Below are 72089 nucleotides of genomic sequence, written 5' to 3'. Positions count from 1 at the left end.
GTGAAAGCCCAGATGAGCTGGGACCAGACAAACCAGATTTAGATTGAGTCATCCAAGTGTAGGAGGTAGAGAAGTTGAAAGCCCAGGGCTTGGAACTTGAATGTCCTAGATACCCACCCAAAATATCACTTGCTTCCCCTTAGAGCAAGAGTTTGGGGGTTAGTCAATGCCTCTCTTAATCATTTTCATATTCCATGGATGGAGTAAAAAGAACACGTTTCTTCCTTTCTTCTCTGAAATTACTGCTTGAGCATTTGGGCCTCCAGATTTTCATTCGGTGATTTCATTGCATGTTCTGAATGTTTTTAGGCATCTAGAGATACTTGGGAATGCATAACAAAAGGTATGGACCACATAACACCATAAGGGGTTCATAAAACACCGATGTAAGTATAGTTTCAAATGGGCCGGTATAGCTTTTTATCAAGAGATGAGTCTGTAAAGAAAAAGCCAATTGCTGAGATTTATTTTTCCTGGCAAAAACGTGTTTACTCAACACACTACTAACAGAGTCAGAAAAGAATATGTTAAGAGTATATTTAAATTATTTAAATCTTAAGAGTATGTTTGTGGTAGCAGAGGTGGCTACTTCCCACATAGAGGTGCCTCTCTCCCGCATAGGAGGTTCTCGGTTAGGGTCTTGGTGCCTCCTAAAGAGCAGACACAAAGAGTGCACAGTGAATGGACACAGAGAGCAGACAGTGAGTGCAAACAACAAGGAGGGAGGGGAGAGATAAAAAAAAAACTTTAAAAAAATTTATTAATTTCTAGTTTATAAAAAAGTATATGTTTGAATCTCCATACTCCCTACCTGTTTGAATATACTCTTCATTTTAATCAGATAATCATTTGCTAACAATTGTGTGCTGATGTTGTTACCAACTTAATTAATGAGATGGAATGCTTGGAACACTGACCCATTTATCCTTCTGAAAAACAAACCATTTATCTTTGTTTCTGAAAATTTCCCCATACTTCCACTACCTTGGAAATTATCACAGTCTTCCCAAATGCATCTTTTTCCTTCACAAAATGGCCCTTATAGTGGGTGATTATTGCATTGTCATTTGGCTTATTTAATTTACTTTAAGGTCATATAAAAACTACATTATCCCAACTATAAATAAATTCCTGAAATTGAGGTCAGAGGTAGCCCAAGGAAGTGACCTTCTTCATTGAGCCACCTGAGCCCACTCCTAGAATACATTGACCACATACCCAACACATGTTCGCAATCGATTCAAAGTGCCCTTCAGTAAATCAGCCTCCTGCTTCTTTCTTTGTAACCTCATCATTCAGAGAGCTTGGGAGTCATCAGGCCTGTCCATATTGATAAATGGCAGCAAGGTTTACACTGGTGCTGGAAGCTACGAAATGGGCCCGAAGATTTTCTTATGGAAAACATGAGATGAAGGAAGTATTCCTCTTCATTTTGCCATAAGGTGAGGTGGAAGTAACTTCTTGTCAGGAAAAATTGCCACTGAGGCCTTTAAATAAACTTTTCTCCTTTCATTCCATACCAGAATCATCTGTTTATCATCTGAGATTTTTTATAAGCCCTTACTAAAGTAAACTGGCTTCTTCAGGCCAAAACTTATAAAGAGATGGAATTTTTAATAATTGGGGGGGAGTTTTTCAAGTCTGGTGGTCATAGTCCAATATGAAGAGTTTATAACAGATTTCCCAAAATTAATTTACATTGGCTATTATGAAAATTATTCATATTTTGCTTTTATACAAGGTGCTAGGGGAAAATGCTGAGACTTTTTAAAGTGATCTTGTCCCTATTGATGGGAAACTAAAGGCAATTGAATTTGTTTATAAATGAATGAAAGTTAAAAGGCAAACTCCTCAAAGTTAATTATGTATTTTCTAAATTTTTTGTTATCCATTTGGAGGAAAAAAATACACACACACACTCATTGATAATGAATGTATCAACTGCCCCTGATCCTGATCCTGAAAAATGGACAATGTTTTTCTGTCTTTGGCATAGGTTGTAAATTCCAGGATGAGAGGATTTTGGGCTTGTAAGTTTTTATACAGCCTAAAACACTAAATATCATATAGATGGTTTAAATAGATTAATTTTTGTTGAAATAATAATAGCTGAAAGGATATAACACCCTAAGACAAATGGATTTATCATTACTAAAGACTGTGTTTGGATTTATTATTTTGCCCTGGATATTAAAGACTTGTTTTTGTACTATACCAGGTATATGTCGTCTATGTGTATGTTAGACCTGAACTAGTACTTGGTTTACTCTTTGAGGGGAGTTCCTTCCCCACTTGAGGTATTTCCTTCCTTCCCTTAGGGAAGTGTACGTTTGTTCATGTTATTTGATAGAGTAGATGATGATCTACTGCATTTGAAAGTTTTAATACCAAGTTAATATAATCTGAAATGAAACATTGCTTAAAACAATGACTTTGTGGGAAGCAGATGTGGCTCAACTGATAGAGCATCTGCCTACCATCTAGGAGGTCCAGGGTTCAAACCCAGGGTCTCCTGGTCCATGTGGTGAGCTGGCCCATGTGCAGTGCTGTTGCACACAAGGAGCGCTGTGCTATGCAGGGGTGTTCCCTGTGTAGGGGAGCCCCACACGCGAGGATTGCACCCCACAAAGAGAGCCACCCCATGCGAAAAAAGTGCAGCCTGCCCAAGAGTGGCACCACACACACACAGAGCTGATGCAGCAAGATGACACAACAGAAAGAGACACAGATTCCTGATGCCTCTGAGAATGCAAGCAGACAAAGAAGAACACACAGCAAATGGACATAAGAGAGCAGACAATGGGGGGTGGTGGAATAAATAAAATAAATCTTTAAAAAAAATGACTTTGCTTTCTGTGGTATGTGTTGTTTTCCAAAGATATCTCTAATCCCACTTCTTTATCACAATGTGACCTTGACACTCTCCCATGAAAAGATGGAGTTTATTTCTTCAAGATGTTAAATTTGGATAATCTTCATGACTGCTTTGATCAATAGAATACAGTGGAAATGATGTTATCCTAGTTCAAGGGATAGATTTAAACTACATTAATTATCTTCCCTACATATTAAAGACCTGTTACTGTACTATGTTCACTCATTATATGCTCCATAAGGTGCCATGCTATAGTCAAAGGCAAAGTCACATGGAAAAGCCATGAGTAAGTAGTCTAGTTCACAGCTCCAGACAACATGGTGGACAGCCAGCCATATGGACTGCCAATCATTTGAGTGAACTCTCTTGGATATCCAGTTCAACTGAGACTTCAGATCATTTCAGCCCCATGTGACCTCTAATCACACTGCATGAGTGATTCCAAAGAAGAACCATCTAGCCAAGCCACAGAATGGTGAAAATAATAAATTGCTTTAAGTCACTAAATTTTGGGGTAAATTTTTATACAGCAAAAGATAACTGGAATACTATCCATTCTTACTCTGTTCATTTATTACCCAGGATAAAACTATGAAATCTTTAATTTATTGAAATTGTGGGTAAATATTATAGAAATGGATTATACATGATAAATGAAAGCCATATTAGCTCATTTTAAAACATGCCATTTCAATGTTGAGGGTTTAACATATTCCTTTGATAGAATATAAGCTCGTCTAAGAAGGAAATAGAACTTATTCAACTTTGAATCTCCAGTATTTAATTAGTGTTTTGCACTTAGTAGGCACTCAATAAACATTTGTTAAATAAATAACTCTTTCCTGTCATACTACACTAAGTCCAATTCTCCTATTCATTGAAATTTATCTTCATATACAGTGAGATACTTTGTAAATTGCATTCATAATCCTGTCCTATGATTGCCAAATAATGTGGTTCTGATGAGTAGACATGTTTTGAAAAATATTTATGAAACGATGATGAATGCTGAAAATTATATAAGGCTTTATTTACATTACACATATATGTATGTGTTTATATGTATGTGTATGTGTTACACGTTTAGGTGTGAACATCCTTTAATTTTTTCTTCTTTAAGTTTAAAAAATTTTTTCTTTCCTTTATTTTTTTACTCCACTGATCCAAACAGGTACAATAAAGTTTATTTGTATAAAAACTAAATTGAGTGTTCGATAAGTGACATTCTAGGACAAGGACTTCCAGTTGACCAAGATGGTGGCACAAGATGCCTCTATCAAATCTTTGAACAACTAGCAAGAACTGTCAAAGCCATCTTCCTCAGAACTCTGGAAAACAGTTAAAAGAATGCAGTAACTGGGTGAATGCTGAATAAAGCTATACAAAATTAGGAGAAGCTTGTGGAGCCTTTGCTGGCCCCTCTCCTACCCTTTCCCCAGCATGCTGTGGAGCCAGCCTGTGCTTTCATTGTGAATCTCTGGCCCTGTTCTAGAGGGAGTTGAGTAAACCCTATACCAGGGGTTCTTAACCTTTTTTGTTCTGCAGATCCCTTTGCCAGTTGGGTGAAAACCATGGACCCCTTTCTCAGAATGTAGCAGCAGATAGTTTTATGACACTCCACTAGTGTCAGGTCTAACAACTACCACAATTTTGAAGTATGGATGAGGGTAAGTGATTTTTTTGAGATATGCAACAACTTTAATGTGATATGAAATGAGTACTACCATTTATTGCATACATCTGTGAAGGAAATGCTAGATTTCAGTTAGAGGTCAGAGAAAATAAGGATAATAAGTTTATTTTTTTCAATTCAAGCTCATGGACCCCTGAAATGTTTCCACAGATAGACCTCATACTAGGGTGTCTGTATGTTGATGCCAGTCTATTGGGTGGCAGCCTAAGGGCTAATGCAGGAAACTCATCTCTGTCTCACTCTCCCAGAACTTGTGCTGCAGGCAGAAGGCACTTGGGGACAGTTCAAACTGTTCTAAAACCAAGTAAGTCAAAGCAGCCTGGGGCAAAGGATTACCTGCTTAAATCATACACTAGAGCACACAGGAAAGGAAGGCAGAGTCTATTTTATAGGCTGCAGAGGGGATATTTGAATTCCTTTAAATGAGAGAATTCCCATGGCCATGAGCAAGCATAAACACAAAAAAGACAAAGGCTCAGAAAGGACAGAGAAGAACCTGCACTTTGTGTTCACCTTGGGCCGATCTTGATAGGAGAGCTAAACTCTAAAGGACAGCACCAGCCAATGCAGAGTGAATTGGCAAAGACTGTGAAAGGTGTATTTTGGATTGGTTTGTTTCTTCTTGTTAGCTCATCACATTAAAGGAAATCTTTCACATATAACTAGCTAGACACAAACTTAGGGGACAGTCATCCCCATGACTAAATCCCACAGTTAATACTTTAAAAAATTAAAATGTTCAGTGTGCAACAAAAGATTAAAGACAAACAAGGAAACAAGAAATCATGGCCCATTCAAAGGAACAGTGTAAAAATCCAGAACCCATCAATGAAGAAGACCAAACGTTGGACAAAGTAGACAAAAACTTTAAAGAACTGATCCTCAGTATGCTCAAGGAGATAAAGGAAATACAGAGAAAGAGCTAAAGGATATCAGGAAAACAATGAATGAACAATATGTGAGTCTCAGTAAAGAGAAATTTTAAAAAGGAAGCAATTAGAACTATGGAGATTGAAGACTACAATAACTGAAATGAAAAAGTCCCTAGAGGATTTCAACAGCAGATTGGAGCTGGCAGAAGAAAGAATCAGTGAACTTGAAGACAAGACAACTGAAATGATTCAGGCTGAGGAGCAGAAAGAAAAAAGATTGGAAAAAAGTGAATAGAATCTAAGAGTCCTGTGGGACACCATCAAGTGTACCAATATACATAAAATAGGAGTCCCAGAAGGGAAAGAAAGACAGAAAGTGGCAGAAGAAATATTCAAAGACATAATGTCAGAAAATTCCCCAAATTTAATAAAAGACATGAATATGCACATTCAAGAAGTCAAATTTACCCCAGACAAAATAAACTCAAAGAGAACCAAGCCCAGGCATATAGCAGTCAAACTGTCAAATATCAAGGATGAAGAGATATTGCTAAAAGCTGCAAGAAAAAAACATGTTACGCTCAATGGAGTCCCAACAAGATCAAATGCTAAATTCTCAGCAGAAATCATATATACAATGAGAGTTTACAATCCATATTATATGAAGAAATCCCATAACTCAATAACAAAAAGAGAACCTAATTTAAAAATGGACCCAGGACTTGAATAGGCATTTCTCCAAAGAAGAGATACAATTGACTAATAAGCACATGAAATGATGCTCAGCATCATTAGCCATTAGAGAAATACAAACCAAAACTACAATGAGACACTTTCTCATACCCGATAGAATGACTACTATTAAACAAACAACCAAACAAAAAATTGTTGGAGAGAGTGTGGAGAAATAGGAACAATCATTCATAGTTGGCAGGAATGCAAAATGGTACAGTCATTGCGGAAAACAGTTTGGCAGTTCCTCAGGAAGTTAAGTAAAGAATTAACCCGTGGCTCAGCTATTCCACTTCTTAGTATATAACCAAAATTATTGAATGCAGGGTCTTGAGCTGATATTTGCACACCAGTGTTTATAGCAATATTATTCACAATTGCCAAAAGATGGAAGCAAACCGAATGACTGTCAACAATTGACTAGATAAACAAAATGTGGTATACATATACAATGGAATATTATCCAGCCTTAAAAAGGAATGAAGTTCTGATACATGCAAAAACATGGATGAACTTTCAAGACATCATGTTGTGTGAAATGAACCAGACACAAAAGGACAAATATTGTATGATATCACTGATATGAAATCATTAGAATAAGCAAATTCCTAGAGTCAGAGCTAGAATACAGATTACCAGGTACAGGGGTGGGTTTAGGAATGGGGTCCTAATGCTTAATTGGTAACGAGCTTTTGTTTGTGGTGATGGAAAGGTTTTGGCCCCCCATGGCTTGTGGTGATGGTAGGACATTGTTAATGTAATTAACACCACTGAACTATGTATTTGAATGTGGTTAAAAGGGGAAATTTTGGTTTGTCTAACTGTTCTAGAATAAAAATTTTAAAAGAACACAGGACTATACAACACAGTGCACCCTAATGCAAACTATGTAGTATTCTACTTAATAGTAAGAATATAATATTGTTTTATCAATTTTAAGAACAGTACCACACTACTGCAAAGTGTTAATAATAGGGAAAACTGTGTGTATGAGGGGAGGTATATGGGGACTCCGTTTTCTGCATAATTTTTTTGTAAACCCACAACTTCTCTAATGATAATTGCAAAAAGAATATAGGAGGAATATTTACCTTCTATTGATACTACTCTCTAATATTTTTGACACCCTGTTAACAAATAATTAAAATAGTAATTTGTAATATTTGCCTATTCATACAAGAAGGTCTGTTTAATAAGCTTATATATCCAGATTTTGTTAGCATTTTCTTTCCTGTGGGTACTATAATTCAGTGTAAACCATTCAGCGAGAGTAAAACATTATTGGACAGGAGTATGGTTTCACATGGGGAACCTGGGCTTTAGTGTCCCAAGCCCCACCCCTAATATAGGCCCCACCTCTCCATGATTGGTGATCACCATCTAATTACTCAACCTGTCCGTTCCATTTCCTCAAATCTCATAGAATTTGCAAGATGCCTGCATTGGATCTGGGATATGGTTCATGTTCAGCAAATATTAGATCCCTTCCTTCCCCTGTTTGATGCAGGGATAGTCCAGGTCTACACTCAACTCCTTCCCTTTCCCACAGCCTCCATCTTGATAAGCCTCATTATCGAGTGTTAGAAAATGTGGTTATCCGTAGGCTTGAAGACTTCCTGCTTATAATAACCGCATCTGTCAGTTTATTCTTGATTCCTCCATTCTTTGTTTCTTCTACTTTAAGTCCTAGTTCTTCTCTTGAGGTGTCACCAAACAGTTAAATTCCAGTTTTTTCTCCTTCCTCCTTCCCTCTCCCTTCCAGCCTTCCTTCCCACCATGAATATCTATCTTTACACAGCAAGCACCATTGTCCTCTCTGGGAACAAAGTGGCAAATCGGAAAGAGTCTCTGCCCTTATGGAGTTGACATCCCCTGAGGGAGACAGACAATAAGCAAGGACTATTGTAAGACAGTGAGGAGAAAAATAAAGCAGTGTTTGGGGGTAGAAAGTGAGAAAGGGGGCATAATTTTAGGTTGGGTCGTTAAGGTGGGACTCTCAGAGCCTGAGTAAAATGAAACACTTAATGCCTGCAAATGTCTGAGGGAGAGGAGTACGGGAGAAGGAATGCAAAGTCCTGAAAAGAATGCAGTTCAGAGGCAGGTGTGGTTGGAGTGGGGTGAAGAAGAGGCCCAGTGGGAGGAGGGAAGTCAGAAAGACTGCCAGGTCTAGACCTTGCCAGTCATCATAGGGCTATGGATTATTCTTAAGTTTACCTTTAACCTTTATTTTTGAAAAAAAAAAAGCTAACTTACAGAAAACTTGCAAAAATAGTACAGTGAACTTTAATATACCCTTCACCTAGATTAAATGGCTAAATTTCTGCCATATTTGTGCTGCTTATATTTCTAGTTATATACACATGTGAACACATATATATTACTATTACTTCTACAGAACTATTTGGGAATAATGTGCAGAAATCATGACCTTTATCCCAAAATATTTTAGCACATACCTCTTAATAATAAAGATAGCTTTTATAACTCATATAAAAAATTTAACATTATACTATTACCTAATATAGAATCCAGATTCAAAGTTCACCGATTTTCTAATTATGCCTTTTGACGTCCCCCCTTTTTTTCCTCACCAGGATCCAACCCAAGAGCAAACATATTTAACTGTCAAGTCCCTTTAGTCTCCTTCAGTCTGGAACAGATCCCCAGTTTTTCTTTACATTTCATGACAATATTTTTGAAGAGTACAGGTTACTACTCCCCGACCTCCCGCCCCTTGCAGCTTTTTGCCTGCTGTCTGCTCTCTGTGTCCATTTGCTGTGCAATCTTCTGTGTTTTTCTTGTCTCACTTTTGGTTGTATCACCTTGCCCAGTCGGCTCTCCATGGTGCTTGCGGGCCAGGCGGCTCTCCGCGGCGCTTGTGGCCGAGCCTGCCTTCACAAGGAGGCCCTGGGATGCGAACCCAGGTCCTCCCATATGGTAGACGGGAGCCCAACCGACTGAGCCACAGCTGCTTCCCCCCAGGTTAGTACTCTTAATATTCCTCAATTTGAGTTTGTCTGAGGGCTTTGACAATGTGATGAAAAGTAGTAGACAGTTTTAAGCAGGAGAGTAATGTGATGTTGCTTATGTTTTATAGGATCCATCTAGCTTCAGAGTAGATCATAAAGGAGCAAGAGTAGAAGTAGGAAGGCTGGTTAAGAGTCTCTTACTGTAAAAGCCAGTGGAGGCTTGGGCAGAAGAAAGCATTAGCCTTGAGATGCTAACAAGTGGTCAGATTCAGAACATATTTAACAGTATTTTCTAATAAATTCAAGGTATGGTGGGATATGAAAAAAAAAGGAGAGAAAAGGCTGATTCTCCAAGGCAATCAATCCTTTGGGCCTGATCCCTGAATGAACCCCGGGTGAGTGGGGATGCCAAATACTGAGATGGGAGAAGACTGGGAAGAGCAAGACAGCATGTGGTCGATTGGGAAGAAGCAAAAGTTTGGTTTTAGATTGTTAAGTCTATTAGATATAAATGTGGAGGTGATAGATAGGCAGTTGGAAATAAGAATCTAGAGTTCAGGTGAGAGACTGGTGCAGGGAAATCAAAATAGCTAAATCTTACTACTGGTACAAGAAGTGTCTATTTTTAAATACTTAGATGTCCTAAGAATTTTAGCAAGTACTTTATCCCCAAACCTCAACAAATACTATCATATTAATAGTATTAGCACAATATTCAAAGACTCTTACTGTATCTGCTCATCTCAGCCTTCCACAGATTCTGCTTAGGTACCTGAGCATCCTAAGGGAATGTCTTATGTTGACTTGTAAAATAAAGTTTTCTTACCTGGATGTGCATTCTGCCCTGCAAAACTTCTGCTCAAATGGGCCAGGACTGCTGCTTTCCCTAGGGATCTTAGGTTCTACTCATCCCTGACACTGTTACCAAGCACTCCTGGGTGCCACTGCTCTGCCTTCTCCTGCTGGGCCACACCACCCATGCACTAGAGCCCAAAGTGTCAAAAGTCACTGACGCCTCGGTTAAGTAGGGGAGATGCCCACTCTCCCCAGTTGTGTTATGCTTTCTGATCTGACCTAAGTTGGACCAAAGAGATTCTCCCCGGGAATGCAAAATCTCTGTAGGTGAATGGAACAACTCTGTGAACTGACCATGCTCTACCAAGAGTCCTAGCAAAGTAGAGAAATTAGCCAGCAAAGTGAGAGGGAAGAAAGTACTTGTCTAGGCAGAGGCAGCAATGGGACCCTAATATCTTTCCAGGCTTGTTTCCAGTCTTGTGGGATCTGGTTCCATCTCTGCCCTTGGGTTCCATGAGATACCTCTGTACCCTTACAATAAGTCGCTTCTTTCTCCTGTGTGCTTGAAATAATTCGGAATGGTTTTGTTGATGAAACCAGAGTGTTGGCCAATTTTCACTTCCTCCAGTGCCTGAGGAAGGTATGACAAATTTTATAAGTCAATAAATACAAGGAGGATATCTGATTTCATCCCTGTCACTGCTTTCCTCCAGAACTACCTGAAGCACTGCCTGAATTTTTTTCTCTCTATTCAACAATCTTTTTATTAATAGTATATAGCTTCTCAATCGTCTCTTTCCCCTACTTCTGTCACTTTTTTTCCATTTTAATTTCTCTTTCCTGTTTCTATTATTTTTCTAGTCTTTTGACATCTTTTCATTAAGAAGATGAGTGTCATCTCCCCCTGCTCTGGGTATAAGAGGGGTGACTGTAAAAAAGGGTGTTCTCCCCTTGATGGACAGGGAGGGGACACAGCAAGTCCACCCTAACTTGGTGGTACAGGGCATATACCACTGGTTCTGGAATTCTCATTGAATATCTATAATTTTAAACTGACTTGTATATTAAGGAAAAAAAAGATCCTAAGTAGGGTGTTTTGTACTATTGCCTGACCCTCCTTCCGTGATGGATATTGTATTTGATTGTTAGGGATTTTCTGTTTTTAAAAATGTAACACTTGACTTGTTTGCCAAGGGGAAAAAATAAACATTCCAGTGCAAAGTGAAAAAAAGAAAATGAGCTTCTGTGTGCAATTTCTTACAAGTCTTCTCCAAGGTAATTATTGCCACTTCTTATATTTGATCAGAGAAGGTAAGGACAAATTGGGTGAATATAATCTGTCAGCCTTAATCGCAGGTGGCTGCTCCTCAGGAAACTGAAGTCGAGACAACTTGGCATGTCTACAGCTGTACAACTAGTGAAGTGGGTAGATTTGAACTCAAAATTGTGTGATTCCACAATTTATCATCTTGATCACTATGCTATGCTGCTTCCCCTAAGGTACATGTAAATATCTACACAAAAGTGAAACCCTGCTAATGGCCCTGTGGTACAAAAATTTGCATCAAAATGTAATCAGAATGTCATGCTGGGTCATGAGCTCTCCCTGTCTGCTGCCACCCTTCCTCTGAGCACCCCAGATAATCTTTCACTTCTTTGCCCATCTTTGAATGTCACCCCAATTTCAAATTTAACAAGATGCTGAGAAACTTATTTTTTGTGCTGATCCAAGTTATTTCACTACTTTTTCCTTTCTCTTCCCAAGAAGGAAAATGAACATTCATGAGGTAACTCAGGCCCAGAAATCCTTCCCTGGCCCTTAGAGTGAGGCCATCAATAGCTCTACACACTGTCCTCCCTGAGTGGATGACCCACAATGCATTCACGGCATTTCTATTTAGTAGCTCAAATGTAGGTCTCACTAGAAAATAAATTTGTCTCATTCTCCTTCAATGAGTCCTCTTTTACTGCTTCCTGCTGGAAAGCTTTGGAAGCCCTTTCAGTTGTCAAATAGCATTTCTCTTGGCAGTGTTATATTATTGATTGAGATAATCCCTTAAAAAAAAAAGATGTCATTTATGACAGCTGCAATTCCTACTTGGCTAATTCGCATGTGGTTTGGTCTTGCATATTCAATCTGGTAGCAGAACCCTTTTTTTTTCTCCCGGAGGTGGAATTCTCATTATTGAGATAAAAAGTGGATCATAGAAATGTCACCCAGGAACAACTCTCAATTAGAAAACACTGCCCTGTTGCTTTCTTCCTGCTGGAGTTTGATGGACTGACTTTAATATATTTCAGCTGATGGCACTGATTTGTTCAATTGGTTTGGACATCATTCTAATGAGATCAAGGGCATACATTCCATCTCTGTGGAACGAGTTAGTATATTCTCGAGGGCCCTGGAGGCCTCGATATCCTTGTAATCAGCATGCTGCTCACCAGGCAGCAAGACACAAAGACATTACCACTGCTCCAAGCACACACTTCACTGGCAAAAGCCGTGACATCACATTTGGGTACAAAGGACAAATATCTTGCTTACTACAAGTACTTGGGGAAAAAGAGCAGTGAATCCAAAGGGAAAATACCATTGAAATAAAAATGCTTTGAGTATGACTTGTTTGGAAGACATTCAAAGGAGGGTTGGAAGCAGAAACAATATGTGAGCTGGGAAGTGAAATGATAAGAAATTGCTGATTGCTCCTTTAAAATGAAATTCTCTGCAGGGAAGGGAGGTGTTCCTTGGTTCAAATACATATAGACATGTTTGTGGAACATGAGGAAAAATTGTAGTAAAGTACCTCTGCTCAGAAAGGACAGCAGTGAGCCAAGACTGGTGTTATCCTGGCTGATTCCAACCTAAGAGAATACTGACAATGCACAGCTGACAACAGAAAATCAGGTAACTGACAGAATTCTCATTCAAGTCACTAGTTTAAGAAAATAAATGGCCTCCCCTTTTCAGCATTGACTTCAAAGTGATATAGATTAAATTTTGTTTCTTCAGTAAAGACATGTGCACTAGGTACTTAAAACAATGACCATATCATAGTCCCCTTATTTTGTGTGCTTTAGCTGACATTTTATTTGTTCTGAGCAGCTAAACTTCAACACTAAGTGTAATGGTTCAGCTTTCTATTTAAGTCAGCTTTCTATTTAAGAAATGATTATCTTTTTACTGACAATATGATAGCCAGGCCCTGAGCCTCAACAGACTCCAGCTCCTACAATCTGAATTATTGGACTCACCTCACTCAGCTAAGATGGAGTTGAAGAAGGATAACCACCACACCATGGAGCCTAGAGTGCCTACAACTGAAAGCAGGAATGCATCCAGTAACCATGTGGAATCTGAGCCTCCTCTTGACATAGAGGTACAACGGACACAACCAATCCAAGGACCTCAGAGAAAAGGTGGCAATGGAGTGGGAAAAGTGGACATGGTGGCTGATGGGTATGGGGAATGGCAGGAAGAGATGAGATGTGGAGGCGCCTTTGGGACTTGGAGTTGCCCTGGATGGTGCTTCAGGGGCAATCACCGGACATTGTAAATCCTCCCAGGGCCCACTGGATGGAATGGGGGAGAGTGTGGGCCATGATGTGGACCAATGACCATGAGGTGCAGAGATACCCAGAGATGTACTTACCAAATGCAATGGATGTGTCATGATGATGGGAGTGAGTGTTGCTGGGGGGGGGGGGGGAGGGGTGCGGTGGGGGTGGTGGGGTCGAATGGGACCTCATATTTTTTTAATGTAATATTTTTACAAAATTAAAAAAAAAAAAAAGAAATGATTATGTGCAGGCTTTCCCTCAAACAGAATTTAGTGTTCCATCTAGTAACAATTACTGTGCTTTCCTGGGCCTTCGGTTTGGGTTTGCTTCTTTTCCAAGCTTTTCTACTCTTGGGGTGTTTGTTGAACAAAGACCAACTTGTGACTTCAGGACATCTCATTTTAGAACACCTGTCAAGTGGGGATTTACGAAAATTTTCACAGCCAGACGATCCTCTCCCCAAAGTCCCACCCACCAGGAGTGATTTGCTGCAATCCATGCTGCCTTAAAAGAACCAAAGTGCAGGCTGCTTGTGTGTGAGGGACCAAAGCCAACACTAATATGGGGCGTTTGCCCTAATACCAGAGGACCAGTCTCACCGATCCTGGTTTGCAACTGCTTCACATTTAAAGAGGTATAACTACAGTAGTGACATAGTTTAGAAAATAAGTGAGTTTGTGGGCAGGTGGTTCAATTTATTGTCAGCATGCTAGGGAGTTTGCACACACATACACTCCACTTCTCTCTTCTGCACCTGCTTATCTCTTCCAGCAGGTGTCACTATAATCACAGAACAAACATTCCACAGCATGGTATGTAACTTTATTTTTCTAGAATAATTTAAAGTATTTACACACTGCACACCCACTGTTTTACACAGATACTTATTCATATACCTATGAACCACATCTAAAGGTTTCTTTGCAAAGACTTGACATACTGTGGGAGCTTCCAATCGAAACAGAGAAGAAAAAGGGGAAAAATGCTTTGAGTCTTTTAAAGACAGACAAGTGGCGCTGGAGCATCTATAAAAACCAGTGTTCTTCCCCAAGTTTGAAGCTCCCCCAGGAGACTTTTGAACAGCTACAGCCTATCCATGTGTGTATGACCCATAACTCTTCTGGTTAAAAAGGATTTCAAGAACAAACATGTGCAAGTAGCATTTTCTCTAAAAATTCTAGAAAAGGAACAGGAGAAAATTAACCTAAGGAAATACTTCTTTTTCTGAAAGTTATCTGTGGAGACTGTGAATGTTGTTCAGAGACACTGATTATGATGGGAAAATAACTAAACACCCCAGACCTAATACCAGTGATTCAGGATGTTTTTAGACTTCCAAGTAAAAGATAAATGGAAAAAAAAAATCCAATTTTCCCAGCTGTTAGCAAAGGTGGTTCGTTTTTGCTGAAAAGGACAAACATTAATTATATGCACTCTAAACCAATACTGTAGAAATTTCTACTATTGTTTTTATTTTGTATTTATACTACTTGCACAAAAATAGTGTGAGAAGTATCCTTCTAGGTATTTTTCCTCCATCATTCTACTAAATTACAAAACAACTACTAGCTAAGTACAGCTTCTGAACCTGGCACATGACTCAGAGATGAGCAAAAAGAGCCACAGTTCAGGTCGAGGGCAGGAAGGCCCAACCCCACCTTCTATAAAAGGAAGACAAGTTTAGGTTCCAGCTCTAGGGAGTAAAATCTCTATTCAGAGGAAAATGTGAGTTATTTTCCAGATTGGCCAAGATTATTCTCTCACACCAGAAACTAAAAGGTTTGTTACCTCTAGACTAATACCCAACTTCATCCTGTGACTGGGTAACACATCAATTCAGAAAGACAGACTTTCACAGAATGACATCCTCTTTTCCTGCAGGCTGGGGTCTCTGGCAGTGTCACTCATGGATAGGTCAGGGCAAGGATATGGCCAACTAAAAACTAAGTATCATCTTGGCCTAAATTATTAAGGTATTTAAAGTTAACATCTTTTGCTTGCTCTTAGGTAAACCCGAACTATTGAAGTACAAATTGTACTTCTTCCAGGAACCAACATTTACATTTTACATAGAACAATCGAAACTACCTACCCTGGAGTTAACTTTCTCAATTACTGTTCCTGTCTCTTTTTTTGTTATTTTCCATTTGCAGGGAGGGGTGACTACAATGGCATGGAAGAGGCAAGGAGAGAGAAATCATGTTCCTTTGTAGGGATTTCACCAAGTTCCATGGGCAACTGCTCAGTAACATTCACCTACAGGTGTTAAGGGGGACAGTGTCTGATTGAGAGAGAGAGAACACCTGGGAAGCCGCAGCGCTTCGCCAGTGAGAATGTCTGGATGAACCAGCACCCACCTAGAGTTAGCCCCAAACGGAGGCAGGCCAAGGAAGCTTTCCTGTCATTAGTGCTCTAGTCCATTCCATTATGCACAAAGACACATCAAAGAAGGCGATGACGACTGGGATGTGGCGGGAAAGGAGGAATGGAAAACTCTGGGATGGGATCTGGGATCCTACATTAGAGAAAGGCTCTAAGAAACCTGTCCTTGGATTCCTCAAGTGAGGCCCAGTAAGGGAGGGGTGGGCGCAGTGTGTGTTTCTGGAGCCAAATAGCCACAGAGGAGAAGGTTAAGAACACGGGCTTGCACGAATTTTAATGAGAAAATAAAAGAGCAAGGCATGAGCACCGCTAAATTTACCTTTTCCTGTTTTGTCTGATGCAGGATAGAGTTGAAAAATGGAAAAACTACAATTTAAACAAGGGGCATGGGATGAAAAAGGGCCTGACAGCTACCGAGGTCTCACACAGTGCTTGGCCTTTGTATATGAAATTACCATCACTCAACCATTTTGACGTACAAAAATGGCTCAAACAATACCCTGCAGGTGTTCAAAATGTAACCACCCTGGTTAATGAAAATAGTAATACTCCCCCATCTTCTAAAAACATGACAGCTGTTAAGCAGGGAGAGTGAAACCGTTCCAAAGATCACTGTTTAACAGAGTCAAAAGCACCTGTGAGGGGGGACTTATGATCTCTCCTTCCAAACTGAGTGAGGGCAGAAGGCGGCACAAGGACACGGTTCACGGAAGGAGGCAGCTTCACGAGGCGGCAGCAGGCGGAACCTGCAGGCTGTGGCTTATCAGTAGCAATGGAAAAGGGCAGGAGGGAACAGCTAAGAATAGCAACAAACATCACTGGTCATCATCAAAAGAAACGCCGGGTATGGGGTCTGTGCATATGTACTATACATACTAACCAGGTACATACATAAATATTTAATATATAAAAAATAAAGTGCTTTCTAACAGGTCCCCAAGCAGGGACGTTATAAAACATTTCACAAAATTGCAAAACAAAATCAACACAATCAAAGAACACAACATCCAACAAACGTGAAAACAGCCAAACACAGTATGTACAGTCTGGTGGGTATCCCAGGACAAACATCCTGTCATATACATGGTATATACATATATACTCTTACCTTTTACTCAATATATTATGACAATATATATTTTAAAATTTTGTTATAGACAAAAAATAAAAACAAAAGACAGCCCCTACAAAAACACAATAAAGATCAAGCACACGAGTCCTAGACTAACAGACATGCCGCTGCCTCCAGGGGGAGTCCCATTGCCACTGCTGGGGAAAATGTGCCAGCGTTCTTTCCTTGGGTGCAGTGCCTCCACGTCCTCCAAGGCACTGTGGGCTGCAGCGGTAAAGTTGGCATCACCAGTCGTGAGCAGGTCAAAGACACAGGACTGGAAATAGATGTCCTTCACTGGCATCTTCTCATGGCATTGGGTGTTGGCAGTCTCCAGTGTGTAGCCAGGCCAGGCCTGTGTCAAGGAAAGGCGAGGCAACGTGTGCCCCAGGATGGCAGACACCTGGCCCTGCCCGTCATCAATGCGTTCACTCACAGGGCAGCCGTTCACACACAGCTGCAGGTCCTGGCTTTCCTCGTAGGACATGGCCAGGTCTTCGGGCATACGGATGGCGAGGGTCAGGTAGCGGCCCAGCTGCCGCACGAACACCGTGGTCCCTATGTAGCGGGCGTGCATCTCCACGTAGCGGCCACTCTCCCTCTCCACGATGCGGAGGCTCTTGGTATCACCATCCCCACCGCTGGTGGTGCCATCCACAAACGCAGCTGGCAGGTCATCAGTCACAGCTTGGTATACTTTCTGGTCTGTGCACTCAGGGTGGGCCTTGAAGATGATAGTGATCTGTGGGAAGGGACATGTACGAAAGTTCAGCGTGATGGGAAGAAAACAGAATAGTGTATCACTCTGTAGCAAGTGTTCCCCTCAATTTTGGAGATGGATGGCTTGAGACAGACTCTCAATAGACTCAACATGTTTGCTCCTGCCTCACAAATGAACAGTGTCACTTTTAGGGAAAATAAAAAGTATTTGGAATTAAAATTTAACACAAATACAGGGATGTGCATTTAAATTATTTTGTTCTTTCATTTTCTTATGACAGAGACAGTATTGTTGTACGGAAGACAGTTTTTACAGATGATTTATAGTTAGTCTCCTAAAAATGGATGAGGGCCCTGAGCCTCAGCGGAGTTGCAGCACCTACTCTCCCCTACTCTCCAGTTCATTGGACTCACCCAGGACAACTAACAAGGAGGTGAGGATGGTCAACCACCACACCAAGGAACTGAGAGAGTCTAAAACTGCAAGCAGGAGAGTCCCATCCATCAGCCATGTGGGATCGAAGCCACCTCTCAGTAAGAGGTGGAGTGGGCATCACCATCCCAGAATCCTCAGGACTGGAGAATATAACAGGGACTACAGGGAACTTATTGATATTCTACTACAGACTAACAATGGAAGAAATTATATCACTGATGTGGAGACAGTGGCCGCTGGAGGTGCTGAAGGCAGAGAGAAGGAAAAGGAAGTGTAACATGGGGGCATTTTTGGGACTTGTAACTGTCCCGAATGATATTGCAAAGACAGATATGGGACATTATATACCCTGCCATAACCTAAAGAATGGAGCAGGAAAGAGTGTAAACTACAATATAGACCATAATCCATGCTGTGTGGAAATGCTCCAAAATGTATTTATCAATTGCAATGAATGTACCACACTAATGAGAGAAGTTGTTAATGTGGGAAAAGTGGGAGGTGTGGGAAGTGGTGCATATGGGAATCCCCTGTATTTTTAATGTAACAGTTTATGCAAACTTGTATCTTTTAAAAATAAATTAAAAATATATTCTAAAAAAATGGGTGAGGAGAGCGGATGTAAATGTAACTCAGTGGGAGTGTCTGTTTCCCATATACAAGGTCCTGGGTTCAAACCCCAGTACCTCCTAAAACACAAAACAAAACAAAAATGGATGAGCTGTGGTACAGCTTCTGAGATAAAAAGATTCCTTTCTAAGTTATACAGAAACTTTAAGGGGCTTAGTTAACAATGAACCTACCAAAACTTTGATTTCTTTAGATTCTTCATTGGGCTATAAAACCTCTATCCATGACTATCACTACAAACCTAAGATAAATACTCAGAGCAGAAGCGAAGGCTGACGAGAAGGCATCTCAGCAACAGCTACCAATCAAATGACTCAGGAAAGAGTTCTCTAAGTCTCTTAATCGAATGTTTCACAAACTGGCTAATCCCTGTGATAGGGAAATCACTCGGCAAATTTAGCTTCCAAGCACTGGCAGAGAATAAATACCCTAAACCTACTTACAGCAAATGTGTTCCCTCTAAGGCACCAGGGCCTTTTAACTCCTCAGAAATGTTTTCCCATCCAACTCTCAATTCTTCACATTAATAAGGAGATACTTCATGAGGAAAAAAACAATTAGCTAATACAAAAGCTTCCCTTTAGTGAACGCATTTTCCTTCCTACAGAATCCTTTAATTAGAAGAATAATTAGAAAAACTGAACCTTCACATGTCTTCACCTTCAACATGGCCAATACTTCTCTGATACAGGTGGCAGAAGGAAGGTAAACACAAAGACAGAGGCTTCTGTGTGACCCTGGATGGGAAAATCGTCTCAAAGGAAAAATGGCAATATTTTGAGATTTGTGTTATTTTGAGTAACTGAAGTAAGTTTATTTCTTTCTTCCCTCTTAAAGAAAGAAAAGGATAAGGTGACTTCAGTCAAGGAGGAAGGTAGACATGCCAAACACTCCATGAATTACTCTGGATGAAGGAAACCTTCTACCTCCTGCAAGGGAACTAATCAAAAACAATAGACCCTTGTTAAAAGGCCAGAAAACGAGCCCCTCCACCCCCACCCCCACACTCTCTCTCTCTGATTCCTCAACACCACCCTCCAGTTTATGTCTGAAGTTTTTTTTCTCAACTCGGCCAGCATTTGCTCACACTATTTAATTCCACATGTTCCCACTGGTGTTACTTGACTGGAATTTTCCAGCCATTTCATTTTATTTCAGCCAGTTATAAAGCCAGGTCTGGACCAGCTGCACTGTAGCAACTGGGTAAATTCATATCCGTTGTTTGCAGCTGCAACCAAAAGCCAGACAATGTACTATAAAAATGCTGGGGTTTCTCCCTCCCTAATTACCTTGAGCTACAATTTAATTTCACTACCAGCCTTCTCACATTTCAACACCTTCTTAATAACCCAAAGGAGGTATACCAGAGATGATTTCAGGAAATTTGTTGTGCATCCAACCATAGGACCTTCCAGAATTGAATGGGGTTTTGAGTTAGATATCTAATGGGACTATAAAATAGATTTATTTGGTGGCTCTAAAGTATTTCTGACAAGTTTTTTTAAAGTCCAGTTGAAATCCCTTGGAGATGAAAAAATTAATTCCAGTAAATTCTGCACCTGAAAAATGGAAGTTAACGATAAAGAGAGCTAAAATAAGAATTGGTAATAGACTTTTCATATCACTATCTTCATTCTCAGCTATTAACATTCACCTTTAAAGATTAAAACAAACCCTTCTAATTTCTTTCTAGTCTAACATACCTCAAATTTAAATAAACTTGGCATTATATGCAAAAGGTAAGTACTTTTTTGTTCACCTTATGAAATACAAAGAATTAGTTTGGTTGGGACAACAAAGCAGAGATATCCAATTCCAAATAAGTTTCCAAAAAAGCAAGCAAGAGTCAATAGTAAGATGAGTGGAATAGTTCCACTTGTCTTACCAAGTCTCTGTTTTTTTCATTAAGAACACAAATTCCAGGAAATCAGGCGTTCATTTCAAACACCTCACACATTACTGTTCCATGCTGTGCCTGTGACACTTAACAGTAAACTCCCACACATCTAGAAGATGAGGGAAAACTTAACAGTTTGATGTCTGCTCTAGTATCTACATCAGCAAAATATTCCAATTTACCTAACAGGTTTTTGTCTGTTTTTCGAATTTCCTAAGGGTAGATTTCCCTGAGACGCTGAAGCCAGTATTCCTCTTGTTTCCCTATGAGACAAGATGCTCTCACAAGACTGACTACTCCCTGAATCAAAATGCTCAGGATCATGAACCCATCCCAATGCGTGAGCTGGGGTTTCCTGAGTGGTGCTCTGTAGTTTTAACTATACACGGACTAGACAACCAGAAATACAACCAATGTAAATGCAAAAATCACAGCGTAACCGTGTCATCATGACTCAAGTTTTGCAATGCAGTTTCATTCCTTGTAACAATCACACTACCAGTGCTTAAAAGGCAAGCACTCAAGACCATGGAGGGCCAGAAATTCATTTTCAGATTCTGTCTCCCTCCTTAGACAAACAAAATTTATTCATTCCTAAAAATTCTTACCTTTAAGACATTTGAAATTTATTTTTGGAAATTCCAAACTTTCAATATTTCCAAATGGCAGCTATCACAACATAGGAATAGAATATTCAAAATTGTATTCAAGAGCTCTCCGAACAGATCATTTTAAAACACCAGCTATTAAAGCTTGCTCCCCATCCCCAATGAACTGATCCGTATGCTGTAATAACTCAATTTGGCACATTTGTTCTATGCCACACCATTTATTATTGATGGATGGCATTTCTGTGCATTTAAAACATCGATGCCTTTTGTTAAACCTCCCCCACCCAGTCCCTCTCAACCTCCACCTTAGACAAACTACTCCACTTCTCCTCATTCATTTTTAATGCTTCACTCTCTGTGATCTTTACCTCCCACAAGGTCTATTAGGAAGAGAAAGACAGCAGCTACAAATCAACCTTTCCACACCTGAAAGGCAACAAGGGCTTAAGGTTTGCTAGGAAATATCAAATAGAAGAGGAAATCTGCCTCTTCTTTACATCCGGGGAAAAAAGAAAGAAAATATATTAAATGCAAACAAGGAAGCCAACAAAGAGGAAAACCCCCTACACTGCCTTGCCAGGAGATGAGAGATCTTCCTGAGGCATCACAGTCTTGCAAAGTGCTGAGCCTAGGTTTTAAAACAGCATAATTCCCCAAAGGCTATGCACTTAACTATTTGTGCTTATTATGTTTTGGAGGAAACATCTATCGTGTTTAAATCAGGCCATTTGGCACTGCCAGCCACAGGACCTTACTGGAATTCTTCAATACCAGCACTGGATTTTTAGATCAAGGAACTCAACATCTCTTGGCCTAAGATGGCCTAGCAAACTAAACTGAAATAGCCACAGAAATTAGTAAGGAACATAATTTGTACACATAGTTGGTTAAAATTCTGCCCGTGACAAGGAAATGAAAATAAATTTTATTTCATACAATTAGCTGATTTGTCTACATCATATCCTCTGGGTGCAATTATAAGGTTTAAAAAAAAAAAAGGACTCTGAGAGAGAAAAAGAGAACATTGTGCTCATGGGGTCCCTTTTACTCTTACACATGTAAGCGGCATACAGCCTTCTGCAATCGGTCCTCTGCAGTGAACAAAAAAGGAACCATTGCAACAACAGTACACGATTCTCCAGCTCTCCTCTACCCCCAATATTTAACTTCTGAGAGTCATTTTTTCCAACTGTTAAGAAGAGCCTTAGGAAATTGAAGCAAGAAAAGCAGCAGAGGTCTCTGAAGGCACCTTCCTGCACTGTCTTCCCTGATCTCAACACCCTTCTCCCCCCACCTTCTGGGGTAACCCAGAAGAGTAGTTCTTGGCTGAAGCAGAGCAACTGTCCTTTGGTTACATGGCTCTGGGGGAGAATTCTGTGTCCCTTCCTTTTGCGGGGAAGATAAAGAGGCACCTAGAATACCTTTCTGTCTGAACCATTTCACGCAAACTCAGAAGGGTGTTTATATGAAATATATTTAAGAAAGATATTGAGTTTGCAAAAACCTGATGTCATTGGCAATTTTCTTGAAAAATTAGGGAAGAACCTGCTAGGAAGCTGTGAACTCAATAAACTGGAATGTGATTTTGCAGTCCCTTTTCAGCCCATATATTAATATCTAGCTATAGAAAGGCTGAGCTCAAAGACCCACAAAAGTTATTTGTTAAAAAATTTTATTGGGCTCGAAGAGGGTACTAGGAGTAAGACAATGCATGTGTTTAAGAGGCAGAGAGCAGATTAAAAAACTTTAGACTCCTTTCAGAGTCAGAATGAGACTTCAGAATGTACTTCCTTCAAAAGAGAGATCAAAATAGATTCTCTGCTCGAGTCTCCACAGAGCTCTGTACGAGGAGCACTTACAGGATCCCACAGAGAAGGAAGGGATCATTTTTCTTCTTCAAAGCTGCCCTAGGTGATACATGCAGGAACAGGGGCTGCCCTGGCTGCTGGAGGGGTGATTGGCAGCGGTTGGAAAAAGAAACCAAACCAGGAGGAGGAGGATACCCACAGTTGAATGCTGCTAGGGTGGTCCAGGGAAGAAGCATTAAGCTCAGTGGCTGGAAAAAGCATGTGCGAGTGGAAGGGCAGCAGGCCCAGGGCCGACACATAAAAGCAAAAGGCACAAAATACAGAATTCCAACGAGGAATTTCTGTACACTTAAAATAAGGAAGGCAAGAAGCATAAACAGGCTCAGAAACAGAGAAATTGGCCGGCATCCTTTGGAGAGCAGAGCAGCTCTAGGCTGGCGTGGGCAGGAAGGGCCCTAGGGCCTCAGCGCTGCAGCCACTGGGCACTCTCCACGGGAGCTTCTCCCTCAGCATGTTAGTTTGCTGGTTTGGACTCTGCATCATGAGGAGGCCAGAGGCTGCAGGCACTCACTGTGATTCTAGCTGTGCAGGCATGTGTGGACGGTATTGCAGGCCTGGGCTGCCACTGAGCTTCAAACCAGAGGCTAAAACTATTTTGAAAGGCGAGAGCCAGGCGGAGAGGCAGTAACTCTAAGGGCAGGAATCTGCCCCAGCAGGTCTAGCCTTCAGGCATCTCCCTGCTAGAGGGGATGGGGGTGGCAGATCAGAGGTCTAGGGGGCACAGGTGCTGGGGCCTATGCTCCGCACAGCTGTTTTCCCAAAACTGACAGGGATTAGGAACTCAGTCTCTCTGATTGTTTTTCAGCTTTGGGAGGTGAGCAAAAAAAGGCAAAAAGGCCTGAATGTCTTTACAATATGCTCACACTCTGCCACCTCTAGATTTAGTTTCAAGTCCCTGGGCCTGAAAAAAAAATTAAAAATTAAAAAAAAAAAATCCCTTGAGACTCAGGAAGGAGGCAGTCAGAAGCAGTGACCATATATTCCAAGAAGCCAGTTAATTGGAACGCAACAAAACAACATCCTTCTGTTCTTAGGGGACAGTATCCATATCATACAACCGCATGATATGCACATGTGTACATACATGTACACACACCTTTAAGTGAAAGATTAAACCCTGACCCCATTTCAGGAGCACATGCAGAGCAGATGAGAAGTTGGTGTTTAAATGCTGTCATATCAATTCTACCCACAGTATACATAATATGTTCCAACATGAAAGAATCCCAAGAGAATTAGCCAAATGTTCTTTTGGCTCCAAGTCTTAAAATAACCAGCTAACTGGAGCATAAAGAACTTCTCTCTTCACAGAACCAGTTTCACCTCAAGTTCTTTCTTGACCCAACAGCACTGTGTTTTCAGTGCAAGGCTATCCAGTTAAATTCCGTATCTCAGATGTGTGTTAACTACTCATTAGTTATCGCTTACTGAGAAGCTGACTGTTTAAAAGTCCTTAAGTAACCCCACCCAAAAGAACACAAAATTCAAAACAGTGGAAGAGCAAGTTCTACTGCAGTCAAAACAAATAAAGACAAAGTGGGTATGGAAGCATTTTTCATTGTTCAACACTGTAGGTGACTCTTACATGCCACATTCCGTACAGGCAGAAACTGTTTGGTTAGCATTAATTGAAGCCAACAAAAAAAGTACCGACCATCCAATGTTTCCTTCTCAAACCCCCCTTTCCCTTAAAATGTTGACTGAAAGAGGATTTAACCGGGGAGGGGGAGGTGTGAGGAGGAGGAAGGAGAGGGGGAGAGACATCTGGAAATGTGACAGAAAAACAAGTTCTAACTCTCAGCTGTGTCTCAGACTTGGCCTCTTGCCTCTGGTTTAAACTGAGGAGTGTGGATTTGTTTTAAAGCAGCAGGGGCCCACTGTATTCTCATGGAATCCTGCCTGGCTCAGGCAGGTGTTGGGTTAATTCACTTACAAATGGGGAATCTGGAAGGCTCCTACCCCTTCCAAACCACTTTAGGGATGGAGTGTGTGACAGAGTCAGGAAGAAGTAAAATGGGAGGACTACGAAGATACTCAGATACAAGCTATGTATAATTTTTTGTTTACTTCCACTAGCATCTTCTATGCCTCTTTATTGCAGAGAATGGGAAAATTTGGTAAAAAAGACTCATTACCCAGCATATTTTAAAGAAAAAGGCAGACATTTTAAAGAATGATCTTTCACACTAACAGTTATATCACACAGCTAATCATTTACCCTTCTTTTTCTGTTTTCTTTTCCCACATACACTTGGAGGAAAGCCTTTACCCCCAGGTGATGTGAAGCAAATCTGAAGAGTTCTTGGACCTAAGGCCTTATAAGCCAGTACAAACAAGAGCCAAGCAGGGAAAAGGAAAGGACAAATAAAAACACTACTACCTGGAATTATAACCAATTTCTCTTCTTCTAGGATCTATTCTTTAATAGTTTCAACAATAAATAAAACTCAGGGTAGGTAAGAATATCTAATAAATGCTTTTAAAAATTCTAGAAATATTATTCATATTAAATATTACTCATATTAAAGGACAGCAAAAGTCAGAGCAGAATTTTAGACCCTGTTTTAACTAAAACCTGGAAATGAATGATTTTATACATAAACCTCACACTGTTGTGAATTTTAGTCATGTGCTTAGAGGCAGAGATTACATTCACCTCTCTATCTCCCATATACAGCAAGCACTATCTTGCTTATTGGTTCAAATGCAACACCAAAGTAATCATATGTTTTATCAGAGAAATGACTGCAATAAGCAGGAAACTACAACTGCAAACTTCGTTCCCATCTGTTTCCCAATATGTTGCAAACTGTCATATGACTTTTGGCACCTTTGTAAAGCCAGGTGAACCATGGTAAGGAGTGAATTCCAAACGATGGCAAGAATTACCATATAACATAAGAGTTATAATCATAGAACACATTAAGGGCTATCTCAGATTTTAAGGATCAGTTACAAAGTATCTGCAAGAGTTTGCATTCTCTGGAAGGAAAAGCCTCAGTCATTGCTGGGAAGGGTGCAACATATCCAAAGAAAATACACTGGTATTTTCTTTTTCTTTTTTTTAAAGATTTATTTTTCATTTATTTCTCTCCCCCTCTCCCTGGTTGTCTGTTCTCTGTCTCCATTCGCTGTATTTTCTCTGTAACAATACTGCATGCAAGAGCAGTGTGCAAATACTCCAAATACAATCTGCCTTCCTTGGTCCATAAAAATAAGAATCACTACTGTGCGGTTTAAATCTTTACAATATCTGTAAAGATACTAAAAACATCATACACTGTGAAAACTTGTCTATAAAAAAAGGTCTGGGGTCAAGAGAGGACATTTCAAATCTTGATAGAGAGTTACGCTTAAAATGGGTTGAGAAGCCTTTGCAATACAACCACACCTAATCCTGATTTTGTAACCAATAGAGAATCATCCAGAACCCTAGTTTCACACGCCTATGTGCTGCTTTACAACAGTAACTACACGTTAAAGGACATCAGAAAGGAGAAATGGCCCTGACTTATCCTCTAGTATGAGCCTACAAGGAAATGGTGTTTAATCACATGAGAAAACCTTGGGTCATATATTCTGAAGATATGCAAAACCAAACCAAATCAACTAACACTTTTTGCATCTTTAATATCATCAACCAGTAGAAAATTTCAGTAGTTTCCGAGAAAGTAACTTGTACAGCAGGTAAAGCCATAGGCACTGGACAGGTGCTGAGCACAACTGCTCATGGGATTGCAGGCAGGTGCAGCTCGTGGCTAGGAAAGTGGCAGCAGCAAGAACAAGGCATTGAGATAGCCACTCACTTTGTCAACAATCATCTGGATTGGCCAAGTTCAAAGAACATACTGCCAGTTCCAAGCCTGGCCCTCTCACCTCACTTTCCCCCTGCCTGCAGCAGCCTCACGGCCAGGGGTAGGGAAGATGGCCCAGAGCTGTGGTGGATCTCGCGGAGGTGTGTGGGTGGGCCAGAATGCCCTGCAGCCCCTTGGGTGGAGATATGAAAAACCAGCCCTGGCACCCATTTAGCAACATGCCAGTCAGTGAGGTGGCCAAATGACACAGACTCCCCTGAAAAGCTGGAGCCTGACAGACTGGAGGAGGGCATGAAAAAAAAACCACAAAGGGCCCTAAGCAAGCATACCTTCAGACACCATGGCTAACTGGAAAACAAGCACTATGCTTCCCAGGGGTAGGGAAGAAGGGAGTGGTAGGGAGAGAAAAAGCAGACAGGGAAGATGAGGCAATAGCACCCAGCACTGCAGGGCCAGTCCAAAACTCACTGCTTGCCACTCATTGCTTGCCATGTGGGAAAAGAAGAGGCTTAGCTACTAAATGGCCCCATTTCCTGACTTGATTTTCTTTCATTCTGTTGTTTCATTTTCCTCCCTGCTTAGTCCTTTTGTCATGAGTAAATACATGGTACTTAGGGACACGTAGAGCTCAGAGAGATGGGCTTAAAGATGACTTTCTCAAGCACCCAATAGAGGCCAGGTTTCTTGGACTGAGCAGTTGTCTTAGGAGTACCACTGAGTAAAGTACCCCCGGTCCAGTGCTTCAGTTCAGTGCTGAAGGCTGTGGAATCAATGCACATTTAAGTAGGACCATTTCAGTATCACAGGCTCTATCACATTATGGGTCAGGCTTTAAATCTAGAGACACTGAGCACATGGGTCATTAAAAATGCTTGACAAGAGAGATGATACAGTATCTATAATATACAGTGCTGGGTAATTAAATACCTGGACATCAGGTAAAGCTAGGACTGACATACAATCTTATTTTTTCCCCCAAAGTTTTATAGTAGTCATCAAGGGGGAAAAAAAAACAGATCTGATTTTTTCCTATTATTATTTGCCTAATATTATTCTTATTTTTAATTTTACTCTCATTTTTGTTCTTGCATAGGGTTGTTAAAGGTTTTATTTTGGTGCTGGGTAGGTAAAAGGAAACTGCCTTGCAAGATTTTAGGCCTTCGTTTGGTTTTACGAACACAGGTCATACCAACATTGAGATGGACCATCAGGAGTAACCTTCCAGGAGCTTTTGGGGGCTCTGGAAAAAGTTACAAAACGGTGGAGGGAAGGAACAACTGGAGTTCATAAAGCGAGAGAGTAACTTGTTGCCTAACAGCATGGTCACCAGATGTGGAGAAATACTTTCCAATAGTGCAGTTAAAGACGAAGCATTTTCATTGTCCAACTGAATTTATGTCAGAGGACAACTTCCTCTTCTCCTTTTTGTTAGGGGTAAAACCTTAGGTCCTTACCAGACCGAGGGAGAAAACGCAGTTGTATTCTTTATTTATATTTGCTACAAATTATGATAGCTTCACCAAAACTGAACTGAAAAATTAAATTCTTCAGTTTAACTTTACATAGTATTGATACTTGTAAGGTAATTAGTTGTCCTCCCAATATTTTTTTACTGTCAACAGTAAAAAGTATAGAATTTTGAAAGGATGAATAACAAACAGAAGTGACATGACTGGATGGAAGACATGGAAAATAAAACTTTAGGCCTATGAAAAGAATCAATACTTTCCTATGCACACAATACTTATCAGTCTCAATAGTTTTGTTTGAAGGTTACCCCTTTAAGTCCTCAAGTATTTGTACAATCAAGCGATGACTTTCTCCATTCCCATTCCCAATGGACTGTCTTCTTGAATTTGCAGTGTTATGTTTTCTCAAAGACTATTCCTATGTTTTATGTGCCCTATTACTCCCTGTATATTTGGCAGTGTTTAGTTTTATACATTTATAATTATATAACTTGATAATATACCCTATAGCAAATACATACCCTGATAAACACATAGCAAAAATGATTTGCATACATATAAAAACCAAAGAGAAAAAAGTTTATTTTGAAATAGAGGATTTAGTAAGGCAAAAGGAAAGCTTGGGCTTTTACTAGGAGTTGAAGTGTAAGCATTTTGGTGCTCCCCTAAGATGTCTGGACCAGCATAATATTCAGCTTTGTTCAGAGCAATGACTTAGTTAATTTTAGTTTGTGACACTCCCAGGTGTCTCCAAATATTGCTCAAGGTATAAAATTCCTTCCACAAAATACTAAGTAAAATCATTTAAATTTACTTTAAAAAAATATGCCACACATATTTGTAGGCAAAGGAGGATGTCAGAATGAAAAGTCATAATATTTCAAAAAGCTTGATTTTTATCAATAATATTTTAGTCTAAACCAGCTTATGGCTCGATATAAAAAATAAAGGAACTCAAGCAAGATGAAATGGTCTCTGTGTGTGATTTTGTGGTTGGACAAGACAGGGAAGGAGTCGGTTACTTGAGACATTATTTTTGTGGCAAACTTTTTTTGACTTCTTTATTTGCTAATGACTGAATAAGAACTGACTGGCAATTGGGAACCCAGTTCTTGGCTTCCAGAAGATCTCTGCACAGCTTCTTAAAACAAACAAAATACCACAAAAAAACCCACCATGGACCACAGACACTGATAGGATAGGCAGGGTAAGTTTAACTTAATTTTGTCAATTTTGCCTCTGAGGTTCTACAATGATCCTGGGGTGATACATCATTGCTCTGCAATTTAACTTCCTTGGTCACATTAGTAAGTAAAACATCGTTGTGGATTTGCCATTGGGAAGCTGACTTATGGCCATTACATTTGTCTATGCCTTCTAAATTAAAAAAATATATATATGGGTTGTCGCCTTGGGCTTCACGGCTTTTATTCAGAGCACCCACTTCAATCAATCTGATAAATACGAACGTGGATTTCTTCAAGAGACACATACACATGAACCCAAAAAGGACATCACTGATAAAAGTACACATTTTTTCATTAAACAGCTCTGCTTTCTCCCTAGAGAACTCAATTTCACTGTTTACTTTTTATTCTTCCTATCATTGCCTATTTAAATTTAGACCAACATTTTATAATAAGCCCTAGAATGTTGGTGAAAAATTCTTTACTAAATAATTTTTCCTTAATCCTTCACTGACCCTGTTAATTGCTTTCCAAGAGGACCAAAAACAAGAAAGAGGTTCCTTTTAAACTAGGTCTTCTGCAATATGCTTCAACAATGTCTCAAGAATCAGATACCTGGAAGCTGTAGGTGAGAAGAGGAAAAGGGAAAAGACTTTATCTTGCCTTATTTGTAGCAGTAGCACTGGATCCAGGGACCACGGGCACATTCGTCACTTGAACTGAAAGATAATTATTATCTATGAGTGGCCAGGCCCCTTCCACTTTGCACGTTTGAAAGTGATCCTTGAATGTTCTAAGGTGAGGATCTCCAAACAAGCCACAAAAAAGGTAACTGGGAGGGTTTGGGTCCCCTCCCCTGTATTCTCTGGCTCCTGCGTGGCTGTGATAATTACAAGGGTCATGGGTCACTTCGGGGTTGGTAGAGGATGTGGGTCCATCCTTGGAACAGTTCCTCTGGCTCATGAGGTCACTGATACCCAACACAGCAGAATGGTACACCAGGTTGCCTCGACAGGCTTTGGAAGTTCGCTGGGTGCAGCCAGCATAAGCGCGCAGGGCCTTGCAAAACTCAGAGTCAAAGCCGTCAATGGCAGAGTTCAGGTGTGAAGTCAGGGACACAAAGTCCGTGGTGCATTTCTGGATTCGACATTGGGCTGGCTGTTGGCAGTCACCTATGGAAAAGAAGATAAGACCAAACATTTTTAAATGCTTCGTAACTTCCTGAGCTATAGAAGAAAATGGCATTCTCTGCTGGGAACTGTTTGTTCTATTTCATAAACTCCTATCTTAAGAAGGCCTTCACAAATAGGACTGCATTGTGCTCCTACATGTCTCTCAAGTGACTGGGGGGGGAAAAAACAACTGCAGCAGTTAGTTTACTTAAAACTTTAAAGTGTGGGCCACTGTGCGTGAATGAGTTTAATCCAGGTTAAAATAAGAGAAAGGTAAATGAAATATTTTATCAACTTTGCTATTTGTTCATAGAGTTTGATAAAGATCGTTCTTCTGTAAGGCCAAACCGAATACATAAAATTTGTTGATTTTGAAAACTGCAGAGGCAAAGTAATTGATCCAGAAAGCACTACACGCAAACCAAGAGGAAAGCCTCTACACTGGGGAAGGGGTAAAATCTTAAATTACAGCATGGTTAGTAAAAATATTTTTACCCCAATTCAAGCCTGACTACAAGGTGAGGGGCATGTTTATCTGCAAAGAGTAAACATTCTAATTTTAAAAAAGCACGTGATCCATTTGACATAACTACGCTGAATTCTCCCTTAAGATCCTTCCCCAAAACCCTAGGATCTCTGCTCCCAAATATATGGCAAATAAAACGTATGCACAGAACAGCAAAATTATACAGCAAAAATAGGTGATCTCAAATACCTATTTACTTTTTTCAGAAACAGAAACAGGAAACTCTAAGACACTCAAATTCTTTGAGTAAATAAAAACCTTACTTTCCTCCTCAAACCAACAAGTCATATAAATTTAATGATTTAAAAACAAAACTAAAGTGAAGTAATGTAAAAACCAAGTATTGTTGTCCTATTTTGAAAAATCAATTTCCAAACGATGCTTTGCCACGAGATTTATAAAAACTTCAAGTACAAAATACACAAGAATTGCTAATACTCTGGTGGATTTAATATTCTCTTCCATTAAGTGGGAACCACAGACTTCTCATAAGAAAAACAATTTTATCATCAACCTTAAATTTTATAGAAAAGCACATTTGTATTACTTAAAAATTAACAAGTCTTCAAAAGCTAGGAGGAAGTCTCTTATAATCTCTTCAAGCCTTAGAGTCCTCACATGAGAATTGAGGAGGCTGTTCTAAGATGAACTCTGTGATTGTTTCCAGCACAAAATATCATATAATTCATATTCTGGATGGGAGAAAAAAACACAACAGCGTAAGCAGAGTTTTAGTAAACACCTAATTATTTCAAGATGTGGGTTCAGCAAACTTGAGATAACATCAAGATTCAGGACTTCATCTGATAAAGATTTAACACTGACCCTCATGTTGCCTTAGAAAGATATTTTAATCCTTCATTGGTAACTGCTTTTAAATGTGAATTAAATAGCCTGTAATCCCGGTTTCTGGTTTCAGTTGGAAGAAAGGGGTATGGGTAACCTCTGAAGACACCTCCCCCGCCATTTTTAAACTAAAGAGGGAAAATACTGTAGTTTAGATTTGGTTTTCACTTTAACCTGAGTAAAAGAGAAAATGAAAATATTTTGATATTTTAAAGCTACGGATTTACAGCAATCACTAAACCACACTTAAAAAAAAAAAAAAAAAAAAATCACAAAAATGTCTTCACGTGCTTGGCCTATTTTTTTGTTTGCTCATTCCAAAGTCGACAAAAAGCAGCTTCAAGATTTCTAGAGCGCCTCTCTCCAAAGAAAATCAAGTAATTTTCGGCTATTTTTATTCAAAATAAAATAACCAAGAGGAGTGAAAGCCATTTCACAGGTGGAAAAACCAAGGCAAAGGGATATTAAAGGGTTGTACGCAGTATCAAGCCCAGACAGGAGTTCCTTTCCTCTAATCCCATCTTCCTTCTCGACAGGGTCCTGTTTACCTTAAATTCCTTATCTGGGCAACAGTATTTGATAGCTGAAGAAAAAAACTTAACTACTGTATTTATATTTTTCTTTTTAAGTCAGATTCACAATAAGCAGAAAGCAAGGAAGTACAAACAGGGGGCCAAGATCACTCAGTAACAAACAGCTCAGACTTCACATAAATGACAGCACAAGAACTTTCCGCTAAACTTGCAGTGCCCATTTGTTCTTTTTATGGTCTATAAAATCTATCCAAGCATACATTTACTTATAATTATTTCAAATAGTCATAAAATATCAAAAGTAAGAAGAGCATGGAAATGCAGATGCAACTATTTAGAAAGGAAGGGAAGCAGAATTCAGATTCCTAACTCCCTGTTTGTTTCCCTGCCTGCCCCCTTCCCTTTTTCATAGCAGGCAGGTACTGATTACTTAAAAGAAATCTCACATAACACAGAACTCCTCCAATTCTTTTGTTTTGGATATGATTTCTAACAGCCTTTTGGTAGAGAGCTGATGGAAGGGAGGCAGACATACTGGAGAGAGAATGCTGTTTGGGTCAGCAGTTTCAGCCCTTAGGCAGGCTCCTGTATAATGACTAATTTGCAGCATATACCCAGAAATATCCAGGCTTCATGAATTTATAATGACAATGCACACTTTGCCTGTTAGAGGCGGTAAAGTAAACCTCCTGTCAAAATGCCAAAGAAATGCAAAGCAAAAACAATCTCAAGGATGTAGCCAAGATAGCCATGAAGTGTATGAGTAAGCAATAACTCCATATTGTATCTCCTTGCAGAATTGCAGAGGTTTGCTTTAAAAAAAAAAGTAAATAAAGGCATTCTTTTTATTTCCCAAGGACACATTTCAAAATTTGCAGTTACAGACTTTTCTATTTTGCAGGTCAGATCATCTATGATTGGTGGGGATATTTTCATTCCAGTTATCAAAGTGCTAAAGGATTTGTGAGCTCTTGCTGAAGATTCGGATGTAAAGCCTCACCGATAAAGGCAGTGGTCCTGGATGCCAGAGCTGCACATGTGAGTTTGCAGCACAATCACCAGCTTATAGTAAAAGAAAGGAGATATGCTAAAGCTGAATTAAGCAAAATGTAGAATCATGTGTGCTGAGGCAAATGACATGGACCCAGGCATAAAACATGTGGCAGTTCATCTGCAAAGAGCACTGCGTTAGGCTCCCAGCTCTGAGGAGAAACCACCTCTGCATTTCAATAGCAGGCTCTTCAAAGCAATCGTTGTAAAAGAGCCCTCTTTTACAGATTAACTGTTCTCCTCCAACAGGTTGTCCACAGAAATCAGTCACCAAAGTAACTGGTTAGGGCACCTTAAGATACTGACAGGAGTTTCAAATTCCAATTTCCTGAACTAAGGCACTTCAATTTTCTAAATCTTCAAACCAACTCCTTATGACTTTCAGGGGCCACCAAAGAAATCTTCAAGGACCACAATCATTCTAATCCTGTCATAGGATTCTATGGCAACTATGGGACACAATATCCAAGCAGCCAAAAGGGATACAGTCTGCTTCACATTTCAACTTGCATTTCATGAAACCTACACTTTGACATTACGGACACACATTTTTCACTCCTGATACTGATATACCTTTAGACATATCAAGAAAAAATTTCCATATAACTGTAAACAGATTGACATTATTTTCCAGGATTCTAAAAATCACTGATTTAAAACTTCAATCATTCTAAAATTTGCTACTACACTTTTTATTAAGACTTCAGTCTATATTTTCCCAAAGTGACAGTGTTTAAAATGCAGCTGAATACATCACAATATAAATTAAAATCAAAGCAAATTAATTTTCCTCAAATGCCATACTTTCCCCTCATTACTTATAAAAGACCACCCTGATTTTTAGCACGGTTCATATGACTTGGTAAATAAAAATTACTTCGCACATTTGGGTGGCGAAGGTCAGAACGTTGTGACCGCTGTTATAAATACAGGACAAAAAGACCCGAAAGGAAAGAAATTTACCTAATGCTCTGATTGTTCTAAGACTAAGAGATATTTCTCCTTTTATTTCAGCATTAAATTTTTTCTGTCTATGCAAATGCCTTTTTCAAAAATGAAGTATTTTTTGTTAAGAGCATCCTAGGTCTTAAAGGAACGATTTTAGAAAATTAGGGGGTCCCGCAAGCTAGAAGGGTCCTTTGCAGGCTTACTTTGCTGAGAACAAAGTTCACGCTGCTGCTTCCACAGGGAAAGCGCCGGCCTCCAGAAAAGCAGCATGCTGTCAACCTCTCCCACACCCCTCACAGAACCCCCAAACACGCGGCTAGCCACAAAGCGCGAGTTTTGCCAGGGAAGATGTAAGCAGAACTAAAAGCAGCTTTTGCAGATACGAAGCAAATCCCTACTCGAAAGTTTCAGTTACTTCGAGATAACCCGCAGGTTTTCAAACTCTGATTAAAATCCTTCCATCTGGTTCGATTCCTCCGCCGCGCGGCTACCCTCCCAGCTCCCTCCCCCAACTCCTGGGAAGCAGCACAAAGCTCCCGGTCTCCACTCGGAGGCAGCAGCGGCGGAAACCTGATCTGAGCCTGACTTTCAGTAAACACCAGTGCAGAGAGCAATAAGGCATCCGGAACAGTTGTCTCGGGCGCGCCGCCCCGCCGCCCCCGCTCCCTAAATCTTTGATAAGCGGCTGGTGGAAGGGGGATTTATCAACGGTCGGTGCGGAGCGGAAGGAGGGCGGGAGGGAAGGGCCTGGCCCGCGCGCCCGGTGGGTGTGCGCCGGCCGCGGCGCCCCGAGCTCCGGGAAGGTGCGTGTCGGGCGCTCGCGAGGCCTCCCTCGTCGCGCCACCGCCGCCCTTCCGCCCCGGCGAGCGCCTTTGGGGCCGGGGATGCTGGGAACAAAGCCCTCGCGCCGGGGGCTGGCCCCTCTCCCGCGCGCCTCGTACCTGCGTGGAGCAGCCCGAGGCTGAGCAGCAGCAGCAGGAGCAGCGCCAGGGGCGGCGGGCAGAGCCGGGGGCGGCGGCGCTGCTCAGCCCCGGCGGCGGAGGCGGCGGCGGCGGCGCAGGAAGGTGCTGCTCTCAAGCCCATGCCCGTCCATGCAGGTCTCGTGGGCTCCGGCGAGGGCGGCGGCACGGGCGCCGTGGCGGGTCCGGAGCCGCTGCAGCATGAGCCGGAGGGCGCGCCTCGCTTCCTCTTCTTCCTCCTTCAGGCCCGCGTCGGAGACGGGCCGCAGCCACCACCGCAGCGAGCAGCGCGCCGCGGGCGGAGCAAGTCAGCGGCGGCGGCAACCGGGCGCAGCAGCATCGCGGCGGCGGCGGGCGGGGGGAAAGGGGCGGGAGAGAAGACACAAAGACCGTGAGCGAGTGCCGAGCCCAGCCGCGAGCGCGCGGACGCCCCGGCCCCGGCCCCGGCCCCGGCCCCGGCCCGCGTGGGCTCGCCGGGCGTGGAGGGAAGCGCGCTCCGTCCCAGCAAGCAGCCGCCGGCGGCCTGGGGTCTCTGCTCCGCGTCCCCCGCGGTCAATCAATCTCGGCCCCGCACTGCCGCCCCGCCCCGCGCCGCGCCAGCCAATCCACACCGTCCCCGCCCCCGCCCCGCCCCTCCCTCCCGCCCCATTGGGTGCGAGCGCGAGTCCGCCGGGCGCGGCAGCCACTCGCAGGCCCCCAGCGCCCGCCCCGCGCCTCCTCCGCCGGCTCACGGTAATTCGGGTGCTGTGGCCTCCGACTGCGGATCGCGGCCGCAGCGCCCGGCCCAGCCTCGCTCCCTCCAGCTCCCTCCTCCTCCCTCTCCCCTCCACCCTCTTCCGCGATTTACTGTTTCTTCGCACCCAATAGAAACAGACCAGGGCAAATCACCCTCGCCGGCGTTACAAAGGAATCAGCCTTTGACCTCCCCCTTGAATTGCCCCGATCAGGTTCAACTTCCCTCCAAGTTTTTTTTTTTAATTATTATTACCGCCTTCCTCCACCACACCCTTCCCGTTCTAGCTCCTGCACCTTGCCGCAGGTCCCTTCAAGGCCAATCACATCTGCGGAACCGCGTTGCGGACGTTTTGTAAAACCAGGGCAGAGCCGTGGTGGAAATCCGAATGTGACCCACTGTCCGGGACAGATGGGCCGGGCTGGAAACGCACCCGCAAGTCCCGGCTCTGAAGTTTTATTTTTTGACATTTGCCTTCCTGAAAACAGGCGGGAGAGATCTGAGACTGGGCGAACTTCAACGTGTCAGGTTACGTGTAATTAGATTAACCAGGGTGGTGAGTTTTTATGCAGAATAGAGAAATTTTGCCATGATTTGTTGCTACTCAGTGCCTTTTCCACAAATTCTACATTTCTATTAGCGGATTCATTCAAGGGAAGGTCAATCGCAAATAGAATTTGCGAATGAATGGGTCCAAAACTAGGAAAAAGGCAATTGCCTGCTAGGGGAGAGGCTGCCAAGTGGAGAAAGAGGAAAGCAGTTAAGCGATTGATGATAGGGTCCAATTTGGTTATCAGTAGGTGTGAAGTGATACCTAATCTCAAGAATGGCCTCCAGGCTGGGAGCCGGGGTCAGCGCCCCTGCCTCCCCTCCCCCCGCCTTTGCCATTCCCCTAATGGCTCAGGTCTGCCATTTTAAATCCACTTTCTTCCTAATCGCAGTTTGCGGCTACATCCCTCAAAATCTCTAATGATGAGTTTCTTATCAACCACGGATGCCTTACTATTCCATATTTTACAATGTGTTAATCAATGTACCAGGAAAATGGGAGGGCAAACCTTCCATGACCACAGTTTATTCATTTAGAGTCTAAATGTATCTAAATTTTAGATATATTGTGAATTGCTCAAAACTAGGCCCCAATAAAGGATACCGATTTTTACCGTAACTTTTCATTGCTTACTTATTACATATCATGACTACTCAAGTAGTAAATATTCTTTTATTACCCAAGATATAATCCAAGCCTTGTTTATATTCATAATATGCTTAATAATAGCTTCAGAGTTGCCTAGAGCAACGACTTTTTTTCCGGAGGTATCAGATATGGTTTTTAGATACTACCAAGGACTATATACTAGTAGAGCAAAGGTTTACTCTCTTGCAACTACTGCATATAATCAATGAAATAAAGTTAATGAAATATAAGTAAATGTCTTCTTAAAGTAATCAAGACATGAAGTGTTTTTCAAAATATTTTGCTAACAAAGACTAATTTAGTAAACTTTGTCCTTAAGTTTTAATTCAACTCCCATGAAAGAAGCATCCCAACTTATTGATGATACTTCAAAACATATAACCAAGAGTTAAGGATAAATAAATTCAGTTTGGTTTGGATCTTTTCTCTCCCTATCCCTTAGCGCCTCCATTCCCACCTCAATATCCTGTTCCTTAATTACCCGGGTGCTCTAGATTTTCCTATCGATAGAGGGCGCCCTCGAGTCACTACAAATCTTGGTGTCACGAAACGGAACTGTTTTTAAGAGGAAAAACTTCATCTCTTTTAAGGTGCTTTATTGCTCCTCCGTTGTAAAATTTGACAAGCCCAAGATTTATAAGCCTAACAAGTCACTTTTTATTGCTGCATAAGTGTTCAGCCGGCTAGAGGAAAATGCTAATTTTCACAATTAAATCTCAAGGTGGTTCCTATTTTCAAGTGTCAAGACATTAGGTCAGTTGACACACTCGCGGAGTAAACTCGGACTATTAGCGAGATCCGGAATCGACTTGGGAAGCAGGAGCATGACGAATGGTCGCTTATATTATATCCGTTCCTCAAGCTCGTGTGCTGCAGCTTTATGGAAGATTTTAGACTCTACAAATTAAAATCTGGGGGCGGGGGACTGGGATACAAACATAAATTCGATGACTTAAAAAAGTTTTACATTTTAATCAGAAAAAAAGATCGTGAATTGACGGCTTTTATAACTCACAAATCCACCCGTTACTTGCAACTTGTACCCTCTCTCCCTTCACCTTTGTTTTTCTTAGGAAGGAAAGATGAGCCCAGAACAGGACAGTCAGGAGACCGAGCAAAGCGTATCACTGTAAGAACGTGCAAGTGCGTAGAATTAAAATATAAGCCAGAAACATTAATGGATTCTAAAAACCGTATGTATTCTCTTCCTGAACCTATGTGTGATGTCTTAACTGTTCTGTTAACGTACCTCCATTGCCGGAAACCTAAAGGAGGGTCCCTGCTTAATACACCGCCTGCGGCAGAGGAGCCGGCAATCGGAGCCGGGGTTCGATTTGTGCAAGCCGGCTAGAGTAAGAGCCTCCCCGCTGCTCGCGCGATCGCGGAGTCCGCAAAGCAGGCTGAAATAGCCCCGAGTTCTACAGCCCAGCAGCAATAAGCTGGTGGTTTGTACTTACATCATTTTTAACTCTTCCGCTCCTGGAGGGTGCTTGGTGGGATCAGGAGGGCCCCGAGCTCCGGAACCTGCAGAACCTGGGTGCGAGAGTAAAGAGCCTGGAGTGAGGGCAGCGGCCCCGGAAGGACAGACACCCGGGCCTGCGGGGAGCTCATCACCCGCGCGAACGAAACCGGCCCCTGCGGTCCCTGCGGGCTCCGCCGCAGCTCGCGCCGCTCACAGCGGCAGGTGCAAAAAGCATTTGGGACTCTCTAGCCAGCGCGGGGAGGTAATGCGCTTCCTGTCCATTTATCTCAGGAAACCGGCGCAGCCTTCCCTTCGAAACAAAATTAACCTCTCATTAGCCAGCCACTCACTCCCAAGAAGGTCTTAAAAGCTTTACCAGCTCGCTAATGTATTTAGGCTTTTCTTCTAGGCAAGCGTAGCCGCGGCTGAGACTGCCATCGGCGTGGGGGTTCCTCTGGGCTCTCCTGGGAGCCAAACGCCTACTTCACCCCAGCCTCAAGTCTGAGAAACTCCAGCCAACTCGGGATCCCATTTGTAATACCGGGCACGCTCGACACCCCTGAACGAGCTTCACGCAGCTCTCTGAGAAGCTGTTAGACCAGTTCCCACTAATTTCACGGACGAGCCCCTCATCAAAATCTCAGCTTCTCTGCTCTCAAGGAACGGGGAAGGGCACCAGGGAGAAGGGTCAGTGGCCAGCTGCCCCCGAGTCGTGGACGCTACCTGCCCTTGGGAGCGATAGCCCTGTCCGCAGCGGGTGCGGAAAGCGTTGACAGGAGACATGGGGACGGTGTAAGTTAGGATCTAGCCCGTTCCAGGCGTGGAAAATCAGACGTGGTCCTAGGTCTGCAAGTGGCGCAGAGGGGACTTTTGGAACTTTTCTCACCCTGGCCCCCTGCCGCCCAGAGGTTGGCAGATTTATACCACACAGGTGGATGGAGACCTTAGCAAAACAGTCCCGGCCGCTGCCTGCCGCTCGCCCCCCACGTCCCCTTGGCCCACCGCAAACTTCAACAAAATAAACAACTCACCACAGGCATTCCCTTGTTTGCAGCGCGACGCTTGCCAGCTGGGAAAATAAGCCGCAAGCCACGCGGCCGGGCCGCAGGGGGAGGACCGCGCGGCGCCCGCGCCGCCGCGAGGTGGGGGCGGCGGAGCCCAGGGGCTGCGGGGGAGACCCCGCCTCGGGGACCGCTCTCGGGCCTCACCGACAGCGTAGCGGGCGCCCGGCGAGGCGCTGCGCCTTCCCAGCTACGGTGATCTGTCCGCCACGTAAGGACGGGCCGGCGAGGCTGTTCCCTCAATTCCCTCCCACCGTGGTCAAAGAAGTACAAATCCAGCTGAGGCGCCCCTCACCCTCCCACACACACCGCCCTGCACCCGCCTGGACCGCACCGCCCCCTGCCGGCGCCGCGGAAAAGCTCCAGTGTAGCAGCCCCCGAAACCACCGGGTTTAGGCTCGCGCTCTCGTTTCCCACCCCGCCCCCAATCCTGCACAAAGACTCCTTTCAAGCCGCCAGCGCCACCCTCCGCGCCTCCCTCCCAGCCCACGGTGCTGCCTTCGCCCACTCGCAACGACCCATTCCTAGCTAGAGATTGTGCCCGCCGTCGCCGGGACCCGAGGCTGCCGACGCGTGCGGCTGCATCTATTTGGCGCCTCGACACAGGCCACAGATGCGTTCCGCATCACCCCGACACTCTCCCACTACCTTCTTTAGCTGTCCTTCAACAGCAGTCACCAAAAGCATCCTTTTCTCTCCACAAATGATCCTTGGGGCGCGGGTGATGGTGGTTTGTCTTCCTAGTGTGTCCAAATATGGGGAAAGGGGACAGGAATGTTCCTCTGGGCTTTCGCTGAAATAAGGGATCCGGCGATTTTGCCTATCCACCTTAGGTGCCAAGACGATTTGAGTTTACAGTTCAAGAAGGCCCAGGGAAAGGTTAGAGGAGAGAAGATTGAAAGAAACACCTAAGACTAAGTGTGTTACAAAGAGTGTTCTAAGAATGGCAGCCTCTTCGATCAGAGTGGAAGCGTGGAGGGCGAGAAGGAAGCAATGAACTTTTCTCCCTATATTGGTCGAACAAAGTTGAAAATAAGCAAGGCAGCAATTCAGCGGCAGCCGTTCTGCGCGTTCAGTGCCTCCGACTAGCCTGCTGCTTCTCTTCTTTGTCAAGGGGGATGTTCAAGCATCTTCACTCAGGTAGTTCCCTTCTTCCCTTCTTAGGAATATCTCTGATCCTCGGTAGTTTTTCTTCACCTTCTTTTCTCACCACTTATAGTTTCTCCGTCTAACGCCAGAGGCAGCATAGGGCAGAGTAAAGAGAGCGGGAGTGGGAATTCAGCCAGGTGGGACTAGTCCTGAATTTTGGGGTATGGGTTTTAGGCAACAGATTTAACCTCTTTGCATCTTGAGGTTGCTATCAAAAAAGGGTGTGTTAGGGGCAATAGCCCGACTCCTTTCAGGTCTGAAGTTCTGTAACAAAGGACACTTCCTCACACCCTCAGCAGGTTCCCCTTTTTAAATGGTTTCCCATCTTGCTCTATCTTCTCCAAGTGCCAATCAAACTGAAAAAAAAAATACTGCTGACGTTTTCAGGCAGGTTAAGGTAAATGTAATATACATTGAAATGTGCTCTTTTTACTACTGAGAATTAAAAAATAATAATAATTCAGCTCCAGGTCCACGGAAACAAGGAATGTTAATGTTCCCGCTCGCTTTGCCTTTGAAAAGCCTCTCCAACAATCAGTAGAGCGGAGCTTTGATTTAGAACCTAAAGAGGAGTCCCCTGTGTTTTCCTTTTCCCCTCCACCAACACAAAGACAAGCTGCTGCATAAAATAATGATGAGCATGAGTTCAAAGCAAGCCCAGAGAGGCAGACCAGAGGATGCTTTCTAATGCAGCCCCAGTCTTCACCATTCGCCAGCTAAACTTTGGACAGCACAAAAATAGCAGACACAAGCTGCTAGAATCGCTCTCCCCCGCCCTTTCCCATACATATTAGTCAATGGGTCTTGAATGCTAACTTGTCAATCATGTAAATGCACTCATTAAATCAAAACGTTTAATTTTTCCTTAGTCTCAAGATACCTTCCAGAATTTCCAATTCACAACTCACTTTGGGACCATGAGCCTTAGTGCTCCTTCTGGGCAACCTTGTCTATTTTGTATGGAATCTTCTCTGAATCCATGAAAAACAAAACAAAACAAAAACACGTGAAATTTCAGATGAAGTACTAATTCTTAAACTACCAATTTCTTGACTCTTCAGTTTCAGTAGCAGAATTTCAGAATTGGTTGATTTCATAGAGTGCATGCTTTTTAAAAATCATCCATTAGGAAGGATTTCTAAGTATGATTTCATTGGGAAAAAAGTTTCTTTAAACAAAAGTAGTGAAAATGTACTGTGAGCTTTTCTAATTCTCTTGCTTTCATTTGCATTGTCTTAACACCCCCAACTGTCCTATTCATGTATGTTAAAATATTTATGTTTTTGATTAGACCTTAGATGTCCAATTAGCAAGAGGACATGGCTTGTTTTTTCAGCCCAAAATTCTTTATCTTGCTCAATAATTCACAACTTTTTTTCCTTACCTGATTTTGATCTTTATTTTTTTCTCACACCAACCAAAAGAAACCAAAGATAGTTATAATCACTTTTCAGTAAAATTGACCTAACATTTCTTTATTGACTGTACCACTTTCTGAATTTCCATTTAAATGTGATAGAACTTTAACTTTTAAAATGTTCAGCTAACATACATTCAACCATCCCTGTAACCACTCCACTATCAGTTAAGGTAAAGAATTCTGGAAAATTGTAAATTAAAAAAAAAACAAAACCCTGGACTTCTATATAATGTAGAAATAATATTTTTTTTAAAAAAGAATATCCTTCAGAAGTTGAAAATTATTACTATTTGAGTTATACATTCTATCAGCAATGCAAACCTGTTTTCCAAGAGAAATTCTACAATTCCAGAATACTCCTACATATGCACACAATAAAAAAGCAAATAAATGCACATTAAATCAATAAAGTCAAAATTCTTGAAGAAATACATGAGGAAAAAATTAAGGTGACAATAATCTCCTTGAAGTGGCGGGAGAAAAAGCTACAATTCTTTGTCTGTTTGCTATTACAAAAGTTATTGTCGTGGGTCTTTTAGCCATTCTGCACAGAGTAAAATAGTAGAACATAAAAAGCAGGGACTTCCTTTCCATATCATCTTTGATTATTTCAATTCCAGTTGTTACACACATACACACACACAGACACACAATTTTTCCAGGTCTTGTAATTAAGTTATAAGAAGTAAAATCTGTATCCCACATATATTTTTTGCTTCTACATTACCTTTTCTCTATAAAAAATGAACTCCTAAAATTTAAAAAGAACCTTTTAGAGAAGTAAATAACTGAAGGTGCCCATGTGTAAACCAATTTAAGAGGTAAAATCTCTATCTCCTTACTCACCAGTATATGCAATGACAATGGCAAGAACATTATAAAATCATGACAGAATGGAATATACCACAATCCTTAAAGGACCATGAAATCTAAGACATATGGGAAGTGGATAACCCTGAGTCTAATTGCTAATGCTATGAATTAAGGGTTTAAATATAAAAGTTAGGGGTGTGTGTGTATAAAAAGAGAGAGATGATGATGATATATATTTATATCTTATCAATACTAGAGAAAATTCCAAGGAGATAGATTTTAACTGAATGTAATTGAAACAATAGTAGTACCAAAGAAATTAGTATTCATATAATCAAAAGTACAAAGAAAATTAAACATCCTCCTTGTACTTCTCTTCTAATTTCATAATTTCATCATCCCATCATTTCAATTTGTCAGACCGCATAAGGAGGTTCAGGTAATATTTGTGCCAGAAGCAAGGTTAGATACAAGCCTGGGAATGAAACCAGATGTAAAAGCTGTGTAGGCCCATCAGAGATTTGAATGAAGGAAATGTGGCTGAATTCAGGAGTGAGGTTGTTTCAAAAGAAGATAGCTTGGAAGTAGGAAAGGCTTCTCAGAGGTTTGGGCTCTTGCTGTTGAGCTATTAATGTGCTCTTCAGCTGTCCCAGCTGGGGCTGTCCATCAAGGAAGAATGTGAAGAATGCATGACTGGTGCAAGCAAGGCTGTGAAATGAATGTAGTTCCCTTTACTCATCCCCCCTCCCCCACACTGAGATGCATGCTCCCAGATCCCCTGCTAAGCAATCAGCATCAAGCATACTTGCTCCCTGTCAAAACTGCTCCAAGAAAGGTTCGGATACTCATTCATGCTAAAAAAAAAAAAGGAATCCTTTTATTTCATTCATTATATGAATGTTTTTTTGAGCACATACTACTGAGCCTAGTAATCTTCTAAGTCCTGGGGATACTGCAGTAAACGATTCAGACAAGGGTCCCATGAATTTACATCCTGGTGGCAGGTGAATAAACAGTAAACAAGTCAATAAAATAACTTCAGATAATTCTGTACAAGTTAAGTAACAGGATGCCTTGGAAAAGAGCAAGAAGTGAGAAGGAGCCTCTATAAGCAGAAGGACATTCTGAGATATAGCACTAAGGTTTGAATACAGCACAGCTGTATAATAAAGTGGGGGAAAGGGTTCCAGAGAGGTTAAGTTCTCAAAGTAAGAACAATTTTACCATGCTCACAGCACAGAAAATAATACCAAAAGTACTTTCTCTGGGAGAATTTTCAGCTGTCTTCTAAGGCAGAGGTATTACATTTAATTCCTGGTGTGCATTTGAATGAGGGAAGCTTTCTTGGTTGTTTCTATGTTGTAAGGAGCAGAAGTAGAATTTATTTAATTACTATTAGGACACACACCTGGTGTCTGACTGGGGTGGGATCCAACTGCACTCTCACAACCACACTCTGAAGCACAGGTAATTGTTCTTGTTTTATAGATGAGGAATTTTAGGTTGAAAGGTTTAATAACCTGTCAAAAGATACATATAGTAAGTGGTTAGGTTCAAATCCATCTTTCTGATTGTAAAGTCTAGTTGTTTCCATTAGATTTCATTGCTCTGTATTATTTGTATTGTTTACTGAATAGTCCTGATGTTAGAATGCACAAAGATTCATCATAATGAATTTTAGGCAATGGCAGATAAAATGGGTGCAGTTAATAGGGGACTGAAAAGGAACTGGTTGAAGAAAAAACAAAAACAAAAACAAAAAAGAATTATTTTTAAAAATTTTAAACTAGTCCAGTAAAGAATTTGCCCAATAAAGGTCAATGAAGAATCTGTCCTCAATTATGTAGGAAGCTGAAGAGCCTCTTAATCCCTCCACCCACATTCTTCCTCTCTATACACCACTTTGTCAAGACTTGAATAAACACTCTTGGCTTGAATAAATGCCCAGTAGCATTTGATCTTGGGAGTACAGGTTTTGATATACACACCTTTAATTGGAGACCTCTAGTTGCTAGTAAATTCACAAGGAGAATCTTCTTAAGGACAGAGTCTTGCCTGCTTCATAGAAAGCTTAGCTTGCTCCTTTCCCTAATTTTTAAAATTTAAGGTTGGGTGCCTGGATGCATGAGTGGTGTCCTGGTGGTAGTTATACTAGGATCTCCTACCACCTCTGGAGCCTGGAAAAAGAGCTGGGATAACAATGTGGAAAATGTTCAGTAGAGTCATAATGGAAAATAGTCAGGGTCATCAGTGCACATCTTTAGCATTTGATATTCCTTTAAACAGAGAGCTAGTGTTTTTTAATTCATTAATTCAATCAGTCAGTCATTTAGTTATTTGACAAATCAATCTTTCAACAAATATTTATTGACTACCTACTATGTGCCAGATAGTCTTCTAGGCACCATGCACCAATGAAAGAGAAAAGAGAACCTAAGAAATATATCAATGAATAAAACATAAAAATTCCTTTCCATCCTAGAGGGGGAGACAGACAATAAACATAAACATGAGGATATTCTACAGTATATTAAAAGGTATGACGTGCTCCTGGAAAAAGTAGATAATGATAGTGAGCTGTGGAATGCTGGTGTATGTGTGATTTTTAAGAGGGTGGTTACAGTGGGCTTCAGTGAGAAAGTAACACTTGAGCAAACACTTTAAGGATGTAAACATTGTGGATCTCTGAAGGAAGGGAGTTCGAGACAGAGGCGATAGTGCAAAAATTCTGAGGTGCGAGCATGCCTGGTGTATATTCAAGACAGAAATGAGTTGTGTCAGATTGGAGTGAGAGGGAAAGAGTAGTTGGAGACAAGTTTAGCAAGATTATGGGAGGCCAGATTGTGTAGAGTTTTTAGGTGATTATAAGGACTCTGACTGAATTAGGGGTCCTTTGAAGGATTTTGAGAAGAAGAGTGGCATGATCTGAATTATGCTTTGGAAGGTGACTTGGGTTGTTTTGTTGAGAATAAAACTATGGCAGGGAAAGGGTGGAAGCTGAGAGTCCAAGGGGATGGTTATTTCAATAATCCATGCAAGAAATGATAGTTGCTCAGACTATGGGAATTCGTAAGTGGAATTGGTAAGAAGTGACTGGATTCTGGGTATATTTTGAAATTCAAGCCAAGAAGATTTCTTGATATATTGGCTGGGGTGCTGGGAGAAAGAGAAGAATCAGGGATAATGCCAACGATTTTTACCTGAGCCATGGGCAAAATGTCATTGCCATAAAATGGGAGGAGTTAGAAGAAGTTTTTGGGGTGTGAAAGAAAAAATGCAATAGGCAATTAAGGAGATGATTTTATTCAGGCCTTTGCAATAGGGAGGACATTCATAAATGAGGACCATCTCAAAGAAAAGGAAGGGTGTCTTAAGGAAGAGACAAGTGGACAAGAGTCATCAGCAAGTTTTTGGGAGTCATGAGAAAGGATGGAAAGGCTCTTACCTGAGTAACTGAAGAAGGTGAAAATAGGTCTCATATTTGAGGGTAGAGTGGTCTTCTATGGCTAGTCATTTTTCAGAACACAGAAGAGTGGGATCACAGGGCTCAGAAAAACATCATCAGGGGAAAAAGCAAGCGTTTTGTTTTGGACTTATTAGGTTTAAGATTTCTATTAGATTTCCTAGTGGAAGTTCTTCAATACTCTCTTGCCCAATATCACAGTGTTTGCTGTGTCCAGTACTGAATTTTCACATGCATGTACAAATATATTTTCTATGCTATTTGCATGCAGGTGAATTCAGAATTCAGGGACTTAATTCTTTTTTTTAATATATATACAAAAATATTTTTAGTTTTACATGCCTTCATATTACCAAGTGATCTCTTTCAATAAAATTGGCGTCACACTTTCCTACATCTGACACTTCAGATATTCCATATTTCAATGATAGGACTCATGGATCCCTGAAGACTGATTTTTGCTCTCTCTGATTTATTTCATGTCCACCCTATCCACATATATTATATTTTCTCTCTCATTTAGGTAATTAGATGTCCAGCAAGTTAGAAAAACTAAATGTTCTGAAAATAATTTCTCCTAAAATACTTGAAAATGTTTTTAGTAACTACATCAGAATGCAATAAAATATGTGAAATGGTTAATTTTGGTTTATAGAGCTGCAGGTTCTTCATCTAGATTTTCCCCAAATGTCCTCCAACACCCCTCATAGAAGCCCTCATGTTTCATATGACTTTAAGGGTGGCCAACGTTTTCTCAAAATGGTCAGGGAAGTGGTGAGAAATGTGAGTCTCTAAGAGAAAAGATTGGGAAAAAAGTAGACTGCAAATTATTTGTATGTTGAATGAGAAAAGAGTGAGGATATAGAGATTTTTAGGTAGGAAAGAACATGATAAGTGTAGAAATCTTAGAAGTTAAATTTAAGGCAGAATAGATAGGAGAAGTCAGGGTAAACTATAGCCCATGGATAAAAGTTATTTGAGAAATGTAATAAAGTATTATAAACAAGCTTTGTCTGCAAGTTTGGAAATCTCATTTAAACCATCCCCTTTATTTTGGGGAAAGGATGACTTTTTTTTTTTATTCATTTTTTAAAAAAATATTACATTAAAAAAATATGAAGTCCCATTCAACCCCACCGCCCCCACCCCCCACTCCCCCCACAGCAACACTCTCTCCCATCATCATGACACATCCATTGCATTTGGTAAAAAGGATGACTTTTGTTGCTGTTGTTGTTGTTTTCAGGAAATCAATTTTATTGATACATATTAATAAAGCACACAATTCATCCAAAGTGTACAATTAATGATTTTTGGTATAATCACATAGTTGTGCATTCACCACTTCAATCATTACTAGAGGATTTTCATTATTTCAGTAATAATAAACCAAAAAAAAGACAAAACAAACTAACAAGTTTCCCCTGCTGTATGTAGCTGCTATTCTGGCTACTAATGGCTTGATTTTAAAGTAATGCATTAATAGTTGGGATCTATTCTAGTATTACCTATTTTTGGCGGCAGAGTATCACTTTAGCAAACTTCTCTCAGTCAACAAAAGAAAAGACGAGCAGAAACCAGTGCAAGGTCTATGCTAATTTATTATCTCGCTCACTTCTCACAATCACCTGCAAGGTAGGTACCATTGTTTTCTGCATTCTACAGATGAGGAAATATTGACAGTTTAGGTCTAAACTTGCCAAATCCTACTCTTGTCTTCTGTGGAAAGTAGGAAGGTAAAGAGGTAGGATTCAAATTCATGTTTGTCTAACTCAAAGTCTCTTAGTCATTACACCTAGTACTATTTTCCATTTATATATTCTTCAACACTTATATTGTATCCACTTTGTCTTCTTTTTACCCCCCTCTGGACTAACAAATTCCTGTAAATTTTGCCTTGAGGGTGTTTCTTAACCTTTTATTAATTCACTTTATTGAATGATGTAATTCGTCTGTATGTTTTATTACATAACACCTCCAGAGTGAACTTTATATTTCAGTTAAGACTAAACCATAACAATGCAAATGGGATTCACTCAATTGTGTTGAATACTATATTTCATGAATAATAAAATGTACTATAGCACTTGGTGACACGTTATTGACATCTTTCATTTATCTCATGCTCTAGGGTGTTCTGTTCTATTTAAGTGTTTTTGCAGTACTTCTCATTTTCTATGTGAGCCACTTCACAATTTTCCTTTTTAAAATTTTTATTGTTTTAAACCTCCTTCTCCAACTTCTCAGACTCATTCTATTTTCACCCCAATCCTAATCTTCCCAGACGTTGTAATTCTCCAAATCATTTAAAAATTTGAAGAGTTTTCTCATTTCCATTCCAAGCTTTTCATGAAAATGTTGAATGATACTGTCTTGCTAAGGACTCTGTGGAACTCTAAGTAGCGTCTTTTGAAGTTCTTGGAGTTTTCGATGCTGACTATTATAGCTTGTTTTCCCTCTTTGGGTCTCATTGGAACTGATGTCTGCCTACCATCTATAGAATAAGGGCTCTGATGATTAAACAAACAGCATTCTTTATTATAAAATGCAAAAAAATATATATTTTAAATCAAAATGATATAAAATTGAGCTAATGGAGTATCATTTCTGGCACCTTTTAACACATTTAAAAACAATAGAATTTATCCTTAAGCTGGAGCACCATTATTAAGTTGGGGAGTGTGAGTGCAGATATTAAGGACAGTGCTTATACCAGGGAGAATTTGATGAGCATTTTGTTTAGTATGTAAGCAGACCAGAGTTTGGATTTAGGTATGTTTCCTATCCGAACAACTTAGTCTTATAGAAAAATAAATGTTCTAGATTGGAAGGAAAATGCTGTAGAATAAGTCTAAGAAATCCATGTAACTGACAAGTTAAAGCTTCTGGGTAAAAGATAAAATCCTTGCACTGACATTGAGGAATTTGTCAGCTCTTCTAGAGTAATGGAAGACTACAGAATCCAGTCACGGAAGAAATTGCATGCACTTAGTATTGTCTTGAATAATAATTCATTGGTAGAGCTATTTGAGCTACAGTTGCCTCTGGTCATTTTCCCTTACCAGCTGCCAAAATTCTAATTGTCCCCTCAAGGATTACTCATTTAAAAACACACACAAGCATAAGGCTGAATGCACCTGCAATACCCACATAGTGGTGCCTTCAGGAGCACAGTTCCAGCCAGGGTTCATGGCTGATCAGTATCGAGTAGTCCCAGTCAGTGAGTCAATAAAGAAATCATGAAGTCCTTGTAGACTTGAATTCACTGCCGAAGTGTTCCTCTCTAATATTTATCACATGGAATCTTAGTCTTGGATATAGTCTTTGCTATTTTTATAGTTCTTTGCAAAGCATTCTATGTTAACTCACTGATTTCCTTATACTGTGAAGACTGATGTCAAGCAAGATGTCAATCAAATCCCATTTTCCAATGTGAAACGTCTAGCTTCTGTTTGGGTTTCTGCCAGGGTAGATTTATTATGAATAAGTCCTCAAGTCAATCGTTCTCTTCTATTTTCCTAAAAATAACTCAATAAAATTCAGCTTGAAGTGACCTTTTATTATCCATCAGAGTATGTTTATAATCAGGAGAAATAAGTAAGAAATAAAGTAATTTGATATTTTAGATTGAATAGGAGAAAGAACTCTGTTATGTTGTTGCAAGGTACCTCTTATTACTGCCCTTTGTTCTGAGAATAACAGATAATTGACAGAACAGTTGGAACTTTCCAATCATCCAGCCTTCCATCTCTGGTTTGACAAGTGTGCAGTTTGCATCTTCATACTATAATTTAGAGCTATAAGAATCCATGCTATTTTGAGGTAAATGGTGCCACGATTGTTTTAAGTTTTTTTTAAAAAAGGCTTTTGATTATATCATATCTATGAATTATTAACTGATTCATAGAAGAGTGCTAAGCTTGGTATTTTTTAATAAATAATTTTATAGACAATCATATTATTTATTGAATAAATACATTTTTACATAAAGAAGATAGAAACTTCCCAGCTCATTAAGTTAAACACATTTATTAATAAAACTATTTAAATTATTGTTCCTAGAATGATGCACAGAAAAAGGAAATGAGTGAAGTCACATCAGAAAAGTAGATAACAGAGGAAGTGTAAAATACTTGTCACCTTTTTGGTATGAAGATGAGCCTGAGGGAAAAATATTATTCAGAAAAATTCTTACCGACAAATGCTTAGTGCTGGAATAACAATTCACTTTATTTTCTGTATATAGTACTTAATTCTTCATACCTTAGTAGCACATCTTTTTATTAGTTTGTATTATGTAGCATGTTGACAAGAAAGACACACAGATGCATGGGAACAAATCAAATCAGAAAGTTAATAGGCAGAAATACAATGGAAACAAAAGAATTCAGAACATTAAAGATTTTACTAAGTTTGGAAACTAGTTGCATGCTGTAACTAACTTCTATGAGAAACAGATAATTCAAAATTTAGCATAAGCATCTCTAGTATTACAATATCAGGGCTAGCTTCAGTGTTTCAGATTCATTTCCCTCTCTCCACCCAAAGCACCTTTGCTGGCCAGTCATTGTCACATTTCTCTTTCCCAAAATAAAATGCCTTTTAGGTAGCATCTTCCTGTTGTGAATATACAATAACAATGTGCTCAGACAATTCAGGGAGAACCAAGAGAGATGAAAAATTATCTGAGTAATGAAAATCGAAATCATAAAGGCTATGCTCCAACCTCTAAGCCTCAGTTCATATTTCTTTCTCACTGGATAACCAAGTGGGTTTCAGAGTGTGGTCCAGAACCAGCCCCATCAGCCGCAGTGGAGTTCTTGTTAGAAGTACAAATGGTGGGGTGGCATCCTTGGTCTACTGAATCAGAAGCTGAAGGTGGGGTCCAGCAATCTGTGTTTTAACAAGTTCTCTAGGTCAGGGGTTCTTAACTTTTTTTGTTCCAGGGACTCCTTTCCATCAGGTGAAAACCACGAACCCCTTATTAAGTCCACACTAGACTGTGTATTATTTAATAAATACATCACACCCACACCAACATGTCCCCACAAGAATAATGTTTTTTGGAATTTCAGTTCAAGCCCACGGACCCCTTGGTAAGAACCCCGCTCTAGGTGATTATAGAGCATGCTATGAGAACCTTCAGGTTAGCTCCTTGCTACTCAAAGTGTAGTCCCTGAGCCAGCAGCATAGGTATCACCTAGAAGCTATTTAGAAATTCAGAGTGTTGGGCCCTACCTCAGACTTACTGAATCACAATATGCTTTTAACAGGATCCTCCCATCTTGTTGTGCAGAATCCTCTGCACTTTAAAGTTTAGGAAGCACAGGGCTAACTACTGTTCTGTTCCAGTTTTCAGCTTTGGGTACATAATGAAATCACCCAGGCAGCCTTACAAACTTCCCCCAGAGATTCTGATTTAATTGATCTGAGATATAAACTGTGCACCAGGGATTTTTTTTTTTAATTTAAAACTTCATTTTTATATCAGTGTTACAAGATGCACAGTTAACACGAGATAATTACAATAGCAATAAATCTGCTTTGGTCACACTAACCCCCCCCCCCCCCACACACATTTTTGTTCATTCTTCAATCTTGAAGGATTTGCAACCATGTCCCCTCAGACTGTTGTAAGCTGAGAAGGAACGTAGATATCATGGCCTAGCAGAATGGAATTGTTTTTGCTTGCAGTTGAAGATAGTCCTTGCTTTTGGGGTGGGGCTGGTCCATCATTATAATTTTGTAAGTTCTATAGGGAAACCTGAAGAAGTGGAGAGTAAGAGTTGGCTGCTTATCTGCTGGGTGTCAGGGCTCAACCAGCACAGGAGCAACCGGAAGGCTTTAAGTCTCTGAGAAATATACTTAAGAGCTAAATTGAAAATTATAGGTTCAAATAAAAGAAGTAGAAGAATCATGATTAGGGGAATTATAAAGGAATATGACTATGTTATACTGGGGAAATAGATTTTCATACATTCCCAGACAGGGCCCGCTGAGGGGGTGTTGATTTCATGAGGCCCTGTGGCTTGCCTGTGGGACACCAGGGACTTTTTAAAGCATCCCAGGTGACTCTAATGTGTAGGCATGGTTGAGAAACGTTGCTTTAAGCCCTCAAAAAGCGTTTATTTACTTTCGTTTTTAGCAAGCTTCTTTATCTGTTTTCCAACATTAGGAAAACGTACTCTTCAGCTGCTTTAGTATAAGAGTATCCTGGCTGAGAGAGATGATGATTTCGCCTCACTCTAAGTTATCAGATCACACCCAAAGCTCTGCCTTCGGTTCTGGACTCCTTCCTGTGAAGAATGTAGAAAAGCTAGAGCTAGATTAGAGAGGTGGGACTGAGAGTAGCAACCCAAATCATCACAGGAACTTGCAATGTTTAGGCAGACAGAGCACTCTTTTTAAATGTAGCTCAAGGGAAACGGACTTTGGCCCAGTGGTTGGGGCGTCCGTCTACCATATGGGAGGTCCGCGGTTCAAACCCCGGGCCTCCTTGACCCGTGTGGAGCTGGCCATGCGCAGTGCTGATGCGCGCAAGGAGTGCCCTGCCACGCAGGGGTGTCCCCCGCGTGGGGGAGCCCCACGCGCAGGGAGTGCGCCAGTGAGGAGAGCCGCCCAGCGTGAAAAGAGAGTGCAGCCTGCCCAGGAATGGCACCGCCCACACTTCCAGTGCCGCTGACGACAACAGAAGCAGACAAAGAAACAAGATGCAGCAAATAGACACCAAGAACAGACAACCAGGGGAGGGGGGGGGGGGGAATTAAATAAATAAATAAATCTTTAAAAAAAAAAATAAATGTAGCTCAAATTTTATCAATTTCATGTCTGTCATTTGCCATTCCCTTTGGAAAGAAATGCAAACCTCTCGCCGAGTCTCTACATGATGTGATGCTGCCTACCTCTCCCGCCTCTTCTCCGCCCCTTGCTCCTCCCTTTTCTTACCCTCCTCAGCCAAGGTGGCCTCCTTGATGTTTCTTGATAATTTGAGCATTTTCTTATCTGAAGGTGAATTCACGCGCTGTTCCTTCTGCCAGGAGTGCTTTTCTGCTGGTGGAGCTTCGGCTTTCAGGACTCCGCTCAGAGGGAAGGCTTTCTCCGATGCACTTTATCTAAAATAGCTGAGTCTTTGTGGATCAAATGCCTGTTTAGGTACTTCCTATAGTTGCTGTGATCTGTAATTATCTTGTTTACTTTACTTGCTTATTATTTGTCCCCTAAAATGTGAATTTGATGAAGACCAGGGCTCTTCTGGTCTCACTCATAGCTATGTTCTCGGCGTAAGAGCAGTGCCCAACACTAAATAGAGGCTCAGTAATGTTTCATTCATTGAAGAGAAGACTTTGGGAACTATGGAGGTTTGGAACTGTATGTTCCCAGAAAGTCAAGTTCTTAAAGCTAACCAATTTCTCTGGGTATAAACCTATTGTGAAGACATTGTTGATGAAGCTACTTCAGTTAAGGTGTGAAACACCTCATTCAGGATGGGTCTTAATCCTCTTCTGGAATCCTTTAGAAATAGGATGAATACAGAGAGGGAGAGAAAAACCCATGGAAGAAAGGAGCTGAAAGCAATGGAACCCAGAAGAGAAGGGAGAGATCAGGAGATGCCACTATGTGTCTGGCCCTGAGGCAGAGGGACCAAGGATCGTTGGCAGCCAGTCCTTAGGAAGAAAGGATTGCCTTGATTATGCCTTGATTTGGACATTTTCTCAGTCTCAAAACAACAAGCTAATACATTTCCATTGTTCAAGCTGAATCATTTCATAGTATCTGCTTTAAGCAGCCTAGGAAACTAAAACAGGGACCATGAAAACTACTTTCAAAGATTTGAAGAACGTAATTGGAAAGAGGTTAAGATCTGAACTAAACCCAAAAGGTGAACGTTGTAAAGGGACTGATTTTGGTCTACTGTTGCTAGGGAAGTCAAGGACATACTCAGCTGCCATCTCCCAGCCCTTGCCTGCTCCCCTCCTTTCCTTTTCTTGTTTGTTTGTATGCAGATGTTTCAATATGTTTCCATTTTGCAGCCTTGAGGGAGACAAATATTAGGTCTAATTGAATGGCCTGACCATACCATGAACCCAAAATTTCGGGGCAAGCGGCCCCAGCTGCTTGCCAGGATAGGAACTCTCAATAAAGGTAGTTTGAAACATGCTTTTTTAGTCAGTGGCAGGGTCCCCTCCACTTGAGGTATATAAATACCCAACACTCAGGCAGAACAGGGTCCTTAATCTTCAGCGCGAAGTAGGGTGTGCAGAGCTGCCATTCACCAGCCCTGACCTAAGCAGTTGGCCTCCCTAGGCCACGATGGGATTGCCCTGCTCTTCTGGACCCTTTGTGCTGATTAATAATAAAGTGGTCATTTGTTGCAAATCTCTGTTGTGCCTATGTTCCCATGACGTACATACAGCAACTTGCTCCACAACTATAAAAGAGAAATTCATGAAACAAAACTTAAATAGGCAACTAGGGGACCAAGTGAGTTATCATAAGTGGATGGTTAAAAATTTAGCTGGATGGACCCTTGGAAGTGTTGTCAATTAGGTAACTTGAGCATGTAGAAGATGATTAGATTTGATGATCACTGACATCCTACTCAATCCCAGGAACCCAAGACTCTGCAAACAAAAGTACAGGAGGGCTACTAAGGACTATCAATATTGAGAAAGCTGAGCAGGCAGCAATGAAGAAAGACAGAAACATTTCAAAATGTTTTCAAAGGGCAGGCAAAAGACCCGAAAAGGAGCACGAGAGTTCCTGATTATATTTTTGTGTTAGAGCAAACAGCTCTTTGCTTATCTATAGGTCTTGAGGGCACCACTGTATCCTTTCACAATATAAAAATTAATATATTTTTTAAATTTTATATATTTTTACAGTGACATTTGTATTTTTCTCATTTTAAAAGTATGACGTATTTGTTGTCATTTTTCATTTTGTAAAAATATTGTAAATTTTGCATATTTCATCTATATTTTTCTATACTATTTTATTTTATTTTTTAAAAAGATTTATTTATTTATTTATTTATTTCTCCCCCGCCCCAGTTGTCTGTTCTCTGTGTCTATTTGCTGCATCTTCTTTGTCCACTTCTGTTGTTGTCAGCGGCACAGGAATCTGTGTCTCTTTTTGTTGCATCATCTTGTTGTGTCAGCTGTCCTTGTGTGCGGCACCATTCCTGGGCAGGCTGCACTTTCTTTCACGCTGGGCAGCTCTCCTTATAGGGCACACTCCTTGTGCATGGGGCTCCCCTATGCAGGGGACACTCTGCATGGCACGACACTCCTTGAGTGCATCAGTACTGCGCATGGGCCAGCTGCACACAGGTCAAGGAGGCCCGGGGTTTGAACTGCGGGCCTCCCATGTGGTAGACGGACGCCCTAACTACTGGACCAAGTCCGCCACCCTCTATACTATATTAATGACATTTGAATACATATGTAAAGAAATCATGATTTATGAAACTGATCTTGTATGGATATCCTTGTAGTGAAATCTTTGTGCACCTTTATGATCACACTGTGAAGATAAATTCCTGGTTATGAAAATATTAGGTTAAAGCATTTACAAACATTTAAGCCTTTAATAATTATTTATTATGATAAACTTGAGTCATTCATATTCTTTGTTTCAAGAGTCAGAAAGGTAAGTAATAAATTTTGGAATGCATTCTACCTAAGATAATTAAAATAAAAGAGTTTGGCTTGTAAAATTATAGTCAACTTTCCAAAAAATTCACGGCCCAGAAATACCTATTCATCAAGGATTCCATGGCCAAGATGCTGTGCTCTATCTCTAAATCTGTGTACGTGGATTTGTGTTGATAGAATAGAGACATGTTTAATGCTATTCATGTTCTACAAATGATTTCATTGCCCTTTTTGGGCAGTCTATACTCTCAGTAGAAAGGTATTATCATAATTAATCTTAACTCTTTTCTAATAACGTAAGTTTAGTGGGCTAAGAAATTTCACTTATTGGTCTGTGCAGTGTCCGGGCACTGAATAAATGTTTGACTCTTCTCTTCACTTTGCCATTTGTAATTATTCCTAAACATACCCTTCAGCAAACATCATCATAAGAATTCATAGGAAAGCCTGGGACCTTAAGTAGTTAGTAAGAGAATGGTATCAACTAAATATTGAGACATTTCCTATCAAATAGCTCTACTCACCTTGGAAATTCAGTTGTTTTTTTGTTGTTGCCATATGTTATCTGTTCTCTTTAAATTGTTTATCAATGAGCCCAACGCTTACAACTAATTTGGGCAATTAATTATTGGAATTGCTAATGAAGCTCCTAACAGAGAATTGGAGTTTGACTAATCAACATGCTCATAGCAGTTAAATTATAGTTTACCATTCCCACTGTCAGAATTTTGGAGGGAATTTCTTAAAAAGCAGATAACATGGTCTTGTGTTTACTTTCCTCATCAAGATGAAACTATCAGAGGACCCCCTGGGTCCTCAAATCTTCTAGGTTACATTTAATTATCCGTGCTTTTTCACTCTAACTACAAATTTTGGCAACAAAATTTGTTGTTTTACTTTTAATTTCTCTGCTAAATTTGGTCTTCTCTTTTCCTATAACTATAGTCCTCTATCGTATTGTTATTACCTGTGCTTGAGTTATCAAGTTACACATGTTTATTGGGAATGGAGGTGGAAAAACTAATTATTGAGAACTTTATGTGAGCTAGGCATGATGTAGGCATATTTCTAACGTTATTTAATTTTTATAACAAACATTCATTATTTTTCCTATTTTACATTAGAGGAACCTGAGGTGCCAAGATGTTCTATAATGTAGACAAGTAGCTAGTTTGAACCTAGGTGTACTGGCACAATATCATACCACACTCCAAATTAGTTTGAAGTTCTACTATGTTCCAGAGATTACACTATGTGAGCTTTGTGGATATGAATAAGACATGCTTTCTTTCCTGGGGAAGCTCATATTTCAGAGGGGAGATTAGCCCCCACACAAATAAGACAATTCTGCATCAAAAGTATGTTTGGAAAGGAGTAGAAGGAACAGATGGACAGAAAATAAAGAGGATGGTTGTGGGGACCAGAAATAACTCAGAGGTAAGTAAAGAAAAGAGAAAGAGGTATAGTAAGGAAACCTGGCAAGAGCAAAGAAAGGAAAAGATTGTGTGATATGGAAGACAGTTTCTATGGTTCGCATTTCTTTTCTTTGCTGATAACTACATTTCAAAATAACAATGAGTGACAGGCACAAAGTCCACATAGAACATGGGCTTGACCAGTGCTAGCTGGAGTGGGGGTCTCTCTTCCCATCTCCCAGCTCCACACTGGATTATTTATTTTTGTTTGCTTGTTCTTCTTTTCCTCTCATCTTGCATTGTTAATATCCATAGGTATAAATATACATGTATACATGAATTTATATATGTATGTAAGTAGTATATATTTAGTAGTATTTGTCTATTAAGCTTTATCTATTGGGACATGAAAACATTGCATTTAGTAAGGCAAAAGTGAATATCACTATTACACAAAGAGGAAACAAATTAAAAGTTTAATTAAATTATTTGAGGTCTCATATAAATCAGTTCCCAGGTGGCAGTGCAAACAAATTCTTTCTTTCAAAAGATTTATTTATTTATTCCCCTCGCCACCCCCGTTGTCTGCTTTCTGTAACCATTCACTGTGCATTCTTCTATGTCTGCTTATATTCTCATTAGTTGGCTCTGGGAACCAATCCTGGGATCTTCAGGAGTGGAAGAGAAGCAATCATTCTCTTGCGCCACCTTGGCTCGCTGGACCGCTGTGTCTTTCATTGTCTCTCCCCTGTGTCTCTCTTTGTTGCATCATCTTGCTGTGCTAGCTCTCTGCATGGGCCAGTATTCCTGCATAGGGCAGCACTCTGTGTGGGCCAGCACTCCACGTGGGCCAGCTCACCACACAGGCCAGCTTGCCTTTCACCAGGAGGCCCTGGGTATTAAACCCTGGACCTCCTATATGGTAGATGGGAACCCAATTGCTTAAGCCACATCTGCTTCCCCAAATTCTTCTTGATGTATAACTTACCAACAAAGGCAGTTAAAGTAGCTTTACTGTGAATTTGTTATTTCTTCATATTATTCTGCCAGTTTTTGCTTTATATATTCACACCTATGTTGTTACGTACATACAAGTTCATGAAAATATATCATATCTTCTTTAGAGTGTTCCTTTTATTATTATATCAAGTTATCCTTCTTCTTGATTAATGACTTTTGACTTTATCTGATATTAATATTGTTACTCAAGCTTTTTGCATGATTAATACTTTGATAGTATCTCTGTTCCCTTTCCTTTTTTTTTAATTTTTTAAAAGAAATTTAGGAAAATAATTTATTATAGGGATAATACACCCATCCCTATTTTCAATTTTTAAAATTGTAGTTTTATTAGTTTTTTTTAATATCAGAGAGTAGTTTGGAATTGGAAAAAAATCAGCAATTCTGAGGTGGTGAAAATGTCCAAATCAAAGCATACTCAGAGATGCTTTCTCAGCAGAGGTTGGCTGGTGGTTGGATCCTGGGCTCCTGTGACATGGCAAGGCAAAAGGGTGGCACTGTGTCTGAGTCTCTGCCTTCTCCTCCAAGCCACTTTCTCTCAGAGTTTGCTGTGGGTGATCAAGCACGTGGCAGTGCTCATCTCTTTAGCTTTGAACGGCTTTGTACACCTAGCCTCTCAGGGGCCTCTTTCCATGCCTTTGTCCTCTGCTGATTTAGAACACATATAGCCTCAGTCTTCTGGGACCTCTGTCAGCCTCTCAGGGCTTCTTTGTCTTTCTGCAACTGAAGGTGATCCTCTCTCTCACATAGCAGCGTCAAAATGGTAGCTGTCTTTCTCTGTGGCTGTTTCTGTTTTCAGTTCTAAGTTTATATAAGACCCCAACAAGAGAGTGGAGACCTAACCTGGGTCGTGCCTCACTGATGTAGTCCAAACAAATGCCCTAAAACAATCTAATCAGAGCCCTTTAACTGAATCTAATGCAATCAAAGGATCTTACACCCACTAATGGATTAGTTCCAAGAACATGATCTTTTCTGGGATTCACAAAAAAACTTCAAATTGCTACAGCTTGTCATATGTATTCCATCACACTTTTAAACCATATAAAATAATGTTTCAAATTTTGCTTTAAATTATCTTATGTATTTTAAAGAAACTAATAGGAAACAATGCTAGTATGTTTACTTAGATATTTATCATTTCTTTTTTTCTTCTTTCTTACCCAAAGATTCAAGTTTCCATCTGGTATTATTGCCCTTTCTTCCTGAAGAATATAAGTTCTTTTATATATATAGCTTTCTTTTATTGAAAAAAGTCCTTATTTTCCCTTCATGCTTGAAGAATATTTTCATTGCAAATATGATACTGAGTTGATAGATTTTTTTCTTTCAGCACTTTAAAGATGTCTTCTTGTCTGCAGAATTCTTGGTAAATTAATGGTGATTCAAATTGTTTTTGCCTTTTGTGGAAGACTGAATCATGTATCCCAAAAATGACACTCTCTTAGCATTAATCCTGTGCATTCCTGTGGGTGTAAACCCATTTGTAAATGGGATCCTTTGAATATGATTTATCTGTTAAGGTGTTGACTCAGTTGTGCACAGGACCTTTTATGATCCTATTTAGACATGGCCAACTAAATCAGGGTGGGCCTTAATCTGTATTATTGAAAGCCTTATAATGATAAGCCAGAAGTCAGAGAAAGCCACAGGAGGACACCTAGGACATTGCCATGTGGTGGAGGCAGAAAGGCAACATAAGGAATCTCAAGGGTTATGGCAAGACATTGGTAGAATGCTGTCAGCCCCAGAATTTGGCAAGCCATCATCAGACTTTGGGGAGAAAGTATGATCTTGCTAAGGAGTTGATTTTGAACTTCTAGCTTCCCAAACCATGAGACAATAAATGCTTATTGTTTAAGCCAACCCATTGTGTGGTGTTTGTCATAGCAGCTCTGGTAATTTAAGATACCTTGTATATACTGTATCTTTGTCCTCTAGCTTCTTCAAAGATTTAAACTCATAATCTTTGGTTTTTAGCAGTTTGACTACAATGTGCCTAAGCATAATTTTCTTCATAGTTTCCTTGAGATTCCTAAATACATAAGTTTATACTTTTATTGAATTTGGGAAATTTTCAGCCATATTTTCTTCAAATATTGTTTATCCTCCATTCTCTCCATTGCTGCTGAAACTCCACTTACATATATATTCAACTTTTTCATATTGGTCAACAGATCCATGAAGCTCTGTTCAATTTTTCAATGGTTATTTTCTTTCTGTTCATCAGATTGGATCATTTCTATTGAACTAGCCTCAAGTTCACTGATTTTCTGCTGTTAATTGTATTCTGTTATTAAACCCACCCAAACATTTAGAAAATTCATATATTGTATTTTTCAATTCTAGAGTTTATCTCTCTCTCTTTCTTTCCCTCTCTCTCTATATATTCTTTTTCTCTGCTGAAACTTATTTATTATGAGTATATTTTCCCTTATGTCCTGGAACATAGTTATAGTAGCTTCTTTAAAATCTTTGTCTGCTACTTTCAGCATATAGATCATATTGGATTGGTCTCTGTTTATTGAATTTTTCTCTTGAAAATGGGTCATATTTTCCTGGGTGAGTAATTTTGGACTTTTTCCTAAATAATGTGAAATGCTATTTTGTAAAAACTCTGTTTCATTCCTCCAAAGAATATAGATTTTTGTATTTAATCAGATAAATGATCCAAATGTACTCAAATTGCAAACTCTGTGTCTTGGGAAGTATCTCAAATCTTAGTTCAGTTCTTTTATTTTTAAGTGAAGTCTATCCAAAGCAAACACTCTTCAGGGATCAGCCAGAGATTTGGGCAGAGTTTATACACAGAATTTTGGGCTCTCCTTCTGTCTTCCTCCTTTTTCCAATATAAACCTCATTCTACTTTGCAGTATTTGTGATTGCTCTGAAATCTGTCCTCTGGGTCGTCAAACAGAAATACTGTAGCTTTTCTAAAGGAGTTTTAGCACCTGTAGAGCACTAACTTCTACCTGACTTCAGGTTAAAAAGCTGTAAAAAATAGGAAATTCAACTTTTGCTTTGGCTCACTCTTCAGTGTCTTCAGGTTGTAGCTTTTTTTTTGGTATATTTTCTAGAGTTTATAGTTCTTATCTGCAGAAGAATCAGGTCTGGTTGGTGCTTTACTTATCCAGACCACAGGGGAACCCTGACTAGTTCTTCTTTAATATCTTATCTCTGATTTTTTTCTTTGATGCCTATTATGGTTTTGTGATATTTTATTATTTGTAATAGACACTGATCATTCATTTAGGTCTTTGAAAGTCTCCATATACTATTTCACACTCATTTTCATGTTTTATAAAATAAATTCCACCTCAGGAATAATCTTATTCTTATAATTTTTAAAAACATTCAGCTTATCTTATCATTAGGTTTCTGTATTCTTTTTAGAATGTTTTCTCCCTCCCTTTACGCTCCTGGGTCTGTGTTGAGCTGTTTTATGGCTGCCTTCCTTTAGTTCTCTGGGCCTCAGTAAAAAAACTTGGATCTATAATCACTTCACAGATATATGAGGGTATGGAAGACTGAGTCACAGAGCCAGCAAGCAGCTTCATGTGACTTTTGGTACTAAGGTTGTGTTTTCGTCTCTACTTCCTTAGGGTCATAGCTACAAATAAAGTTACAGTCCTCATCAGCAGGGCTGTAATTTTTTTTCTCATGTGAGGGAACTCAGATGAGTCTCTGATTTCAAGTAGTCAGATTATTGCACCAATCTTGCTTAAAGCACTTTCATCTCCCCCTCTTCCATAGGAGTCAAGTTGCTTCCAACATTTCATGAATGGAAGCAAACTTAAACTTCAGTCTCCATTTACTCTTTGGATATTCAGTTTTATTTCAGATGCATAGATGTGTTTATTTTCTATATGAATCTGGCTTCTTGTTGGGTTTCTGTTTTATTATTTCACCCATCATTGCTATGCATTTGGAGTTAGGCAGCATTTCAAAGCATGATCTCATTGCATGCATTTGAGCCTGGAGTCAAACCAAATTCTTATATCCTCTCTACTATATATAGAAGTACCTCTGTATTTTCTTTTGCTTGTTCCCTTTTATTCTATCAGAAAAATACATTTATTTTTCTTTCTTTTTTCAACCTAAGCTGGTATATGCATCCTTATTTGTGTGAAGATAGGCTTCCTTTCTATAATGATGAAAATGAGGAAGATGGAATTAGTGAGTATTTATCTGAGAGGTAGGGTATAAAGGAAACAAAGGGATGGTATTTATGGATAGGGAACATTATAATTTTGGGGTTTAAGAAAACAGATTGTGGTGTCCAAATGTGTGGGTTACTATTCTTGCTTTACTATGCACTAGCTCTGTGATGCTTAACATGCGTTAAACCTCTCTATGTCTAATATTTCTCATCAACAGCTGATATTAGAATTCTTATTATGGAGGAAACATTTAAATTTTTTTCCGTAAAAGACCTTGAGAGGCTACTCGGTGTAAATGATGAAACCCATAGGACAAGAGTAATCATATTGCTCCAAGGCAAAATAATGGGATAGCTAAACTACTCTGTAGGAGAAAGTATGTTTTTCCTCTTTTTTTTCGCTCCTGAGAGGGAATAAGTATGGAAGATTGTGGTATGAGTTTGGAGAATGATGGGGGATGAAAAAGCACTGAAAATTCTCCAATGATGGTGTAGCTGAAGGGTATCTTGAGAACAGGAATGCAGAAGGTTTACTTTAAAGTGATTTGTTTTCTGGAACTATGATTCTGTCCTCTGTTTCCACAACCCCAAATTTCAGTATATTTTACTAAGTTCATCAATGCCTTGTTTGAGTATTTTGTGCGTGTGTTTACAAATTTTAATGGAAATGGAATGACAAGGGAGTCCACACATTGAATGAAATCAGCAGGACAAGTAGATCAGCTAGAGGTGAGCAGGAGAACATACAACCCTTGGGAATTTGCAGAAATTCCAAAGAGGGCTTCTATAGGGAAGTTCTATAGGGCAGGTTTCTATAGGGATCTGAGATATCATATCAAACTGGGAAATACTAGTAACAGTTGGTTAAAAAATGAGGTATGGGTAGAAGGTAAAATCAATGAAGCTCTTGGCTGAGTGGGAAGTGATTAAAGATCAATGTAAGACAGCTGTGGCATCATAATGAAGTGAAACTTTAGGGTTTGTCCATCATTTGTTCATCTGTAGACACATGCTAACCACAAGTATTTATTTTCATTTTAACAAATACAAATATATGCTTAGGACTTGGCAGAAACAGCAGAATGTTCAATTCTATTTCTAATATTCCAATTGAAATAAAAAATAATATGATCTTTATTTATGTACTTCTGTTAAAACATGGCAAGAGAAAATAAGTCTAGTTTAGCAACTCAGCTTCTTTTAGAAGTTTTGCATTCATAGCTGAAAATTTGCATCTGCATCAGAAAATTAAAGGGACAAGTTCCTTAAAAAATTAAAGCTCAGAAGTTTTAAGTTCTTTTTAACTGAAGAAAAATTGTAGAAAAACTTGGAGTAGTTTGATTCATTAAAGTCAATTTTACTCTACATTCCCTGGAGTCCAATTGCTTCTAAAATTTGTGCACTTAAAAACACTTACGAAACTACAGTAATCACTAACAGAGGATATTAGAATTTGAAATTACCAAAGATTCTCTCTTTACATCCTTTTCTATACTTCAATTCAGAAATAAATCAAACAGTAATCTAACTTAACAATTCAAACTACATTGGCTGAATAAAAAATATGACATTCAAACAAACACAAAAAAATAATATAAAGATATCAGTGATAAAAATATAGCATTAAGTATCTTACTTCAGGGAAAGAATCGTATTTTTTTAAACTTAGGCAACCAGATTTATTCATGAATCTGTCTTTCCTTCCTTTTTGTTATTCTTGGGCGACTGAGATTCCTCCAATATAAAAATTATTTATAGCAACAGGAAGGGATTTTATTTTTTAAAAAGTATATAAATATTGTATTTGTTAGGGGAGGCTGCAAGAAAAATGTAATAAGACCTTTGTTTATAAGGTTTCAGCTTAAGTACACAACAGTAAATAGCGATTGCCTTTTTTAAAAAAAAGATTTATTTATTTCTCCCCTCCCCACTACCCCATTGCTTGTGCTCACAGTCTGTTCTCTGTGTCTGCTTGTCCTCTTTTTAGGAGGCACCCAGAACTGAATCCGGGACCTCCCATGTGGGAGGGAGGCACCCAATAGCTTGGGCTAACTCTGCTCCCTGCTTGTTGTGTCTCTCATTGTGTGTCCTCATTGCATCATCTCCTTGAGTTATTTTGTTGCATCATCTCACTGCACCAGCTTACTGTCTTGCTCATTTTCTTTAGGAGGCACCAGGAACCAAACCCATTACCTCCCATGTGGTAGGCGGCCACCCAGATGCTTGAGCCACATCTGTGTCCACGATTGCCTTTTGAGTGTTAGAAAGAAAGCTTCTAGGTCCTGCCACATAGGCTACTATTGGAATGTGGTAGTAAATTGGAAACACATTTAATCTGACTGAAGGTTTAAGCAGCTCAGAATTACAGGCTCCTAATTAATGATCTGAAATTCTCTATCAGGTGTGTGAGGTGAAAGAACTTGATAGAATTATAATGGGTTAGTGACTCAGTGCTTGCCCCTTATGGGGCACTGATGCACCCTGCTTGTATCTTGGGTCTGTATAATGAAGTCATGATCTCTTGCTTGGTTTTCCTTTTCTCTAAGTAATGGATGTTTAATTTTCTAGTTCCAGTAGGAAAGCACTCTGTGACCTGATAATAGATCTACATTAACTGGACCATTTAGGAGCTTGATTTCACAGTCTTGGCCTTGCTAGCACCAGGCTTGACTTGAATGAACTAATGAATATGGTGCCTAATACTCTTGGCTTGCACATAGTAGGAATACAATAAGCGTTTATTGATATTAATTGAAAAGTGGAGATATCTTGAGGATAAAAAACGACCTATTTGTTTTTGTTTATTATTACTATTTGGATTATTAGATATTAGAATGGTGGCCAAAGAAGTGCATTAGGTTGATGAGCAGGTTAGACATTAATTGATTTAGGATTTTTGGCCCACGCGATACAGGATCATACACTAAAGAGTTTTGAGACTCCTTTCAGTAATATGTCTGTATGACCATATTTTATGCATGGAGCTAGATATATGGAGAATTTATGCAATATATTTACAAGATGTGAGCTTGATTAGAGATAGAAATTGATATAAATATACAAAGAAACAAATAATTAATTCCTTTACCATGTAGTAATATAAAAGCTAAAAGCCCAATATATGCTGTTTCTAGCTTAGGCAGTGGCTTTTTGTTTATTTTTAAGAATTCTGGTTGGAGTCTTTCAAAACTAACTGGACAAAGAGCCCTAGGGGCTGTTAACAAATAGTAGAATACATGCTTTGACTTAGTTAGAAATTGCTTAAAGCATTAATCACAGTCATATAATTTGACTACCTTCCTGTTTCATTTCAATCTCCATTCAATTGTCAATAAAGAGAAAACATCTCACAGTAAAGTTTATTTTCTCCCTGCCTGGTTTTCCCTTAATGCATTCTGCTTTGCGTTTGAAAGATAAATGCAGAAATTTGCATTGATATAAAAGAATAGAGAAACTCCCAAGCTGGATTCTATATTCCCTACATGGCCTAGAAAGAGGGAACACCCATTAATGAAGGATTTTATTTCCTAACAGAAGCAAAGGACTTATCAAAGCAGACATTTATTAGCAGTCCATTTACTCATATGGTAGGCACCTCTCCTTTATAATGCTTACACATGAAGGTAAAAATAGTTTAAATATCTTATTTGCAATCAGATATAATCTGTGGTTCCTGATCATACTCAGCGCTGACTCATAATTTCAATGATCTACAGAGAGATGGAGATCAAGGAAAGGGAGAGAGACCCAACATACTGTGTGTGATGATTAATCTCATGTGTCAACCTGACTAGGTTATGGTGTCCAGTTGTTTGCTCAAACAAGGATTGGCCTATTACTGTGAAGGTAGTTTGTAGATGGATTTGTATCTATAATCAGTTGATTGCATCTACAGTCAAATAAGTAGATTGCCCTCAGCAATTTGGGATATATCCTCATCCAAACAGTTGGAGGCCTCAGAAGCAAGAACTGAGGATTTCAGAAATCAGAAAGAAAAATTTTTGTCTGTATTCTAGCCAGTCAGCTTTTCCTGGGGAATTCAACTTCATTTTTATTGGAGTTTCCAGCTTGCTACCTACCTTATGGAATTCAGATTTGCCAGTCTGACCTATGGAAGTAGATACTATTCACTTTTTACAGTTAAAGGTTGAGGCTTACAGAGCTTAAATGATTGGCTAAAAATGGCTAATAAGTGGAGATGGCTGATGAATCTGGGCTCAAAATGAAAACAGTAGCATGACATAAAAGGGAGCTAGGAAGGAAGCAGAAGGCATACCATTTGTGAGAATAAGCCATGTTCTGAGTCCTTTTGGAAGGTTCATTTAGTCTCTTTGCACAGTTAGTCATGCAAAACAATTTTCTGTGTTCTTATTCTTCTTACTAAACACATTCCCTCCTCACAATTGGGAAATTTTTTGTTTATTTAAAATTTGTAATGTTAAAACTACTGATCCAGAGTTCTCATCACATTCTTCCTACTTCAAATGTTCTGAGTAATAAGATAAATATATTCTTCATTATTTCACTGCCAACAAATTTGACTCTTCAAACAAAGGGGAAGTGCTAGCTCATGAAAAATAATGTAATATGTTATGTTACAATTTACCTCCATGATAGAAACTTTCTTCTTGAAATATACCTGTGTTCAGAGTATCTCCACTCTGGAATAGAAGCATTCCATATAAGAAGGTAGGATTCTAAACCCATGAACTTGGAGGGAAGAACATTAAACAGAATGGATAGGTAGTAAAGGTATGAAGCAGATGGACTTAGGAGAGGGGAAGGAATGGAAAGAATAAGTAGAAAAGCTCAATTTTGATTTTTCCCCCCAAGTCAGAAAAGAAAGAGGCCTAAGTAGAGAGCTTCTCTAAGTGCAGAGCCATTTCCCTGGCCAAGGTTGGAGTTGACATGAAAAGAGTAATTTTGTCCTGAAAACAGGCATAGATTTGAAGAATCCAAATATATAGGACAAAATTTATAGAAGATGGCTAGTAAAAGCATTAAGGAGTTAAGTTTTAGATAGGGAAACGGACTTTGGCCCAGTGGTTAGGGCGTCTGTCTACCATATGGGAGGTCCGCGGTTCAAACCCCGGGCCTCCTTGACCCGTGTGGAACTGGCCATGCACAGTGCTGATGCATGCAAGGAGCGCCCTGCCACGCAAGGGTGTCCCCCACATGGGGGAGCCCCACGCGCAAGGAGTGCACCCATGAGGAAAGCTGCCCAGCGTGAAAAGAAAGAGCAGCCTGCCCAGGAATGGCGCCGCCCACACTTCCCATGCCGCTGACGACAACAGAAGCGGACAAAGAAACAAGACGCAGCAAATAGACACCAAGAACAGACAACCAGGGGAGGGGGGCAAATTAAATAAATAAATAAATCTTAAAAAAAAAAAAAAAGTTTTAGATAATTATGAAAGTCAGATTGTTAGGTTAACTATGATAAGTTGAAGTGAATAATTTGAGACTGTGTAACTTTGACTTACATAACTGTTTGCTCTGAGATTGCCATAATGAAGTTAAGTGAGGTTTTTCCTGTAAATGACTTTTTGATGTTCTTTTGAACTGCAGTAGTGGAAATTTCATAGAATTGTTAAAATTACACTGGGAACGAACTTTAGAATAATAATTATGATAATGATAATTGATATTAATACTAATAACTCAATAGCTTGCCAGGAACTATTCTATGAGTTTTTATATGTATTGTCTCATCTAATCTTTTTTCCCTTTATAATTAGTTTGGGAAATCATTTTTTCCTTTAGAATTATTTTATTAAAACATTTTTTCTCATTTAATCTTCATAACAATTTATGAAATTGAGACATTTTTAATCTTAATTTTATAGATGAGGAAACTGTGCCACAAACATTCAATAATTTTCTCAAGGTCACACTGCAAACAGGTGAAGAGCTCAGATATGAACTCTAAAAGTATGGCCATTAAGCTCATTTCTTAACCACTCAATAAAACCTGGGATGAGACTTTATTTGGATACAGTATCATTTAGGATAATAGTAATTGCTGTAGTAAACAAACTTCAAAAATATATAATGGTTTGAACACAATGTATTTATGTTTGTTCATATAACAATCCTGTGTGAACAAGTGTGCTCATCAGACTGGCTGACAGAGTTGCACAGCTTAAAGTCCAAATTTTACCTACATCCATGTGCTTCTTATTTTTTGTCTCCAAACTTATCTACATGTCTGTGGATATGAGCCTCCACACTCTTTTCCAGATGTAAGAACTGATCCTTTCGTTTGGTTTCCAAAGGAAAGCATGGTATCAATAGGACACATTTAATAGACCTAAATTTACCTTATCTCTTTTGGTATTTTAAAAGAAAATCTGGAATTATGAGCAATGATTCCATTTATATCACATTAAAATCAGTGACAGCAACAACAACAACTGGTTTTAGCTAATAAATATAGGAAACTTCTAGTCTCATTCTTAAGTGAGCCAGTAAGCCAAAAGTCTCAAATCCGTGACCCAACTGTGAAAATACAGCTTAGGTGGATGATTTGCTTTTCTCAATCTTTAAAGAAAAGCAGGGCACTTCATATTTAGCAAACGTGAGCTAGACCACCCCAAAGTATGTGCTCACAAACAAATGTTATTACCAATGTATTTTTTAACATGAAGTAAATAGAACGTTTCCTGATACTTCCGAATACTGGCTAAATGCCAAAAATTGAGGACAATGGATGGTAAGTACTTTATGATCCAAAGAGATTATTTAAACACATCTCTGTAGTATGGGCTTAATATGTGACCATATCAATTCTATGATCACCACTTGACTCTAGTCTATATTAGAAGGGACTAGAGATTATCAAGTAGATTGTTTGACAGGAATTTTTAGGAGGAGAGAGTGCTAAAGCATTAATTCTTCTGTTGCTCAATAGAGAGAAAAGCAAAGATGGGGAAGCATGGTTCATTCCTTTTTTCTCAAACAAAGTAAGGGGGACACAAAAGAACCATTCAGGAAAACTGGAGCTGCTTGCCAAATGAAAGACCTATGGTTACTTACCTCTTGTCTGGAGAACTCTGAAGGAGTCTGACAGGTGCTTCTTCTGTTGGCAAGGGAGTCTTGGGAAGTCAGTAGTTGATAAAGCTGTACTCCATAATTTGGTGAGTGTTAAACATTTAAGAGACTTCCTGTGGGTCAGGTGGGAACATGAAGAAGAGAGGTAGACTTAAGTTTTCTCAGATGGATCCAGTTCCAACAGGTTTGAGTTTTGGGGCAAGGAAAACCCAGTAGAAGGAACTGGATCAGTGGAGTGTACTAGGCTGTTAGCTATATCTGAAGAACTGTCCAATGGAGAGACTTGGCCTCAGATGACTACCTCTGTCCTTTTGGACATACCCTTGAGTTCCAGATTATTAGCCTGTAGGGAGCCACCCACTGTGCCTATCACCTATGGACACGTTCCCTTCCCTCAGTATAAATTCCCATGTTCTAACCCCAATAAACGAGGCTTGATCAGAATCCTGGCTTGCCTCCATTCTTTCTCGTCTCCTGCCCCCCACTTCTTCCCATAGGCCCCTGGAATCTGCCCCCACCGGTTCGGGACATTAGCCCAGTTTGGTTCTGCCACACCTTCATTTCTGACAGCCCTCACCTCACCTACCACTCTCTCTCCCCAGTTGTCTGTCTGCCTTCCTTCCTGTGTCAGTGAGGTCAAAATTTAGGAGTTCTTCCAGGTGATTCTAGTGCTACTTAATTTACACAAAGTAGATGGTCTTCATATAGTTTTCTAATTTTCTTTCACTAGGCTGATGAGGCAGTTTGAAATTATTTATGAATTCAAAAAGAGAGATTATGTTTGTAAACAGGTCAGCCAGTTTTTCTCACTCAATTCTGCTAAAGATTTATGGTGGGATACAATTTTTTTTTGGGAAATCATTATATGGGTCTCTTTTGCCTCCCCTGAAGTCAAAGAAAGACAAATTGGTGATTTAGGGAGTTCTGGCTTCTGGTTATGATCTCTCTATTGTGGGAGAAGATATTTTGAATTTAGAAGGCCATTCCACATCCTTCCTCTTGCGGACATGCTTTTGTTTCCACCATACTACTTCCTTCAGATAGGGGAGTACCAATGAGATTTTTCAGGTATGTATGACTACTTTCTTCTGCAAGTAGTAACATGACTACTGCTTGAGAATTAGAAAAAGGAGCCATGTAATTCGTTGGTCCATTTGCTTTCTTAAATATAAAAGAGGATCTTTAAGATAGACATTTTTAGATTTATACCACCACCTGTAAACAATCAACTCTTATTCAATTTGATTGGGAAAAGGCAGACTAAAAGCAATAAAAATTTAATCATTTTCTTGTCCTTTTAAGATTAGTAGATGTTACTAGAACCATTTAGACTCTGCAGTGATTTAACTTAATGAATTAAAATTGCCATTCAATGTAATAACATAATAAAACTTATTCAGAGAATTGAGATGTTCTTTTCATAAAATGCAATTCATACATTTGCACATTAAAAATAAAGAAGATTCTCGTGAGCTCTGGTGAATACACAAGTTGAAAAACAAAATAAATACCTTTCATTTTTCTTGAAAGATTCTCATAGTAAGAAAATTAGATATTTAAGATTTTCTCCCTCTTCAGTTCTTTAAATCATATATCATGAAAGAATATGGAAATATTCTACAGAAAGTCTTAGCACAACTTGAAAATAAAAGAGTGAGTTACATATCTTTTTTTAAAAGAAATCACCAGGGATTGAATGCAGGACCTTATACATGGGAAGCAGGCACTCAACCACTTGAGCTACATCTGCTCCCCTTATACCCTTTTTTAAGAAGAAATCTAGGAAGATGTTTGAAAAGAGAGAACCACTTTCATCTGATTGTTAAACTCTCTGTATTT

General features: G+C 40.0%; 1 protein-coding gene across 4 annotated transcripts; it reads right to left on the bottom strand.

Moving 5' to 3' along the window:
* Nucleotides 1-14294: 14294 nt before the first annotated feature.
* RGMB (repulsive guidance molecule BMP co-receptor b) lies at nucleotides 14295-40544 on the bottom strand. Of its 4 annotated transcripts, none has more exons than XM_004460462.5 (5): nucleotides 40079-40544; nucleotides 39043-39118; nucleotides 35637-35893; nucleotides 30284-30792; nucleotides 14295-17729 (listed from the first exon to the last, which is right to left on the bottom strand). In XM_004460462.5, exons 2-5 carry the CDS (start codon nucleotides 39045-39047, stop codon nucleotides 17061-17063), a joined length of 1440 nt encoding a protein of 479 aa, XP_004460519.3. In that variant the 5' UTR covers nucleotides 39048-39118; nucleotides 40079-40544; the 3' UTR covers nucleotides 14295-17060. The 4 variants fall into 4 exon arrangements, with proteins under 4 accessions (XP_004460519.3, XP_058132582.1, XP_071065261.1 ...); XM_058276599.2 differs by lacking the exon at nucleotides 40079-40544 and adding an exon at nucleotides 39424-39619; XM_071209160.1 differs by lacking the exons at nucleotides 39043-39118; nucleotides 40079-40544 and adding an exon at nucleotides 38835-39007.
* Nucleotides 40545-72089: the final 31545 nt, after the last annotated feature.

The sequence above is a fragment of the Dasypus novemcinctus genome, chromosome 2 (assembly GCF_030445035.2).
Source record: "Dasypus novemcinctus isolate mDasNov1 chromosome 2, mDasNov1.1.hap2, whole genome shotgun sequence".
NCBI classification, from domain to species: Eukaryota; Metazoa; Chordata; class Mammalia; order Cingulata; family Dasypodidae; genus Dasypus; species Dasypus novemcinctus.
The sequence above is the reverse complement of the archived record's forward strand: the minus strand, read 5'-3'. Positions and strand labels throughout refer to the sequence as shown.

Bases quoted from the DNA above. Each gene is read 5' to 3' on its own strand.
- RGMB (XM_004460462.5), bottom strand. The intron at 30,793-35,636 runs GTACGAGGCGCG...TCTTTTCCATAG, and splicing joins CCTCGGGCTGCTCCACGCAG to GTGACTGCCAACAGCCAGCC. The intron at 17,730-30,283 runs GCAAGATAAAGT...CCCTTCCCACAG, and splicing joins GTGCTACTGCTACAAATAAG to ATCACTATCATCTTCAAGGC.